General features: G+C 39.0%; 1 long non-coding RNA gene across 1 annotated transcript; it reads right to left on the reverse strand.

The window, feature by feature from the left end:
- Positions 1 to 5341: 5341 nt before the first annotated feature.
- LOC132657896 (uncharacterized) lies at positions 5342 to 45003 on the reverse strand. The gene is made up of 3 exons (XR_009596686.1): positions 40008 to 45003; positions 14386 to 14473; positions 5342 to 5444 (listed from the first exon to the last, which is right to left on the reverse strand). It is a non-coding gene; the product is annotated as an uncharacterized LOC132657896 (long non-coding RNA).
- Between the last annotated feature and the right edge of the window lie 27086 nt (positions 45004 to 72089).

Here is a 72089-nt window from a genome sequence, read left to right on the forward strand (position 1 = left end):
GAGTTCCAGAAAACCATATATTTCTGCTTTATTGACTATGCCACAGCCTTTGACTGTGTGGATCACAATAAACTGTGGAAAATTCTGAAAGAGATGGGAATACAGACCACCTGACCTGCCTCTTGAGAAACCTATATGCAGGTCAGGAAGCAACAGTTAGAATTGGACATGGAACAACAGACTGGTTCCAAATAGGAAAAGGAGTATGTCAAGGCTGTATATTGTCACCCTGCTTATTTAACTTATATGCAGAGTACATCATGAGATACGCTGGACTGGAAGAAACACAAGCTGGAATCAAGATTGCCGGGAGAAATATCAATAAACTCAGATATGCAGATGACACCACCTTTACGGCAGAGAGTGAAGAGGAACTAAAAGCCTCTTGATGAAAGTGAAAGTGGAGAGGGAAAAAGTTGGCTTAAAGCTCAACATTCAGAAAACTAAGATTATGGCATCTGGTCCCATCACTTCATGGGAAGTAGATGGGAAAACAGTGGAAACAGTGTCAGACTTCATTTTTTTGGGCTCCAAAATCACTGCAGATGGTGACTGCAGCCATGAAATTAAAAGACGCTTACTCCTTGGAAGAAAAGCAATGACCAACCTAGACAGCATATTCAAAAGCAGAGACATTACGTTGCCAACAAAGGTCCATCTAGTCAAGGCTATGGTTTTTCCAGTGGTCATGTATGGATGTGAGAGTTGGACTGTGAAGAAAGCTGAGCACCGAAGAATTGATGCTTTTGAACTGTGGTGTTGGAGAAGACTCTTGAGAGTCCCTTGGACTGCAAGGAGATCCAACCAGTCCATTCAGAAGGAGATCAGCCCTGGGATTTCTTTGGAAGGAATGATGCTAAAGCTGAAGCTCCAGTACTTTGGCCACCTCATGCGAAGAGTTGACTCATTGGAAAAGACTCTGATGCTGGGAGAGACTGGGGGCAGGAGGAGAAGGGGATGACAGAGGATGAGATGGTTGGATGGCATCACCGACTCGATGAATGTAAGTTTGAGTGAACTCCTGGAGCTGGTGATGGACAGGAAGGCCTGGCATGCTGCGGTTCATGGGGTCTCAAACAGTTGGACACGACTGAGTGACTGAACTGAACTGAACTGAACTGAAATACTATAAAACTATAAAAAGTGTAAAATAGTTTTAAAAGTATATAAATTTGTGTTAAAAGTATAAAAGGCCATTAGTTTAAATCCATTAAGAGCTTAGCTAATGTTTCTCTTGCTTTATGTGTTTTATTTTTGGTAACACTAGTGGTTAAAGAGGGGCTTCCTGGATGGCGCTGGTGATAAAGAAACTGCTTGCCAATGCAGGAGACATTAGAGACAAGGGTTCGATTCCTGGGTTGGGAAAATGCCCTGGAGGAGGGCATGGCCACCCATTCCAGTATGCTTGCCTGGAGAGTCCCACAGACAGAGGAGCCGAGCCTGGCAGGCTACAATCCATGGGGTCACAAAGAGTCAGACACTGGAAGTGACACCAAGCATGCAGGAGCTGTGGCCAAAGGAAGTGTCTGTTGCCTTTGAGTGCTCTAAAAGCCTGAGACTCGTGAATAACAAAGGACCTGAGGAACTGCTTCCCCTATGTCCGTGGGTGGTAGATGAGGAAGCTAATTTCCAGAGATATCAAGTTATTTGCCTAATATCACTCAGAGTCAATGACCAGCCTTTCTATTAAATGCAGATTTCTTAGGCAATTGCTTAAACTGATCATAGGAATGCAAAACCATCTTACTCGGTGGATCCTTTTTAATTCAGAATGTCAGTGTTTATATTTAGACAACTTCCTTTTCTTATCTTAATGGATAAGGAGGATATGGAACATATGTACAACGGGATATTTGTTGTTGTTCAGTCACCAAATAGTGTTCAACTCCTTGCAACCCCATGGACTGCAGCAGTCCACTGTCCATGGGGATTTTCCAGGCAAGAATACTAGAGTGTGTTGCCTTTTCCTTCTTCAGATGATCTTCCCAGATCAGGGATCAAACCCATGCCTCCTCACTGGCAGGCAGATTCTTTACCACTGAGCCATCAAGGAAGCCCATAATGGAATAATACTGAGCCATTAAAAAGAATGAAATAATGCCATTTGAAGCAACATGAATGGACATAAGATTGTCATACTGAATGAAGTAAGTCAGACAGAGAAGGAGAAATATTGTGTGACATTCCTTACAGGCAGAATTGAAAAACAAATGATACAAATGAACTTATTTACAAAACAGAATCAGACTCGCACATTTAGAGGGCAAACTTATGGTTGCCAGGGGGAGAGAATGGTGGGGGAGCGATAGTTAGGGAGCTTGAGATGACATGTACACACTGCTATATTTAAAATGGATAACCAACAAAGACCTACTGTATAGCAAAGAGAACGCTGCTCAATGTCAGGTGGCAGCCTGGATGTGAGAGGAGTTTGGGAGAGATTGGATACATGTATATATATATATATATATATTAGCTGAAACTATCCATCTGAAGCTGTCCACCTGAAACTATCAAAACATTATCAATCTGCTGTACTGCAATATAAAAGAAAAAGTTAAAAGGGAAAAGAAAAGAATGTCTGTGTCTACATTTTAAACAGTTTCCCTTGCTTATCCATGATCCTATTCCTTACTCTTTGCTCCACTTTCCTTTCGTCTCCCCAGCTACCAGTTTCTGTGCCAGGCCGTGTGAATTGCATGACTCTTGCCTCATTTAAATATGTACTAAGATTTCTTGTCCTCTCCTCATTTCCACCCTAATAAAATAAACAATCTCCTTGCCATACCAGACATTTGGTACACCCAGTATAAAATGTCCTGTTAGTAATATCCATTCTGGGTTATCTTTGCTTACAGGTTGTTATTTCAAAGATAATGAAACAGGAGAGAGTTGGTGCAGATTGGATTTTTTTGTGAATCAGACTATCAAATGAATGGAGCGCTGAAATCTATTCAGGCAGAGGAAATGCATTCCATTATAGCAAGATGTCACTGCACGTTGATGAGCACCCATCTGAATACAATCATTAGAAATGAAAGTTTCAGAGGCCCGAAATACCTGCAGGCAGCCTTTTCTTAGGTCAGCACTGGAGAGCTTTAGAAATGATGTACTGCTCCCTCAAAATTCACCGGTAATGCAATGGCTTTCTCCAAAATTAAATCTTGTCTGGCCTGAGAAAGAAGATATGGTTCTCAAAACACCACCTGCATTCTACTTTTTCCTTTGCTCAGAATATTCTCTGGAGAGTTTCTATTTATTATAACTAGATAGTGGTAAATTCAGTCATTTATCTTAACAGGTTTGTAAACCAAAATTTTAGTTTTATGTTATTTATTCTGACAACTCTTCCTGAGTATTTCCTATATACCAACTTTGTAGAAAATGTTGGGGGCTTCCCTGATAGGGAAGCTTTCCCTCAGCTGGTAAAGAATCCGCCTGAATGCAGGAGACCCTGATTCAACCCCTGGGTCAGGAAGATCTGCTGGAGAAGGGAAAGGCTACCCACTCCAGTATTCTGGCCTGGAGATTTCCATGGACCGTATAGTCCATTAGTTCAGTTCTGTTCAGTCACTCAGTCATGTCCGACTCTTTGCGACCCCATGGCCTGCAGCATGTATAGTCCACAGGGTCACAAAAAGTCGGATACGAATGAGCGACTTTCACTTTCCTAGAATGAAAGTTCTAAATCTTGTGAGAGCAGGAACCTTGTACTTATTCACTGATAATATACTCTATGCCTTGTATTACCTGATACAGGACAAGTGCTCAATAAACATGATTTTTCTTTTTTTTACAAATTGGTTGATTGAGTGAATGAAAAGTATCTTTCAAACAGTTCAGTCTGGTGAAGATAATGACACTATTTGTAGTAAGTGTGATAACAGTGATATAAATAGAGTTGAAGAAGCTGATAGGAGAACATGTCAAGTTGATATACTGATTCAGGAATCCCACTACAGAAAATGATTTAGATGTCTTTTTGGACAATGGAAGAAAGAAACTCACCTACAGTGAAGCAATGATAAAGAAGGCCATGTCTGATCTCAGCCTAGAAGGGCAAGAAGGAAGGAAGACTGTTCAGATGGGAAAGGACCCCAGACAGATTGTACAGCATGTTACATTTAGCATTCACCATTACTCATAGAAATTCCAAAAAGCCAGAGAAAGAAGCTGTGATTCCTTTGAGTGACTTTGCTAAAAACTTATAGGGAATTTTACAGAATTATAAGGAGCCTTTGTAATCTGAAACCAGTCTTGTTTGAAATAAAATATATTTACAGTTTCTGCCAAGAGGATAGAATAAAAACAAAAACTGGCAAGAAAAAGCCAACTAAACAAAATCAACACCACTTCACTTCATTACCTTATCTCTGTTGGCTTTGTCAATGAACAAGAGGTTAAATATAAAAGGAACTGGTAAAGCAACTGCAGATTTGTGTCCTGGCAAAACAGACAGAAAGCAAATCAGCCAGTTAACACTAATGGGCTGCTGCTGTATTTTGTATATTTACAATAAGGTCTAAAACTTCAGAATCTGCTGGTAAATTATAAACATCTCAAATCCAGTTAGAAAATCAAGAATATCTAGAGTAGTAAGAAAAATATGAAGCTTAAACCTAAAATTAAACCCACGAGTATAAACAACTCAAGCAAGAGCCAGGTGTTGAATGCAAAATCAACTAAAATTTTAGCGACTTCAGTGTTATTTTAGCTAGCAGAATCATTTCAGGAGGATGGAAGGCACAGCTTGCCATACCCAAGAGATTGAGCTTACATCCCAAACTTAGAATAGAGCCTTTCCTGGTTATGCTGTTGGTATTTTAAGAAACATGACAGCCCCATCTGCCATCCATATGAGAAGTCACTCTTTCCAAGATGTCACGAATTTATGCCTGTAACCCCAAACTAACAGGAAAAGGAAATATCATTCTCCCCCATCTCCTTCCAAGAAAGGTTTAATGTGCAATAGTCTAACACTCTTTCTAAGAAGATAGCCAAAGGTTTTTTCCTACAATATATATCAAAGTATATCAATATCCAAAGAGTATAGAGGTAAAAAAAAAAGGGGGGTACTCACAATGATACTCACAATGATCATTTTTACTTTAAAAATTCCTTGCCAACCCTCACTACTCACTTGACATGCATTATCTCTTTTTATATCTAATCCTTACAATGACTCTTAGAGTTTAGTTACCAAAGAAAAAAATCCTTACACAGTTAAGATACCAGTTCAGTCGATCCACAATGATAGCAGAGCTGCAGAAGTAGGATTCAAGTTCACATTTTTCTGATGCCAAATTTTATGGTCTTAACTATTCTTATATAGTATTTCTAAAATCTTACCATTCCCTTGATTACAATCTTTTGACAGATTCCCATCATCCGTAGCAAGGTTCCTCATGCTGCTATAAGTTGGCTGTCGATACAATTCTGCGCATCTATAAATATGGATCAGAAAAAAATGACATCCTTATTTTTAACAAGCCCTTCACTTTGGCACATCCTTTACTTATGAATGTAGGCAAAACATTATAGCATTAGCAATACCTCCAACTTTGTCACTAATAGAAAGTACAGATATTTTCATATCACTTCACAGTTGCAAAATATCTCAAAATATTATTTATTGCCATCACCATTTTGTAATGATGTTAGCTGCTAGGCCTGCCACTGAATGTTGTCATTTACTGAACTAGTAAAGAAGCAATATGGCTTCCCTGTTGGTTCAGTGGTAAAGACTCCATCTGCCAAGGCAGGATATGCTGGTTCAATCCTTGGGTTGGGATGATCCCCTGGAGGAGGAAATGGTAACCCACTCCAGTGTTCTTGCCTGGAAAATGCCACAGACAGAGGAGTATGATGGGCTATAGTTCATGGGATCTCAGAGAGTTGGACACATCTTAGGGACTACAAAAACAGCAACAAAGAAGCAATATATATTATAATACCACAGTTTTGGTTCAATCTAAATGACTTCTTTGAAATCCTAATTTTATGTCACTTTTAAAATATCGTTCTGAGAAGTAATCTATAGGCTTCAGTAGACTACCAAATAGCTGCATGGCACACAAAATCTAAGAAATCCTGCTCCACAGGCTATAATTCAAACATTCTTATGTATGGCCTCCAAAACTTTCACAGAGTTTATTGGGCAAAGAACATTTTCTGGCCCAAGATGAGCCCATAAGAAACTTCTGTAATGATTTCTGAAGTGAAATTGAGGGCTGAGTCAGCTTCCTTCTGGGAACATACTTTTGAAGTTAAGCTGTGAAGTATTTAGTGTTTTCCTCACTGTGGCCAAAGAGGCCTCTGTGTGTTAGGGGAAAATAAAGCTAAGTAAATACATCCACAGATAAAAATAAATCAGTTGCATTTAGTCACCTCTATTGTCTTACTGTTTCCCCTTAGGCCCAATTTAAAAATCTAAAGTGATTAACTTCACGTTTTCTGTCTCCTTCCAAGATTGGCTCCATTCATCATTACCCAGGTTAACCTTAAACAGTGACTGTATTCACTTCACTCCTTGAAAAACTTCCGTGAATCCCACTGCTGACAAACCAAAGTTCAGACTCCTTCTATGGATTCACTTTCAAGGGTTTCTATATTAATGGATCCACCTTCCTTTCCAATTTAGTCTGAACTTCTTCTCCATCATCATGTATTATAGCCAAACTGGATCAATCACTATTTCCTGTCTGTGGCTCTGTACTTTCCTCCCTCTGTGGTTTTAGTTAAACTCTTCCCTACCTGCCTTGCTTCTTTCATCTTCCCAGGTGTAAATCATGCTTATGTGTCAAGGTCTAGCACAAATGTAAACATCCTCATCTCTAATTTTAATTAGAAGTCTTCATTTCTAATTCTTCCTAGTGAAAATATTTTATTTTCTGAGTTTTATTTATAATGTATATGTCCATTTATAATCCACTGACCATTTATCCTATTTTATCTAATTATATAACTATTTCATATATAATTTTCTCCCATAATAGTAATACCAACTGAGTATTTATCCTATGTCAAGAATGCTGACAAACACATTCATCTTATGCCAAGCAATGCTGACAAACACACTGGATAAAGACTTTAATTAAATTGTCTTATTTAACTCTCACAATAACTCTGTGAGTTAGAAACTCTTTTTGTACCATTTTACAGATGAAGAAACTGAGGAATAACAATTAGAATATCTTGCAAAAGGGTGGTGATAGAAGCCTTAAAACCCAGGCAGCCTAAATCTAGAACTCACCATCAGCCATGCTCCAATATTCTGCCTTCTTAGACTGGAAGCTCACTGAAGACACTGCTGAGTTAAGGCCCAACTTAATAGGCTACACAGTGACCAACATCATGCTCTGGGTATAGTCTGTGCTCAATAAAGATTTGGGTAAATCATTTTTGGGCTTTCCAGGTGGCTCAGTGGTGAAGAATCCACTAGCCAATGCGGGAGACACAGGAGAGGCAGGTTCAGCCACTAGGTTGGGAAGATCTAGAGAAGGAAATGGCAACCCTCTCTAGTATTCTTGCCTGGAGAATCCTGTGGAAGGAGTCTGGTGGGCTATATTCTGTGGGGTCACAAAGATTCAGCCATGACTGAGAACATACACACATCAACAAATCAAAATAGTTACTTAAGGATAACAGGATCTGAAACAAAACAAACAAAACAGAAAAAAACAGTTTCTCTTTTAAAAAAACACACACATTTTACTTCTTTTTAGTAGCATTATCAGCTATGAACTTAACTTTTTTATATTTACTATGCTAAGAAAAGTATGTAACATGATGGCTACACTTAATGATTGTTCAATAAATGTTAGTGGTAGTTACTGGGGAATTTTTCCCACTGCTGTTATTTCTTTTGTTGCCACAGTGAGTTAGGAAGGAAGGGTTGGGCATTGAACATCAGAGAACATTGAGTTTTTAGCAGGCTGAATAATATGGTGAAGATTATGGTCTAGTCGGTTTCAAAGCCAGAACTGAAACCAATGGCTTTTCATTTTCAGCCTAGGGCTCAAACCAACAGAGACCATAGCTCTCACCTAATCTCAAGAATCACATCTGCTTCTTTAACAAAGACTAGAAATGAAATCCATTCATTACTGGCCTGTGACATATTTAGCAGCATTCAGAAACTCAATTTCTATGATCATCTTTATTCACTTATTTAAAACAGAAATTGTAATGGAAAAAAAAATGAAGATGATTTATTATGTGCTTAACTAGCACCAGAAAATGCAAGATGTTATGCAACTTCAATTTTTTAAATAGCATTTTCTTCCACTTCAGAATCACAAGCTTAAGAAAAATAACCAACCTTTGTTTTGAAGTCCCTGGCTTTTGTCATTTCATGGCAAATTTTAAAATGCTTTAAGATAACATCTTTGATTCATTCTGGCTGGAAAGATGAAGCCAGTCTAATATGAAATGCTGGTGTTCCAACTTCAAAAGATATACACTGCTAAGTCATTCCCTACTTATCATCTATCGTCTGAGTAATAAAGTAAAAAAAAAAATTGAGTATAGGCTATATGGACAGAAGGGGAAAAATTAAATTTAACAGCTTTCTGCAACAGACATGCCTTTCTCTAGAGACAACTCCAATTATCTTAACCGTAGTAAGAAGTTAATTGCAAGTAGCCTTCCCTCTGCCAGGTTTCTTCAAGTTCAGTCCCCAAACAAGCAGACTGCCTTCAAAGTAAATAGAGATTCATTGCAGAAATGGGGGAATGTGAACACTCAAGCTGGAAGCAATGACCCAAGTGCTTCATATTCTGTTCAATCTCTGACTTTCCTTGTGACTCTAAACAGATGACACATTACCCCTCATTTGCACTCAACAGCTGTCTACTCTCTCCACTTCAGCCCCACTGCCCTCCCCTCACCTTTCCTAATATGGTCCTCCTCCACTGCACCTCTGTTAATAACACCATGATCTATCCAGCCACTATGTTTCTTTGTGATCCCTATAAAGATTTCTATTCAACTCTGCTGGTCCTTCTCCTAATACCTGCCCAGAGGCCAAAGAATTTTGTCTTTTTCATGCTATTGTTTGGAATAGGAAATGGCAAGCCACTCCAGTATTTTTGCCTGGAAAACTCCATGGATGGAGAAGCCTGGCAGGCTACAGGCCATGGGGTCCCAAAGAGTGGGACACGACTGAGCGTACACACATCCTATTTTTTCTACTTCCCCTCCAGATGTTGTGAGTTCAGTTTATCACTTTCATGTTTTGTCAAAAGCAAAAATAACGATCCCAATCACTGTGTCATGCAAACTAGAGGAGATCTATGCCTTCAAACTAAAAGGGAACATATTGCAACAGGAATATCATATTTATCAGCAACAATATGATCTCAGCTTGTGAAGGGCTTGGCAAACTGTCGGACCTCAAATGAGCCTGCCCTCTTCTGCTAAGCCTTCATTTTCAACCAGCATCTTTCCAGCCTTTTAAGCACAGTTGTGAAAAGGAACTCAGAACAGGAGTTCTGACAGCAGCATGTCATAGAATTTTATTGGTCGTATCAAAAACAACTGCCACCACTTTTAGTATTTGGGTTAGTTTTATAGTTTCCCAAGTACTAGAAGAATGCTGGTTAAAATGGCCCTGGCTACTTTGACCTCCCAAATAAGGAATCTTCAAGTAGAAAGAAAGAGAGACAGAGAGAGAATGTGGTGTAAATCTAGTTTCTGGCTAGACTCAAAGAACAAAGAAACTAGAATCACTGTGAAAAGCCACAGTGTATCTGAATCTTTGCAAACCCATGGACTGTATCCTGGCAGGCTCCTCTGTCCATGGGATTCTCTAGGCAAGAATACTGAAGTGGGTAGCATTTTCCTTCTCCAGGGGCTCTTCTCAACCCAGGGATCAAACCCAGGTCTCCTGCATTGTAGGCAGATATTTTTTGACCCACTGAGCCACCAGGGAAACCCCAGAATAACTGTGGGTGATGCCATATCAATGTGAGCAGGTCTTATAGATTAAGGCAGCACTCTCCAAAGTAAAGACAAAATAATCCATTACAGTATGGAAGAAATACTGGAACTGCTTTTTCTACCTTTTTAAAATGTCAGTGTTTCAAAATTTTATCTTACATACATGCTTTGTATTTTACATAGAATATTAATAATAATTATAAAATCATTGTTAAAACTTAGTGTACAATATTCATGGAAGCTCAAATATATGTTATCTATGTTGGTGTGTTATCAAGGTATTTAGAAACTATTATATTATTCAGCTCAGATAAGTTTAGTCGCTCAGTTTGTGTCTGACTCTTTGCCACCCTACGGACTGCCGCACGCCAGGCCTCCCTGTCCATCTCCAACTCCTGGAGTTTACTCAAACTCGTGTCCATTGAGTTGGTGATGCCATCTAACCATCTCATCCTCTGCTGTCCCCTTCTCCTCCTGCCTTTAATATTTCCCAGAATCAGGGTCTTTTCAAATGAATAAGCTCTTTACATCAGGTGGCCAAAGTATTGGAGTTTCAGCTTCATCATCAGTCCTTTCAATGAATATTCAGGACTGATTTCTTTTAGAATTGCCTGGTTGGATCTACTTGTAGTCCAAAGGACTCTCAAGAGTCTTCTCCAACACCACAATTCAAAAGCATTAATTCTTTGGCACTCAGCTTTCTTTATAGTCCAACTCTCACATCCATACATGACTCCTGGAAAAACCATAGCTTTGACTACAAAGAACTTTGTTGGCAAAGTAATGTCTCTGCTTTTCAATATGCTGTCTAGGTTGGTCAATGCTTTTCTTTCAAGGAGCAAACGTCTTTTAATTTCACTTGACTTCACATTCCAAGATGTCTGGCTCTAGATTAGTGATCACATCATCATGATTATCTGGGTCGTGAAGATCTTTTTTGTACAGTTCTTCCATGTATTCTTGCCACCTCTTCTTAATATCATCTGCTTCTGTTAGGTCCATACCATTTCTGTCCTTTATCGAGCCCATCTTTGCATGAAATGTTCCCTTGGTATCTCTAATTTTCTTAAAGAGATCTCTAGTCTTTCCCATTCTGTTGGTTTCTGTCAGAAACCTTATAGTTTCCCTAAAATTCTCCCTCCTCACACAAATATCAAGGACTGCTGACTTTTACCCCAAGTATTGCCTCAATCTGTCCTTTTACTCCGACTGTCCTGCGACTGTGTCATCATCCACGTTGTAAACAGTGGTTCTCCTGGAATCACACAGCATAGCATCTTCACTTGTATTTAGTGAGTGTACCTATGTTTATTTCCCTAAGTTGAGTACTTATCACTTCTCATCTTAATGATTGTCATTTTCCTTGCCTTATATTGCCTCCATTCAATCCATCTTTATCTAAAGGGTATATAGGATCAGGACCTGCATACATATTCCTAAAAGTCATTTGCAGTTTACCTTTGACTTCAAGATAAAGTTCGAGCTCCTTCACATGAGATAGTATAGTTGCACGCACACAAAAAAAGTGAAAATTGCTCAGTTGTATACAACTCTTTGTGACCTCATGGACTATAGCCCGCCAGGCTCCTCTGCCCATGGAATTCTCCAGGCAAGAACACTTGACTGGGTAGCCATTCCCTTCTCCACGGGATCTATGTGACCCGGGGATCAAACCTTGATCTCTTTCATTGCAGGCAGATTCCTAACCATCTGAGCCGTGAGGGAAGCCCATATACCTGTATTCCATCATCTAAATCCAAGTTCATCTCCTAGCATTCTCCTTACACTTGCAGTCCTAAAATTCTGAATTTGTGGAGTGTCTATATATAGATATCTCAGGTTTCATCCGATGCTCATGTTTTTGTCAATTAACTTCCAACTGCCTAGGATGCCCTTCATGCTCCACTCTCAACCTCCAGTTGCTTAGGTAACTCTTTTTGCTTCAAGCTCTGTTCTGTATTCATAGATGGAAACTTACTTTAAACTTCAAACTGGCTCATATATCACACTATTAGACCTCCATTGCTTCATTTAATTTATTAAATTTATTCTCACTGTATTATATTCATACAATCTATTTATGTCAGTCTCTTCCCTACACTGGGAGTTCTTTCAAGTCAAGGATATTCTCTTACATTTTTGCATTTCCAGGGCCTAATACATCCCTTGGTACTGAGCTAATCTGCAGCTTATACAAGTTGGTAAGCCTACAAGTAAAATAGAAAAAAAAAAAAGCCTTTTTATCTTACCAAGTATTTCTTAAAGAACATGGATTCTAGTAACTCAAAGTTGCCTTGTTCTGCTGTACTTTTATGGGTTTAGGTTTGCAAGTTTTACTCAGAAGCTGAGAATAGCTTAGTTTCTACGCATAAGAGAGGGGAAAAGTTAGAGCTAGAGAGGATAATCTGGGAAGGAGGAGATGAGGATAAGAGAGTGAGAGATATAAGCAAGCTGGCAAGATGGTAGCTAACTGAGTGTTGCTTGAGGAGGTGCCTCCCATTCCTCACCCCACCCCTGCATCTTCAGTTCACATTACTAATTCACAAAATCTGTAGCATGAATATACATCTTGTGGAAACTGGAGAAAAGGAGAAGGGATAAGCATATGTGTATGTAAAGATGAGAGGTAGAGAAGAGATGAGAGCAAATGTCCATAAAAAGGAGTAGCAATCCTAAGAAAATCAGATTTCTCAGGCATGGAATTAGCCAGGATTGAAATTGATCATGTTTAGATCTCTGGGTTTCCCTGGTGGCTCAGTCGGTAAAGAATCTGCCTGCAATGAAGGAGACGTAAGAGACCTGAGTTCAATCTCTGGGTCAGGAAGAACCCCTGGAGAAGGATACGGCACCTCGGTCTAGTATCCTTGCCTGGAAAATTCCAAGGACAGAGGAGTCTGGTGGGCAACAGTTCATAGGGTCGCAAGATCAGACACAACTGAGTGACTAAACCACCAACCACCACCAGATCTGTGGGAAGCGAAGGAGCCTTAGATAACTAACATTTGGACACTCACAGAAGATGTAATACACAGTCACAGAACCCTATGCATTTGAAAAGACATGCCAGGAATCCATTGCAAGGATCTCTAAGCAATATAATACCTGTTCAAAGCAAAACAAATAGAGCATTTTTAGATTCTGCAGAGGACAGAGATCATGCTGGACCAGGTTAATCAGGAAAAGCCCTTTTGGAAAAAGCAGGAATGAAACTGGGGTCTGTGTGATCTGGAGAAATGAGTTCAACTGGATATGATTTAGGAAGGGAATAACCACAGGTGCAGAACAGTAATTAAAAAAGAAAAGAAAAAGAGAATAAATCAGTCTGACTAGGGCCAGGGATATATTTGAGATAAATAATATATTTTCATCCAGAAATGTAACATCTCACCTCTTTTAACTGGTATCAAATAGCTAAGCACTCTGACCAAATGCTTTCATTCAGCTATCAATCATCTCATTCCCAATTCTTATGCTCTAAAAATCAAGCCATTCTATTAAGAATTTTCAGGAATAAGAGTACCCTGAGCATCTATGACAAATAATTTCATATTTCCCCTATGACCCTTTACAAACCACAGCATTTGTATTATTATGACAAAACAATTCTTTCTCTTATTATCATGTTGTCAGGACCAGCCCTAGCACTTTGCACAGCATTAAAGTCTTTCCAAGTCTTCAGCATCACTGAGGCTGTTTCTCTCACTGGCATTTAGAAGATGAGGTAACTAGATGATGTTTTGTAAAGTTCCATTAAAATCGTGAAGTATTGTACCTGCCACTTTCTATTTATTCATATGGTAGATGCTCACCGCTTTTATCAGATAGATTAAGTCAAATTTTCTTGTTTGTTTTCATAGATGCTCTAGAAAAGGATTGCCTGGGCTCAAATCCTGACTCAGCTCTGCGCTGAGATATCTGACTTCATGTGTCTCTGCAACTCTACTCATTTGTAAAATGCTGGTGTTAATAATAGTGCCTCGTTGTTTGTATGGATTAAATAGGCTAATGCAAATGCATGTGTATTAACTACAGTATATTCAGCTCTGAGAAACAAAGACCCAGAGAAATAAGTCCACAGGTGATGTGGTGGCTGCATTGTATCAGGGAGCTCTTTCTCATTGATTACTCTAGAGCAGCAGTCCCCAGGCTTTTTGGCAGCAGGGAATGGTTTCCTAAAAGACAGTTTCTCTAGGGACTGGGAAATGGGGTGGTTTCAGGATGATTCAAGTGCATTACACTTACTGTGCACTTTATTTCTTTTATTATTACATCAGCTCCACTTCAAATCATCAAGCATTGGATCCTGGAGGTTGGGGACCCCTGCTCTGCAGTATTTAGTTCTGATTCTCCTGGCTGTTTCATTTTTCTAGAAAGCTGTGAGGCCTGGGGATTTCACACTTCAGGCAGCAGGAGGAAGGGACAAAGGACAGACAAAATGTCCACTACCTGTAAGGACAGTTCTTGGACACCCCACACAGCAGTCTCACTATCATCTCATCAAGTGGCTCATCACATGATCTGCACGTGAAAGACCCTAGAAAAGAGGTAGAAGGCAGTTATCATAATCATTTCAGAGTTTTCATTAGTTTCTTTGAAGAAACTTACAATCAAAAGATTTTCTTATCCACAACGTCATTGTCAAAACCAGTTACATTCAAAAGTCACTTAGAATCACAATTGGTCACATGGTAGTCAAAGATTTCATACATCACTGAAATTTCTGGAATCATATACCCATTTTCTGGGTCCAATTAATGCCTGCCTCGTTTTCATTATGTCAATACCATTTAGCATTAATATGAGCCTAAAATACATGTCTCAGAATGACCCACTTCAAACATTGCTTTGGGAAAATATAAAGAATATTTATTTGGGAGAAACAGATCTATTTATTGTCCAGTTTATCCACTTTCCCTATATGGTGTTTATTCAGAGGTCTAAACTAGAATATCATAAGTTCTTAGTGTGAAAAGCAGTCAAAGAAAATAGGCATGCTTGTAAATGATTAGCCTGCAAGATGTCATCTGTTAACACTCTTTCTGAACAAACACAAAAAATCTATGCCTCCAGTTTGTTTCTCTGCCCAATAAACTCATTACTTGGGATGTGATTAATGTACCATTACTTCAGTATCACTGACGCATGTACTTAGTCATGTGGACACTTAGAATAAAATTTTGCCAGAAGTGAATTGTTGGAAAACTTGAGGCCTCAGAACAGCAAAATCACTTATAATTGAATCAATAACACCTTCAGCAATAAAGACATCTATTCCAGTAGAGAATAGCGCTGCTCTGAAAATTACATGGTTAACTCTGTTACTTCTTTCTCAGGAATAAAATGACTTTTAAGCAGTATATTGGACAAGAATTTAGGTTCATGTTCAAAATGGCTGGAAATATCCCAACACAGATTTTTAGAACCATATGCTCCAAAAATAGTTACTTCATCAGAAAACTAACTACAATGAGGGTTTCTGATGTTTCAAGGGCTTACTATAGATCTTTTAGTGTCTGATAGAAATAATTTTTGAAAATTGGAGGTAAGGTACTAAGAACCTTAAATTGAACTAAAATGGGTGGTAGATTATAGATATTTTTTCAAGACAGTTTAGGAAAGCCAAAAGAAAGCAAAGCAAACTGTATTCAAGCCAGTACTTGCAATCCTGAACTGGTTTCTGAGAAGAAAATGATATGCATGTTAAAGGGAGGTAAAGAGGATTAACAAAATCAGGCTTTATGATATTTTCTTATGTTGTGCTTTTATTTACTCCGTTATGAAATACCTAATCCTGTAAATTGGAAAAAAAAATATTTTGAGAAAAACAGACTTTAATGTGTATGGTTATTTCTCCCTGGCTATTTTGGCTGAGACTATGAGGAAAAAAGAATTGTGTAATTTTTGTTCATTTTAGGAAGGTAATCTATAAGTATAGCAGGGCCTAGGAGACAAGAGTCAATTTCTTTCTTTACAGAAAAATGTAAATAATGGCACATACGATCAAATTTGTTTTTTCTAATGAGTCCAGACTCTGTGTTTAAGATATCTGTCAAAACACAGCATATGGGAAGGATGGGTTTTCTTGCCTGTGGCCATATCTAGTGGTGGTCTGGAACTGCTTGTATTGAGCAAGAGCCTAAAATTAAATGGTCAGGAATTTTGTTAACTAGTTTTGAAACACAACCACTATAAAAAAGTTATGGTACATAAACTCACAATTAAAAATATTTATTAGAAACAAAGTTCATAAATACTCAAAACTCATCATTTCCTGATTATTTTTTACCATATTTTACTAGTAATTATGCTCTTGAGGCTATTTACACCTCTTCTAACTCTATAAAGACATACTATATAATAGCAGATTCTGTGCATCTTTTCCCAGTTCCATGACATTATATTGGTAGCTTGAAATTGGCTATTCTGGGAGAATTAAAACCACAGAAACCATCAAATGCTATGAAGTAAAGGTTGATTTATTGTTTCTTTGGTTGTCTAGATACAAAGTGATGAAAAATATTAATAAATGAAGATTAAATTTAAAGTGGATCATGTCTCTAGCTGTTATATTATGAATTTCCCCCAAAACAAGGAAATATTCTTCTGGTATTCAAAAACTATTATTCATTTAGCAAAGAAATTACTTGCATGATTAAAGAATGAATAGACTTGCAATCAGCATTTTCATTGTTTCATTTTCATCTTATTCCTTAAAGTAAATGAAAATATCAATCAATATTCATACTGGGTCTACAGTCATTTATCAACGTCATTAGTGATTTCTTTGTCAAATCTGATAATAATCAAGCATTTATTTGCAGTCTGATTCTGTCAGATTATTGTTGAATTTCAATGATAGGTAGGCTGCAAATAGAAAAAACTAACAAAATCAATTAAATCATTTATTGAGAATTAACTGATTATGTGAAATACACAGTATAGAATATTGTTTATTTCATTTTGATTTGTAAATGTTGTGCTATGAAGCATTAATATCTTAAAGTTTATTATCAACTTAAGCATCAGTATATAAGCACATTTTTTATCCAAGAACATGGTGTTAAACACCCCCAGGTTAAATAACATTATAAGATCTAAGCTATATAGTATTCCTCTAAAAATATGCTTCCCAATAACATTATGACTTTGTGCTCTAAGAATTAAATCTATCCCTTCTTGAATCTATCTATATTTTAACTTGCATTTCCTTATGCTTTAAGTGTTGTCAGTTATTACGGTGTTAATTATTCTCTTGGATTGGTTGAAAACTTTAAGTATGGTATTTAGGAACTGGATGAATTTATGTTCATCTCACTCCTATTTTGCCCATTTGTGATTCCATCTATTTCAATCACATTTCCTCTAGGCTTCCATTATTTCAAAACAAAGATACCTAACTGATTGGTTTCCATTATTCATAAATCTCCTATAAATCAAAGACTATGATAAGCATTCATTCATCTGATAAAAATATTCTCTCAGATTATCCACTAATACTTTACAACTTAGAATTTAGAAAGCCCAGAAAAACTATATGCCAACATCAGAGTCATCAATAACAAGGGGTGAGTTCCATTCTCAGTCCTGTGCCAGAGACTCTGAATGGCAGGTGAATAAAAGGACCAAGAATGAAGCATAAATGAGACAACACTGGGAACAGGAAAACAATGAGAGGACTGGATTGTGGTCAAGAGAACATCCCTTTGCCTACAGACTAGTAGTAATAATTTCCCAGACTGAGGCACAATCTATAAGAAACTGGCTGTAAGTAGAGGTACCTTTCATTTTAAAAATATGAATGACACCTCATACCATACACTTTACTAGGTGCTAGTGAAAAGGATACATGTGAGCAAGACACATTCAGCACTTGCCTTCAGGGGCCTGTACTCCCTGCTTTGGAAGGGATAACTGTATCATTTGGCTTCTCAGAGAATCACATTTATTCCCTATTTCCATTGCAGCATTATGTCTTTCCTTGGCCTTCAGAGCTGTAACATCCAAGACCATTCTGAGACATATCTAGATTTCAAACATTGGTAAATATTTATATTACTACATCCCACCAATTTAGTGTTGTATTCATTGACTCTCTAGTTATTCTTCTTTCATTTCATATTCCTCTTCATTAGAATAGTCTACAAGGCCTTACATCAGTCACCTCTTTATCTTTAGTCTCTGACTATATACTTTGTTATGCTCCCACTATTTCACTCCACTCCAGCCACACTGGACCCCTTGATGTTCCTCAGACATGCCCGTCACATTCCACAGTTAAGGGCTTTGCACTGAATATTCCCTATGCCTGAAAAGTTCTTCCTTGTAGATATTCATGTGAGTAACTCCTCCATATCCTTCAAATATTGGTTTAATGTCACTTTTTCATAAAACCTGCCATGACTACTTTGATGATTATTATATATGTCAACTTGACTAGGCTATAGTGCCCAGTCTAGATGTTTCTGTGAAGGCATATCGTAAATGTAATTAACATTTATGATCAGTTGTTAAGAGGTTACTTTTAGCAATATGAATGGGACTCATACATAGCCGATGGCCATAAGAGCAAAAACTGAGGTTTCCCCAAGAAGAAAGAGTTCTGGCTCAAGATTTATAAGATAGATCCTGCCTAAGCTTCTAGCCTGCTGAACTGCCCTACAGATTTTATTACTTGTCAGCTCCCAGAAACAAATGAGCCAGTTTCTTAATATATTTTTTGTTTGTTTGTTTCCCTGGCTCTCTCTCTGGCTCTCTCTCTCCCTCTGTTACTTTATCTCTCTGTCTCTGTCTCTCTATATTTACACACACACACACACACACACACACACACAAACATATAAACATATATGCCATATCTGTGTCTTTCTTTGTTTCTCTCTCTTCAGATAAAGATTTAAGACATCAAGGAATTTTTAAGGAATGTGTGTGTGTGTGTGTGTGTGTGTGTGCAGAATTACACCCCAAATGATACATGACTCTACTTAGAATTGCACTCCTGAGAACTTTCAATTCCTCTTGTTTTTTCTATATTCATTTTCCTCCATAGAATTCTTCACATTAAAACAACTCCTCAGTGTACTTCTTTTCTTAGTGTATTATTTATTGACTATCTCCACCCACACTAGAAAAAAATACTATAAAGGCAGAGAACATCGTCAGTTTAGTTCACTGGTGTGTCTCAATGAATTAAAACCACTGAAAACAATGCCTAACTCATGGTGGATGCTGAACAAATATTTCTTGAGGCTTTGTTCTTCAAAGATAATGTGTAGAATAAAAATTATGATCATTATTTCTATGACTAAAAACAACTGCCACCATTATCTGCATGTTTAATAATATTATTAATTCTTATAATTTATAGAGGAGTTACTATACACAAGGCATACTATAGTCTCATGCTTTATGTGCCCATCATTTAAAATTATTAGAACCCTATGAGGTAGTGCTATGATTTTTCTTGGTTTTCCAAGGAGGATCCTGATTTACAGAGAGATCACACAACTCAAGCTCACACAACTCATCAGCAGGAGGATCAGTAAGTGGACTAAACTCATGTCATGTTCCTCGGGAGTTTATGCTTTTAATTACTCTGATTCTAGGTACAATTTGAGATATTTCTCCAAGTTACTCCACATGACTGGCGAGACTAACAAAGTTAAATGTGGCCAAGTTATTTGTAAAAACGGCAGTTGTGCCCTAATGTGAGCCATCTCAAATGTATACTCATCTAGTAATTTGTCTTGTTTTCATTCTGATCTAAAGAAACACAGCGTTTTATTTTAGCAAGACTTTCATCTTTCTGCTCAGAACCTTTCACTGTTATAAATAGTTCATCTGTATTTTAAAACGGTGAACCATAAATCTTCCTAGTAGCTGTGCATATCTCCTTGGAAGACCCTTCATACTGCCTGTGTTTTATTATTACAATTTGTCAGATTGGTTGGCAATTGAGAGACTGGTTCTTATCTATCAGTTACAATAGGTTTTGAAATAATAAAGCAATTTAAGCACATATTCATTGATCATCTTTCCCCAACTCTTAACTATAGTGAAACTCATGTGACTTTGAAATCAAATTGTTTTACAGACTTTCGGGAAATAAGCAGAGGATGGATGTGAAGAGAAGTGGCTTTCCAAAAGGTCTAATTCAAGGATATGCCCATTAAAATAAAGCCTTAGGAAATGTCTGTGTCTGAAATAAAGTGATCAGCATGTACAAGAGAGTTCACAGTGGCTGCTGGGTTGCCTTTTGAGCACACTTGAAAATTCTGGATGTAGAAAGCAATCTAGATGTCCATCAGCAGATGGATGGGTAAAAAAGTGTGGTACACATACACAATGGAATATCACTCAGCCAGGTGTGCGAGTGTGCTAAGTCGCTTCAGTCATGTCTGACTCTGCGACCTTCTGAATCATAGCCCACCAAGCTCCTCTGTCCAAGGGATTCTCCAGGTAAGAATACTGGAGTGAGTTTCCATGCCCTCATCCAGGGGATCCCCTGACCCAGGGATGGAACCTGTGCCTCTCACGTCTCCTGCACTGACAGGCGGGTTCTTTACCACTAGCGCCACCTGGGAAGCCCATTTCTCAGCCATGTAAAAGGAACAAATGCGAGTCAGTTTTAGTGAGGTGGATGAACCTAGAGCCTGTTATACAGAGTGCAGTTTTAAGTCAGAAGAGAAAAACAAATATAGTATGTTAATGCACATATATGGAATCCAGAAAAAGGGTATTGATGAACCCATTTGCAGGGAAGGCATGGAGATGTAGAGAACGGACTTGTGGGCACAGGGTGGGAAGGAGAGAGTGGGATGACCAGCGAAAGTAGCGCTGACATATACACACTGCATGTGTGCAGGCCAAGCTGCATCAGTCGTGTCCGACTCCTTGAGACCCTACAGACTATGGCCCACCAGGCTCCTCTGTCCATGGGATTCTCCAGGTAAGAACACTAGAGTGGGCTGCCATGACCTCCTTCAGGGGTTTCCTGACCCAGGGATTGAACCCGCAACTCCTGCGATGCCTCTCTTGCAGGCAGATTCTTTACTGCTGAGCCACCAGGCAAGCCCCATATATATACTACCATGTGTCAGATAGCTGGTGAGAAGCTATTGTATAATACAGGAAGCCCAGTCTGGCATTCTGACCTAGAGGTGTAGGGGGCGGAGACAGGAGGAAGGCTCAAAAGGGAGATGATACATGTATAATTTTGGCTGATTTGTGTTGTACAGCAGAAATCAACATAATATTTCAAAGCAATTTTACTCCAATTAAAAAAATAAATTTTTAGAAACAATGACAAAAATTGTGAATGTGATTGAATTTTATCCCCAGGATATGTATAACTTAAAGGATGTTCAAGTTACGTCTGATAATGGCATTGTCTTTTTCTTCTATTGTATCAAGATCAGACATTTTTCTAGTAATCGGTTCAGTTCAGTCACTTAGTCATGTCTGACTCTGCGACCCCATGGACTGCAGCACATCAGGCTTCCCTGTCCATCACCAACATCTGGAGCTTGCTCAAATTCATGTCTGTCGAGTTGGTGATGCCATCTAACCATCTCATCCTCTGCTGTGCCCTTCTCCTCCTGCTTTCAATCTTTCCCAGCATCAAGGTCTTTTCAAATAAGTCAGTTCTTTGCGTCAGATGGCCAAAGTATCGGAGTTTCAGCTTCAACATCAGTCCTTCCAATGAATATTCTGGACTGATTTCCTTTAGGATGAATGGGTTGGATCTCCTTGCAGTCCAGGGGTCTCTCAAGAGTTTTCTCCAACACCACAGTTCAAAAGCATCAATTCTTCAGCACTCAGCTTTCTTTATCGTCCAACTTTCACATCCATACATGACCACTGGAAAAACCATAGCTTTGACTACATGGACCTTTGTTGCAAAGTTGCATTTCTGCTTTTTAGTATGCTGTCTAGGTTGGTCATAACTTTTCTTCCAAGGAGCAAGCATCTTTTAATTTCATGGCTGCAGTCACCATCTGCAGTGATTTTGGAGCCCCAAAATAAAGTCTGTCACTGTTTCTGCTGTTTCCCCATCTATTTGCCATGAAGTGATGGGACTGGATGCCATGATCTTAGTTTTCTGAATGTTGAGTTTTAAACCAGCTTTTTTACTCTCTTCTTTTACTTTCATCAAAAGGCTCTTTAGTTCTTCTTTGCTTTCTGCCATAAGAGTGGTGTCATCTGCATATCTGAGGTTATTGATATATACCTGGTAATCTTGATTCCAGTAATAAAAACTTGATTTCTAATAATAGTGTACTTCTTTATCCATTATATAGGGAATCAGTCTCAAGGAAGGTACATGTTCTAAACGATATTCAAGTCTCAAATTCCAGGAAACCACTGTATTATTTTGCCTGTGAATGACAAAAGAGTAATCTGGCTTAGGCAAAAAATTTAAATGGTGGTTTCTCAGAACTGAAAGTTCAGGAATAGGTGAACATCAGTAACATCAGAATCTAAGTGCTCTTCATTTTCAACATTCCCTTCTTCTCTGTCAACTTTAACCCCAGAAGATTATTTATTCTGCAGTAGGAAGTTGGTCAGCTTTGCCTCTTTCAGTTCAGTTCAGTCGCTCAGTCGTGTCCGACTCTGTGACCCCATGGACTGCATGCAGCACCCCAGGCCTCCCTGTAAATCACCAACTCCTGGAGTCTACTCAAACTCAGGTCCATTGAGTCAATGATGCCATCCAACCATCTCATCCTCTGTCATCCCCTTCTCCTCCCACCTTCAATCTTCTGCCTCTTCATAGTTTATCAACTCCACTTGGGATGAGTGAAAAAAATGTTTTAATATTTTCTTTTCAACATTTTTGGACCTGACTTTTGGTTCTGTGTCCCATTGACCTGGTTGGTTTTGCTTGCCCATCACTCAATCTTATCAGTGAAGCCAGTGAGATAGGACATTGTCACTGACCGAGCCTATGCCACATGCCCACCTTCAAAACAGGATCGGGGAAGATTAGCTCCACCCAAAAACATAGACCGAGAGTTGACAAGGGTTGTATCCTTACTCACTATCCACTAAAATCACCGATTATTCACCCTACTTTCTTTAAAAATCAGGATCTCAAACACAACAGAAAATCATTATCTATTAAAATGGAGAAAAAAAAAACCCTGCTACTTCTACTTCAGAATATTATTTTTCTCAAAGGCAGTCAGGCAAAGAATGAAAATCAGTGACCTGGGACTCAGGCAGCTCAGGTACCAATTCTAGCTCAGCTAACATCTAAATAGATGCATTTCTAGTAAGTCTTAGTGCTTAAGAATTCAAGTTTTAGAAACAGAATTCCTGGGATCAAATCTGTAAAACTTTCTAGATAGTTGGTTTTGTGTGATGTTATAGAGCAAATTGTGTTCCCAAAATGATTTGTTGAAGTTCTAAACTTGGGCACCAGTGAATGTAACCTCATTTGGAAATAGGATCTTTGTAGATATAATCAAGTTATGATGAGATCATTAGAGTGGATTTTAATCTAACATGACTGATGTCCTTAAAAGAAGGGAAAGCAGAGACATAGAAACAGATAATTTAATGTGATGACAGAGACAGACATTTTAGTGATACATCTGCAAACCAAGGAATTTCAAAGATTGATGCCACCAGATGCCAGGAAGAGGAAAAGAACAAATCTCTCCTACAGGTTTCAGAGGGAGCATGACCATATCAACATCTTAATTTTTTATTTCCAGCTTTTGAATAAGGTTGAGAAAGTAAGTTTCTGTTGTTTTAAACCACCTGGTTTATGATACTTTGTTTCAACAGCCCTAGAAAACTAACATGGGAAATATTCCTACATTGTTCAAACCTCAGTTTCCTCTAATGCAAAATGTACCAGCCTTGCAAGATTACAGGCACAAATGTATATTAACAGTGTAACACTGGGCCTAGCACACAACAGGTACTGAATAATGGAAGATGTAGCTTACTCTAACCGAATGCTGTCAGCACCAAGAACTCACCACTCATAGCTTCACATGTTTTAGGGGGTCCTCATAAATACTCTGTCGTTATGGACAGACAGCATATACGAGGTTGCTGCTGCTACTGCTAAGTGGCTTCAGTCATGTCCGACTCTGTGCAACCCCATAGACTTGGCAGCCCACCAGGCTCCCCCGTCCCTGGGATTCTCCAGGCAAGAACACTGGAGTGGGTTGCCATTTCCTTCTCCAATGCATGAAAGTGAAAGTGAAGTCGCTCAGTCGTGTTTGACTCTTAGCAACCCCATGGACTGCAGCCTAAGTTTTAAAAAAAAACTTATCTAAGTTCACACAGCTACTTCATAATGAAGACAGGGTTCAATCGGAAGCATTCTGAATATTAGTAGAAATTTCTTCATTTGTAGAAAGGTCTCTCAGAGTACCCTGGAGCTCTTTATGCCACAGGGTTGAAGGTGTAATATTACTGACTACCTTTCATGTGCTTCACTTTTTCTAGATTAATTTTTATCACTAATACATCGATCTCTATAATAACCACCCAGGCAGTTGTATGTCCATTTTTAGGGAAAGGAAACTGAGGTTCAGAAAAGACAGTTATTTACTCGGTCATACAACTTGTAAAAACAGAAGCAAGATTCAAAAACCTATATTCCTTATACTTCTCATTCATTTCCTCCTGAACCCCTCAACACACAAAGAATTGTGTGTATGCTTTTGGCTGTGCATAAGGGTAGCATCATTCATCACAAGCCATTTGGACAATATGTTTCAGTGTTTCCAATGCTCATTTGGATATATTAAAGTAACCTGCACTTCTTTTTAAAAGACTTACTTCTTGCCTGCTCAGCACTGTGAAGAGACTGACAACTTGTCACAACGTTTATCAGGACAAAGTGATATAAATGGTGTGTCTTCTTTAAAAGACAGCTTCTAGGTGCTGTACTTTTAGCTCCAGTTTTAAAGCCCTGCATCTTTTGTGACTCTTGGTTCCACCCCGAAACTTTGATCAGGAAAATAAATAAGGTGTGATCATGGAGTCATGAAAATATCTTGAGGAAAATGGGAAAAGGTGAGCAAACACAGAGAGCCAAAGAGTTCTGTTTCACAGACCGGATGTTCAGATTGCAAAGGGGATAAGCTTTCGCTTCTAAAAGTGCTGAGGGAAATGCCATCCTCTAATGCCCTGCCGATGCTTTCTTTTTGGCCTCAGCGAATGAATGAAAATCTAACAATCATATGATAACCATGCAGTACAGGTAGCATACGCTATGAAATGTCATTTATCCAAAAGACATCTTACCAGAGATTGTCGTCTCCTGACAAGCTTAGTCAAAAGGGAGTCAGGATGACAGAAATAAAGAGGGAAAGAAAAATGCCCTGAATTCATACTCAGTAAATATTAATTGAGCACCTACTTTTGCAAGCTATCATTCAAGGCATTTCAGATGCAGCAATGAATAAAGCAAAGTGTCTTGCCTCATGGAGCTTTCACTCCAGGATAGCTGTGTGCCAGGCATTTAATCTCCACAAGACAGCATCATGGAAGATGTCGTAGAAATGTTTTTTCTTTTATTCATTTTTTGAGTGACTAGCACTTTTTCTTTTAGTTTTCTGAATGTTGAGTTTTAAGCCAACTTTTTCACTCTTCTCTTTCACTTTCCTCAAGAGGCTCTTTAGCTCTTCTCCACTTTCTGCCATGAGGGTGGTGTCATCTGCATATCTGAGGTTACTGATATTTCTCTCGGCAATCTCCATTCCAGCTTGTGCCTCATCCAGCCTGGTATTTTGCATGATTTATTTTCTATATCATTTAAGCAAGCAGGGTGACAATATACAGCCTTGATGTACTCCTTTCCCTATTTGGAACCAGTCTGTTGTTCCACGTCCAGTTCTAATTGTTGTTTCTTGACCTGAATACAGATTTCTCAGAAGGCAGGTCAGGTGGCCTGACATTCCCATCTCTTGAAGAATTTCCCACAGTTATTGTGATCCACACAGTCAAAGGCTTTGGCGTTGTCGATAAAGCAGAAGTAGATGTTTTTCTGGAACTCTCTTGCTTTTTCGATGATCCAACAGATGTTGGCAATTTGATCTTTGGTTCTTCTGCCTTTTCTAAATCCAGCTTGAACATCTGGAAGTACATGGCTCATGTACTATTGAAGTCTGGTTTGGAGAATTTTGAGCATTACTTTGCTAGCGTGTGAAATGAGTGCAATTGTGCGGTAGTTTGAGCATTCTTTGGCAATGCCTTTCTTTGGACTGGAATGAAAACTGAACTTTTCCAGTCCTGTGGCCACTGCCGAGTTTTCCAAATTTGCTGACATATTGAGTGCAGCACTTTCATAGCATCATCTTTTAGGATTTGAAATAGTTCAACTGGAATTCTCACTGAAAACAGTGAGAGAGTTTATTTTTTGGGGGCTCCAAAATCACTGCAGATGGTGAAAGCAGCCATGAAATTAAAAAAAAAAAACTCTTTGCTCCTTGGAAGAAAAGCTATGAGCAATCTGGATAGCATACTAAAAAGCAGAGACATTACTTTGCCAACAAAAGTCCATCTAGTCAAAGCCATGGTTTTTACAGTAGTCATGAGAGTTGGACTATAAAGACTGCTGAGCAACAAATAATAGATGCTTTTGAACTGCGGTGTTGGAGAAGACTTTTGACAGTGACTTGGACTGTAAAGAAATCCAACCAGTCAATCCTAAAGGAAATCAGTCCTGAGTACTCATTGGAAGGACTGATGCTGAAGCTGAACCTCCAATACTTTGGTCACCTGGTGCGAAGAACTGACCCATTTGAAAAGACCCTGGTGCTGGGAAAGATTGAAAGCAGGAGAAGAAGGGGACGACAGAAGATGAGATGGTTGGATAACATCCCTGACTCGATGGACATGAGTTTGAGTAAGCTCTGGGAATTCATGATGGACAGGGAAGCCTGGCATGCTGTAGTCCATGGTATCGCAGAGTCAGACATGACTGAGGGACTGAACTGAACTGAACTGAGCACTTATTTCCCCTTCTTGGGGCTGACATCCTTTGGGGAATTACTTATCATCTTCTGTATGTAATCTTTCTAAGTCTATAAGTCAAAATGTCCTGTGCTCTCCTAGTCAAACCATCATGTTAGGCCAATAGACTCTCTTTCCAGGAATCTTGAAACTTGACCAGAGTAATTCAAGGAAAAGCAGTGGAGGGCATTCATTACAGTAGTAGTTTCTGAGGAGATTACAGAGTGTTTCTGCCTCTTGAATCCCTTGGTAGCCCCTGCAAACCCACCTATAATCTCATTTTACTGTCTTCCCATATATTCTGCAAATTTCTGCAACATCCTTCCAATAAATTCCACACTCATGGAGTTTATATTAAGTTTACCAATCACTATTTGTTGCTAACAATGAATAAACCCTGTCTATCACAACTGGTATCATCAACGTAACATTATAGCTGAGGGAACTAAAGCTCAGAGAGGTTAAAAGCATGTTCAAATTCATAAAGCTACTATCCAGCATGTTATGGTGCGTTGATCTCAAAGGTCAAGGCCTTTACACCATATTATCTTGCATGCCTCTTGATGAGGGAGTTAAATGAGAGCATCCTTCTTATAGCCAGAGATGCACCCATTGCTTCTTTCAAAGAGAATTTGTTAAAAGATGGAAATGACATCCATGGAAGCATTCAAGAGGACTTATCTTTACAGAAAATTTTAAGGACCTATAAAATGCAAAGGCAAACTGCCTGCAGGTTCCAAGTTCTAACTATTGTCTGAAATAAACAATACGAGAAGAAATGCTGCAGAGGATTTTTTAAGGGATTTATTTAACTGTTTTCCTTTCATCCTTTGTTTGCAGGTTTTTTAATACCTAACATGATGATGTTCCCTGAATCCTCTGGCAGTTAAAAATAGGCATGACATAGTTCACAATACTAAGTAACTAAATTCCACAGGAAAATAAAATCTGTACATAATTAGCAATGGTTTGTGTAGGGCCTTGCATCCTTCATATTTGCCTTTTGCCCATGATGTTTCTTTTATTATTTTGCATTGGTCACAATGAATTTAGCTCCTAGTGAAGATGGTATCAGAAACACCATCTAAAAATGTATTGTTTTATTTACTCTGAAGCTATTGCTAACTATAACTTAAGTTTATACACATTTAAAAAACAACAACAACAACTTAGAACCAGATCTGTTTGTGCTTCTCCTAAACTGGTGATTTTCCACTATGATTTATGTAGCTGATTATATTTCTGTCTTACCTTTGACTGTTAAGCACTTAGATGCAAGAATGTTTAAGGAACTCACAGCTGGCTTCAAATTGTATCCCCATCTTTTTAAGCTATTTATCTCACTTACCAATTCTTCTTTTCCACTATTGACTCAGATTGTGTCATTTTACATGTGTGTGTTTCTGTGTTCTGTTTTCAACTTTATTGAAATAAAAATAATTTTGAATAGATAACCAAACAACCAAAAGCAATGTGATATGTAATTCAATTTAATTCACTTGCAGTTCGTTAAGCGCCTGTAAGTGCTATGTGCTCAGCTGCTCAGGCATATCTGACTCTTTGCAACCCTGCGGACTGTCGCCCACCAGGCTCCTCTGCCCATGGAATTCTCCAGGCAAGGGTATTGGAGTGTCAAGTGCCTCCTTTATGCCAGATCTTAAGCTGTGTCAGTCCATGCCTATACTATATATAATATAAAATATGCAGACTATTCTGATGTAATCCTTTGAGGAATCAAAATGATTTGGGAACTAAAGGATAATATCTAAGTAATTGTGGAAGTTCTTAATATCCCTCTACCAAAGAAGCCAGCTTCATGGTGGTAAATACTTCAAATAGGTTTTCCTTTTTTCTCCAGTTTTAATGAGAAATAATCAACAAACATCATTATATAACTTTCTTTATGGTTTGATTTCCATGCATTGTAAAATGATTATCACAATAGGCTCAGCTAACACCCATCATCTCATACAGACATAATAAAAAAAAAAAAGAAAAAGTTATTCTTCTGATGAGAACTGTTAGGATTTACTCTCTTTAACAACCTTCCCATATATAATGTTGTTTATATACTTCTGACTCTTTTGTGACCCCATGGACTGTAGCCTGCCAGGCTCCTCTGTCCATGGAACTCTCCAGGCAAGAATATTGGAGTGGGTGGCCATTCCCTTCTCCAGAGGATCTTCTTGCCCCAGGGATAAAACACAGGCCTTCAGAATTGAAGGCACATTCTTTACCATCTGAGCCACCAGGGAAGCCTTAATCCCTCTAAGCCTCTGTTATTTTCTCCTCTCTAAAATATGAATATCAACACTAACTTTTCAGTATTGCTCAGAAAATTAAATACGATAATGAACATGAATTTCTTTTCCTAGCGCTCAGCAAGTAGTAAGTGCATGCTAAAACGAAGTTAGGCAGTTCCCAGTGGGGCTTCCCTAGCGGCTCAGGTGGTAAACAATCTGCCTTCAATGCAAGAGACCCGAATTCAATCCCTGGGTAGGGAAGATCTCCTGAAGAAGGGAATGGCTACCCATTCCAGTATCCTTACCTGGAGACTTCCAGGGACAGAGGATCCTAGCGGGTTACAATCCATGGGTTCACAAAGAGTAGCCATGAATGAGCATGCATATATGCACATATAAAGGGCAGTTACGGAGAAGGAGATGGCACCCCACTCCAGTACTCTTGCCTGGAAAATCCCATGGGCGGAGGAGCCTGGTAGGCTGCAGTCCATGGGGTCACAGAGAGTCAGACACGACTGAGCGACTTAACTTTCACTTTTCACTTTCATGCATTGGAGAAGAAAATGGCAACCCACTCCAGTATTTTTGCCTGGAGAATCCCAGGGACAGGGGAGCCTGGTGGGCTGCCATCTGTGGGGTCACACAGAGTCAGACATGAGTGAAGCGACTTAGCAGCAGCAGCAGCAAATGACAGTTAATAATGGCATCATTTTATGTATATGTGTGTATCATATGGGTACTGAAGATCTTATGTGTCAAATATTCTACTAAGTATTTAGGTAAACATAAAAGATACATAAGGGATAATATTAGCCCCAGGCAAATAACAGAATTTTGTGGGCAATAAAAACCAAAATGCCAAACCGTAGTAAAAACATAAGTTCAAAATTAGTTCTGAAAACAAAGACAACATTTGAAATATATATATATATATATATTTATTTATTTATTTATTTATTTTAAAAATAGGTTTGAAGTGAAAGTGAAGTCACTCAGTTGTATCCGACTCTTTGCAACCCCATGGTCTGTAGCCTATCAGGCTCCTCCACCCATGGGGTTCTCCAGGCAAGAATACTGGAGTGGGTGGCCATTTCCGCCTTAAAAATCAAGTGCTTATCAGTATAAATGGGAATTGAACCCAAACAAGAAGCTTTGAAATTTATTTTAGTGAATTTATGCTATATATTTTGTTAACTTTTCTTTTAGCATACATTTCTAATTCTTAATAAGCCTGTCATTAGACATTATTCTTTTTGGCTCATTATTCTTTTTGGCTCATTGTCCATTTGGAAACTTCTCTGTATATAGAGATTTGGGGAAATTATCATTTTTCTCTTTGACATGTGACTATTTTTGACATATTAGTTCACTTTCACATGTGACTAAGATTCTTTCATGGGTCTCTTTTATTGCCTCTAATCAGTTCAGATGAATTGTTGCAAAGTATATATTTGACATCACTGTAGATATACTATATGATACTACATGATAATCCTGCATATTTCCTATTTATTGGACATTAATAATGCACCAGACATGGCCAGAGCATCAGGTCTGAGCCAGACCAGACTTTGAGTGTTTGAGTATGTCCTGCAGGGGTATGGGTTAGCAGTGGCCTGCCACAAGGGCAGGGGCTCTGGGTGCAGCAGACCTGGGTATGGCATAAGCCCTCTTAGAGGAGGTCATCATTAACCCCACCATAGAACAGCCAGAACTTACACAGGACTGGGGAAACAGACCCTTGGAGTGTACAAACAGAACCTTGTGCACACCAGGACCAGGAGAAAGGAGCAGTGACCCCACAAGAGACTGACCAGACTTGCCCGTGAGTGTCCCGGAGTCTCTGGCGGAGGTGTGGGTCGGCGGTGGCCTGCTGCAGGGTCAGGGGCATGGCATGCAGCGGTATGTGCACTGGACCTTTTGAAGGGGGTCACCATTATCTTCATTACCTCCACCACAGTCTGGCCTCAAGGCAAATAACAGGGAGGGAACATAGCCCTGACCATCAACAGAAAATTGGATTAAAGATTCACTAAGCATGGCCCCACCAATCAGAACAAGACACAGTTTCCCCCTCAGTCACTCTCTCCCATCAGGAAGCTTCCATAAGCCTCTTATCATTATCCATCAGAGGGCAGACAGAATGAAAACCACAATCACAGAAAACTATCAAACTAATCACATGGACTGCAGCCTTGTCTAATTCAATGAAACTATGAGCCATACCATGTAGGGCCACCCAAGATGGATGGATCATGTTGGAGAGTTCTAACGAACTGTGGTCCACTGGATAAGGAAATGGCAAACCACTTCAGCATTCTTACCTTGAGAACCCCATGAACAGTATGAAAAGGTGATAAGAGATGACACTGAAAGATGAACTCCCCAGGTAGTGCCCAATATGCTACTGGAGAACAGTGGAAAAATAACTCCAGAAATAATGAAGAGATGGAGCCAAACAAAAACAGCATCCAGTTGGGTATGCGACTTGTAATGGGGTAAAGTCTGATGCTATGAAGACTAATATTGCATAGGAACCTGGAATGTTAGGTCCATGAATCAAGGTAAGTTGAAAGTGGTCAAATAGGAGATAGCAAGAGTCAACATTGACATTTTAGGAATGATTGAACTAAAATGGACTGCAATGGGTGAATTTAACTTAGATGACCATTATATCTACTACTGTGGGTGAGTCCCTTAGAAAAAATGGAGTAGCACTCATGGTCAACAAGAATCTGAAATGCAGTACTTGGATGCAGTCTCAAAAACAACAGAATGATCTCTGTTCATTTGCAAGGCAAACCATTCAATATCATAATAATCCAAGTCTATGCCCCAACCAGTAATGCTAAAGAAGCTGACATTGAATGATTCTATGAAGACCTACAAGACCTTCTAGAACTAACACCTAAAAAAGATGTCCTTTTTATTATAGAGGACTGAAATGCAGAAGTAGGAAGTCAAGAGATACCTGGAGTAACAGGCAAATTTGGCCATGGAGTACAAAATGAAGCAGGGCAAAGATAACAGAGTTTTGCCAAGAGAACGCACTGGTCATAGCAAATACCCTCTCCCAACAATAAAAGAGGAGACTCTACATATGGCCATCACCAGATGGTCAATACCAAAATAAGATTGATTATATTCTTTGCAGCCAAAGATGAAGAAGCTCAATACAGTCAGCAAAAACGACCGGGAGCTGACTGTGGCTCCTTATTGCTAAATTCAGACTGAAATTGAAGAAAGAAGGAAAAGCCCCTAGACCATTCAGGTATGACTTAAATCAAATTCCTTATGATTATACAGTAGAAGTGAGAAATACATTCAAGTGATTAGATCTGATAGACAGAGTGCCTGAAGAACTATGGATGGAGGTTCATGACATTGTACAGGAGGTAGTGATCGAGACCATCCCCAAGAAAAAGAAGTGCAAAAAGGCAAAACGGTTGTCTGAGGAGGCCTTACAAATAGCTATTAAAAGAGAAGTGAAAGGCAAAGGAGAAAAGGAAAGATATAACCTACTGAATGCAAAGTCCCAGAGAATATCAAGGAGAGATAAGACAGTCTTGCTCAGTGATCAATGGAAAGAAATAGAGGAAAACAATAGGACAGGAAAGACTAGAGCTCTCTTCAAGAAAATTAGAGATACCAAGGGAACAATTTCATGCAAAGATGGGCACAATAAAGGACAGAAATGTATGTACCTAACAGAAGCAGAAGATATGAAGAAGAGGTAGTAGGAATACACAGAAGAGCTATACAAAAAATGACCCAGATATACATGACCCAGAAAACCACGATGGTGAGATCACTCACCTAGAGTTAGACATCCTGGAATGCAAAATCAAATGGGCTTTAGGAAGCATTACTACGAACAAAGCCAGTAGAGGTGATGTAATTCCAGTTGAGCTGTTTCAAATCCTAAAGATGATGCTGTTAAAGTGCTACACTGAATATGCCAGCAAATTTGGAAAACTCAGCAGTGGCCACAGGACTGGAAAAGGTCAGTTTTCATTCCAATCACAAAGAAAGGCAATGGCAAAGAATGTTAAAACTACCACACAATTGCACTCATCTCACATGCTAGCAAACTAATGCTCAAAACTCTCCGAGCCCAGCTTCAACACTACGTAAACCATTAACTTCCAGAAGTTCAAGCTGGATTTAGAAAAGGCAGAGCAACCAGTGATCAAATTGCCAACATCCACTGGATCACTGAAAAAGCAAGAGTTCCAGAAAAACATCTACTTCTGCATTATTGACTACACCAAAGCCTATGACTGTGTGGGTCACAACAAACTATGGAAAATTCTTAAAGAGATGGAATACAAAACCACCTGACCTGCCTCCTGAGAAATCTGTATGTAGGTCAAGAATCAAGAGTTAGAACTGGACATGGAACAACAGACTGGTTCCAAATTGGGAAAGGAGTATATCAAGGCTGTATATTGTCACCCTTCGTATTTAACTTATATGCAGAATACATCATGGGAAATGCTCAGCTGGTTGAAGCACAAGCTAGAATCAAGATTGCCGGGAGAAATATCGGGAACCTCAGATGTGCAGATGACATCATCCTAATGGCAGAAAGCGAAGAGGAACTAAAGAGCCTCTTGATGCAAGTGAAAGAGGAGAGTGAAAAAGATGGCTTAAAGTTCAACATTCAGAAAACTAAGATCATGGCATCTGGTCCCATCACTTCATGGGAAATAGATGGGGAAACAATGGAAACAGTGAGAGACTGTATTTTGGGGGGGCTCCAAACTCACTGCAGATGGGGACTGCAGCCATGAAATTAAAAGACACTTGCTCCTTGGAAGAAAAACTATGACTAACCTAAATAGCATACTAAAAAGCAGAGATATATCTTTGCTAACGGTCCGTCTAGTCAAAGCTATGGTTTTTCCAGTAGTATTGTACAGATGAGTGATTTGGACTATAAAAAAAGCTGAGTGCTGATATTTTGAACTGTAGTGTTGGAGAAGACTCTTGAGAGATCCTTGGACTGCAAGGAGATCAAACCAGTCAATCCTAAAGGAGATCAGTCCTGAATATTCTTTGGAAGAACTGATGCTGAAGCTGAAGCTCTAATACTGTGGCCACCTGATGCAAAGAACTGACTCATTGGAAAAGACCCTGATGCTGGGAAAGATGGAGGCGAGAGGAAAAGGGGACAACAGAGGATGAGATGGTTGGAAGGCATCACCGACTTGATGGACATGAATTTGAGTAAGCTCTGGGAGTTGTTGCTGGACAGGGAAGCCTGGCATGCTGCAGTCTACAAGGTCGCAAAGAATGGACACAACTGAGTGACTGAACTGAGTGCACCAGGTATTATGCTAAACACTTTGCATACATTAGTGTATTTAATCCTTGCAACGATATTGGAAAATAGGTAGGCTCATCCCATTTTCACAGGTGAGAAAACAAGAAAACTGAACCTCAGAAAGGGAAGTGACAGAATTTTAAACATGGTCTTCCTGAACTCAAAGTTCATGTTTTTAACTAATGTTCATGGCCTTCTAGCAATAATTTTAAAAGACACTTAAAGCTAAAAATTAAAAGATGCTTGTTCCTTGGATGAAAAGCTATGACAAACCTCAATATCATATTAAAAATCAGAGACATTACTTTGCCAACAAAGGTCCATATATTCAAAGCTATGGTTTTTCCAGTAATTATGTATGGATGTGAGAGTTGGACCATAAAGAAGACTGAGAACCAAAGAACTGATGCTTTTGAACTCTGGTGTTGGAGAAGACTCTTGAGAGTCCCTTGGACTACAAGGAGATCCAACCAGTCCATGCTAAAGTCCTGAATATTCATTAGAAGGACTGATGCTGAAGCTGAAGCTCCAATACTGTGGCCACCTGATATGAAGAGCTGACTCATTAGAAAAGACCCGATGCTGGGAAAGATTGAAGGCAGGAAGAGAAGGGGACGGCAGGGGATGAGATGGTTGGATGGCATCGCTGACTTGATGGGCATGAGTTTGAGCAAGTTCCAGGAGATGGTGGAAGACAGAGAAAGCTGGCATGCTTCAGTCTGTGGGGTCGCAAAGAGTCAGACACAACTGAGCAACTGAACAGCAAGCAATAGTTTTACTCCAAACAATTAATGGAATTTCTGTAGCAAATTCCCCAAACTGACTCAATTCTCATTCTTCTTTTTCATTTGAGTTTAGGTTAAACTATTTATTTACTTATAAGAATAGGAATAATTTTCTTGCACTTTTTGTGACAATCAGAGTTATGCTCAATAAGGGACTGTCAATCAAACGTTTTAAAAATTTTTTTAAGTTCATTCTTCTCACTCTTGATTGATCTCAGTATATGTCTTAAGGCTGATTCAAGAGATAAAAATCAAAACAGAATAAATTCTGAGAATAAAAAGTAATAAATAAAGGAAATAGGAAGGCATGCCTTTTAATAAATAGAATATAATAAACCTATAAGGGTATAATCTTGCATGGCACATACTTAAATCAAGAGAACCATATCTCTTTTCGGAGAAAGGTGGACTCTCAAATTGTCTGTAGCTGATTTTCTTTTTGCTACATCCACAATCTGCCTCTCCTGCATCTAAAATGTGGCTGGCAAAATATTTGTAAAGCAGTAGGGTTGGGGAAGCAGGCTAGAAAGAGCTATTTTGTGCATTTAACTGTACTTTCTCATGGTTTTAGAAAATGTATTACACCTTTCTTAGTGGAAAAATAGGTGGATGGAGAGTACTAGATCCAAGATTAGCTGTATGGAGTCTTGGTAATATAGCAGCAGCAGAGTAATTTCCACTGGGCAGAGTTCAGATCTGTCACTTGCAAGCAACTTACAGGAAGCTTTGGTTGAGACTTAGTTTTTTATTTCTCCTTGAGAGATAAAAGTTATGCTTTATTCTCTTCTATTTTAAATTACTACTTTATAATAAATGGTTAAATTGCCTCATTTATTTAAACTTTTGTCCTCATGCTTAATAAGAAAATTTTCCTTGAGCAGAACTAGTCTTTCATAGAAAAATCTGAAGAATCTTTATTAACTTCCAAATGCTATGCAAATGTGTGCAATTATTATTATGGCAGCCATCATCATTAGAATTTTTGATGACCTTGAATATTGGCATCTTCTTTTAAAAAGATATTAACACCTCTTCACAGAAATAATATTCTCTACAGATTCACAAGGGTGACAACCTTAAATGCCATGAATGGAGAAGAAATGCAAAGAGATGCATTTCACAGCTTGTGGATGCCATGATTTTAACTTCATATCAAGACAAAAATTAATTACTATTCTTTTTCTAAGGTAGGTTGATGATTTTATTTCCCATTTTTATTTTTGATTAGGAAAATGTAGTGTATCCACTGGAGGAGACATACAAAATTCAGAAAAAAATGGAGGAAGAAAATAAGACTGTCAGTCAAGTATCAACACTGCTAATGCTTTAGAATATACCTGGCTAGATTTTTTTTTCACATGAGTACACATATAAAATCCTCCCTTCTCCAAATATAAATCACAGTAGACATGCTGTTTCATGACAGCCTACTTTATTTAACATAGTCATGAAGATACTTCATGTTATTAAATATTATGCAACAACTTGAGTTTTTAATATCTGTAGACAACTTTTAATATATGCATTATACTGTTTAAAAACTAGCTAAATAATTTTTTTAATTTTTACAACCAAAAACAATTCAATAATGAATATCCTTATATGTAAAATATTTTCTATATTTCTGTTATCAAAGGACATGCATCCCACAGCAATCACAACTTTCTTGGGTTTCCTGGGATAAAATAAAGATGGAAAGAATGAGCCTGGTTTACTGAAACTCACTAGAAACATTTTCAAGATGTCTATCCTATCCCTGCATCAAGTATATTACCTTAGGATCAACTCAGGAGTAAAGTTTCCAAATTGCCTATGTCCAATTACAGTATTTCTCTAGTCCCCCTCTTAATTCAGTTTCCTACCCTTGGAATACAAACCATCACAAGAGAAGGAAAATTCTAGCCATAAGGCTCCAATGAGAGAACTCAGTATATTTTTCAGAGGTCCTATCTGGGCTTCATTCCTTGCCTTGAAAGTTCCAGGCCAATGCCTAGATGTCACTGACCATTTATCTCTTTCTCATTCCTCCCCTTCTGACCAAGGGTGCTGCTGCTGCTACCGCTGCTACTGCTGCTAAGTTGCTTCAGTTGTGTCCGACTCTGTGTGACCCCATAGATGGCAGCCCACCAGGCTCCCCTGTCCCTGGGATTCTCCAGGCAAGAACACTGGAGTGGGTTCCCATTTCCTTCTCCAATGCATGAAAGTGAAAAGTGAAATTGAAGTCACTCAGTTGTGTCTGACTCTTCGTGACCCCATGGACTGCAGCCTACCAGGCTCCTCCATCTATGGGATTTTCCAGGCCAGAGTACTGGAGTGGGGTGCCATTGTTAAACTGCAGGACATTCATCCATAATACCCACATTTCTGCCATAGTCAAGATTTTGCTGAGCGGAATGCTGCTTAGAGAATGTAGTCTACAGGTAAACTTGGGTTAGTCTCCCTCTCCTTCTACTGCAGGATGAGTGGTTGAGACCTCTGATGTGGCAATGGCTATGCAGGATACATCAGCCAAGTGCAATACAAGTCAGTCACCAGAAATAAGCCTTGAGCCCAGGGGCCTAGATTATAAAGCTCAAGCAAAGAGCTGGGTCTCTTTTTAGAGAGCAACATGACTCTCTTTTTCTCAGTTTAATCACAAGTCTCTTTATTTGCCTTGTAGTTTACAAGTATAGTAAGAAGTGCTTGTTATAGCATAAATATTCTCTTGGTTAGGCAAAAGCGTATCAAAGAATATGTGGTTGTCCATTAACAACTCTTAATAAGGAATTTAGACTTATTTGTGAGCTCTCAGAGCAGTCATATTCAAGAGACAGTTTGAAAGAAAGCAAAAGTGAAAATGGTAATATTAACAATAGCTCTGTACTTACGTAAGTGAATCCTCAAGGAAATTCTCTGCTGTATTATTTATCTCCATTGCACAGTTATAGAAAGTCAAGCATGAAAAAGAAAACTTGTCCAAGTTCATATCAGTAAAAAAGTAAAAGAGGACTTGACTTAGAGGTCTGTTTGACTCTATAGCCTGTACCCTTAGCAATTAATTACTCTCTATTGTCACCAGACTTCTGGAATCAACTCCAGTGATAGATTCCTTGAGTCATATATGTGGGAAAATGCCTTGATAAACCAGTCTTCTACTGCCATTCTCTGTACCTGCCTGTCTGTAGTCCCACTGCTTTGAGGGTTCATAAGGAAAAATAAAATCACAGTACCATGTAATTGGGCTGAGGGGAAGGCTGGATGATAAATTGAAAGATACCCTGTGGTTTCCCTCGTTCCATAGCTGTCATCTCGCTTCTCCATAGACAGATATAATACATATCCATTTTGGAGTGATTGTATGTGCTAGGCAATGATTCAGAATATAGATATTTGTCCTGTTTCTCCAATAAGTATGGCTGTGGACGTTCTGAGTGGTTTTTCATTTCATCCACCATTTAAAATGCTATTTTTCAAAAGTTTGTTTTGTTAAAATGTCCACTGAAAAGTAATAGAGTAACCTGTCAAACTCCCAGCACTACACAATATCATTTAACTTAGCAAATTGGGCTGATGGATGCCCCCAACTAATTAAAAAGATGACTCGAAGACCATATCCCAGTGACTCAGAAAATCTGCCTCAACTATTTTTTCCAAGTTAATTATTGGTTTGGGGAATGCACATCCTATTTTGAGGACTAAATTCCCCTTTCCTGGAATAAAAACCACAGAAATCTATATCAGTGTTAGAATTTTGTGTCCATGGTTCTGATTAAACTTTTCCACTTATACATATTGCATCCTTACTCATGTATATCACATTTGAAACACAGTTGCATAAAAACTCTTGTCTACCTATTTTTCACCTTGAAGCCTAGAACACCACATAATTACTTTTAAAAGAATTTAAAGTAGAAAGCTGCTCTATGAATATGTGTTCTTCATTTCACATGATAGGAGGGAAACTGAAAAGTTGAATGTCAAAAAATAATGTCTAGGAATTGAATCCTACTATCAATATCTCATTGCATTCAAAGTTGTTCCATTATAGAGCTACTTTGAAGCCAAACATTGTTTTAAAACTTTCTAGTTTATCTGTACCTAAAGATCATATGTCCCTGTCTCAAGTTTTCCCGAAGTAGGCAGGCCAATGCTGTTGAGCACATGAAAATTCTGGAGGGGGGCAGAGTGTATTCTCAATACTGCTTACATAAATACCAAGTATGGTGCTGTGTAACCTAGAGAAAATGCTATGCAGTATATTCACACAAACACATCAAAATGCAAGGGTTATTTCTATTCTCTGGAACTTTTGAAGAAATTGATGACATTAAGTATTAGTTGACAGAAACTTGTGGCCTATTTAGCTGAACATAAAATTCTAACCAAATCCAGCATGGAGATAATGGTTGACCAAAATATTGTGGGCTCTATGAAGCAGTATGTTTATTTTAACTTTAATGTCATGTTCATATCTTGGGAAATGAGATCCAGAAATTAGATCTTGACCCATTCCATACTAATTGTGGCAAAAAGCTTATTTTCTTTCACATATGATTTCATGTTCGCGATGCATTTAGAAGAGGAGAGAGAGAATAAGAAGAGAAGGTAGAAGGTGAAAGAAAAATAAAAGGAGGGGAAAGAGGTCCAGGGGAAGACAAGGTCAGCTCACACTGATTTAACAGAGAGTAGAATAAAAGACCAAAGAGGAATCAAAACTTGTTCTACATCCAGCAGTTCATGTGATTTCTAAATTTGGCAAACCTGGAATCGTGTCTTCTCTCTGTAGTGAAATCTCTTCACACTCTGAGGCTCCTCACAGAAAACCTTCTGGAAGGTAGGACTATTCATATTTCACTCTCAGATGTTCCTGCAAAACATTCTGCAAATTTAATTAGAGCTTCCTACTCAAGAGGATAGGTATGAAGGACTTTTTAAATGACATTTGAGAAGATGCTCGAGAGATCATCTTAGTATTTTGTCTGATGTCACAATTCAGGGGCAGTGCCCATTTTCAAAAGCCTGCTTCAAATCCCATCCTCTCCAGAAAGCATCTCTGGTCACCTCAGTCTGAAAACACCCATATTTCTATGCTCCCATAAGCAACCTGTTTTTATTTATTCCAATAAAGTCTTTATTGATTCCTATAAAATGCAAGTCCTATTTATTTCTGGTTCACTCAAGGATTCAGGTCCTGAAGCCTTATTATTGGAGTTGAAAATCTAGACCCACTTCTCACTAGCCATATGGTCTTAACCTACCAGTTATCTGAGATATCATCAGTTATCCCAACTACAAAATGAAGACAACTTTTATCCTCATGTTATTGTATTAATAATGGTGCTAAAGCACTTAATACTCTTAGAAGAATGTTTAGCAAATGGTAAGAGCGAATGAGTGTTAGTTACTATTGTTACTACTACTATTATTACTAAATATTACCTGCGTGATGGAACACATCATATACTGCCTTTCAAAATATTTTGGCTAATTTTAATTAGGACTATAAGTCTCACAAGTGACAAGGATATGACCCTATCCTTTGTAGCCACCCCTTGTCACAGTTCTTTGTGATTTATAAGCATTCATCAAATGTGTGAAACGACTGAAAAGGGACTTTACAGTTGAGAACACTAACTCTGTGAATTACATTTCTCTTCCATGAATAAGTTATAAGCTCCTGAAGGTCAGGAATTTCATTCACTTTTTCTCACCTAGCACAAGGCCTAGCAATACGTATATACAGTAGACAACACATATTATTGGGTGAGTTAAATTAACAAATAGTAGAACATATGCACCGTAGGTGGAAGTCATCTGTTTTCTTTACTATCATTCCCTTATTGATTCACACAGACCTGGGGCAAGAAGGCATTCAAGAAATCGAGATAAAGAATATATCTACTAATTCTTAAGCACTTAAAAAATTCCCTCCGGTAAGATCTTCAGATAGGCAAAAGCCCTGAAAAAAAATTAATATTCAAGATGCCCATCACCCACCACCAAGGGAGCTGAATACATGAAATATGAAACCATGTTTGGTCAAAAATAACAGACATGACCATGAAACAGAGCTATGAATGCCCTCAAGTAACATGCAGTCCTGTTTCTCCTGGGTTACCTCTCCCATCTGTAAAAGCTACTATGAAGTTGCCCCATCAAGTCCCTTCCCCTAGTCCTTTGCATTTGCAAAGCTCAAACAATAATCCATTTCTCTAAAATTACGGCACATAAATCTAAGGTCTTGGGAGAAGCAGAGCAGTAAAGGAAAGATTGGCATCCTCATCTCACTTTTTCTCTTCTTCAAAATGAACACGGGGTCCAGCAGTAACAAATATCAGCCTCTGACTTGCCTTCTGAGATGTCCAAATTCACAGGCTCAGAGTTCTCTCAAGCAGAACATAACTTATTTTCTCTGTTCTGTTATCATTCTCTTTCATTTTGGTTTGCAACTCCTTGAGTAATGTGTGCTAGAATTGACCACAAAAGAGAAAGAGGAAGGGAACTGTGTGCAACCAGAAGCTTTAGGGGTGAATTGGACCAGTGATCGAAGGGGATAGTTTCTGAGCAACAGAGTCAATCTCATAGCCATTGTATAAGGACTCAAGTTACCTGCCTAGTGGCTTTCAGTTGTTTTGGTAAAGGAAACTAGAGTTTATGATCAAAATATTTTGGGGAGTAATCATGAGAACAAAGATACTTTAGCTTTATCTTACTTCTCTCCTTACTTGTAACACTAGTACACCAAACAACCAGTCAACTTTCTGAGTATATTAAGTGTGCTCAGTTCAGTTCAGTCACTCAGTCATATCGGACTCTTTGTGACCCCATGGACAGCAGCATGCCAGGCTTCCCTGTCCATCACCAATACCCAGAGCTTACTCAAACTCATATTCATTGAATTGGTGATAACATCCAACCATTTTATCCTCTGTTGCCCTCTTCTCCTCCCACCTTCAATCTTTCCCAGAATCAGGGTCTTTTAAAATAAGTCAGTTCTTCACATCAGTGGCCAAAATATTAGAGTTTCAGCTTCAGCATCAGCCCTTCCAATGAATATTCAGGATTGATCTCTTTTAGGATTGACTGGTTGGATCTCCTTGCAGTCCAAGGGACTCTCAAGAGTCTTCTCCAACAGTACAATTCAAAAGCATCAATTCTTTGGGGCTCAGCTTTCTTTATAGTCCAACTTTCATGACTACTGGAAAAACCACAGCTTTCACTGGCCAGACTTTTGTTGGCAAATAAATGGTTCTGCTTTTTAATATGCTGTCTAGGTTGGTCATAACTTTTCTTCCAAGGAGCAAGCATCTTTTAATTTCATGGCTGCAATCACCATTTGCAGTGAGTTTGGAGCCCCCCAAAATAAAGTCTGCTACTGTTTTCATTGTCTCCCCATCTATTTGCCATGAAGTGATGGGACCAGATGCCATGATCTGTTTTCTTCATGTTGAGTTTTAAGCCAATCTTTTCACTCTCCTCTTTCACTTTCATCAAGAGGCTCTTTAGCTCCTTGTCACTTTCTGCCATAAGGGTGGTGTCATCTGCATATCTGAGGTTATTGATATTTCTCCCGGAAATCTTGATTCCAGCTTGTGCTTCATCCAGCCCAATGTTTCTCATGATGTACTCTGCACATAAGTTAAATAAGTGGGGTAACAATATATAGCATTGACATATTCCTTTCCCTATTTGGAACAAGTCTGTTTTTCCATGTCCAGTTCTAGCTATTGTTTCCTGACCTGCATACAGATTTCCCAGGAGGCAGGTCAGGTGGCCTGTATTCCCATCTCTTTCAGAATTTTCCATAGTTTGTTGTGATCCCACAGTCAAAGGCTTTGGTGTAGTCAATAAAGCAGAAGCAGATGTTTTTCTGCAACTCTTACTTTTTTGATGATCCATCAGATGTTGGCAATTTGATATCTGGTTCCTCTGCCTTTTCTAAATCCAGCTTGGACATCTGGAAGTTCATGGTTCATATACTGTTAAAGCCTGGCTTGGAGAATTTTGAGCATTACTTTGCTAGCATGTGAGATGAATTCAATTATGCAGTAGTTTGAGCATTCTTTGGCATTGCCTTTCTTGCAACTGGAATGAAAACTGTTCTTTTCCAGTCCTGTGGCCACTGCTGAGTTTTCCAAATTTGCTGGCATATTGAGTGCAGCACTTTCACAGCATCATCTTTCAGGATTTGAAATAGCTCAACTGAAATTTCATCACCTCCACTAGCTTTGTTTGTAGAGATGCTTCCTAAGGCCCACTTGACTTCACATTCCAGAATTCTGGCTCTAGGTGAGTAATCACACCATCATGGTGATCTGGGTCATAAAGATCTTTTTTATATGGTCTTCTGTATATTCTTGCCACCTCTTCTTAATATCTTCTGCTTCTGTTCCATACTATTCTGGTCCATATGACTTCTGTCCTTTATTGTGCCCATCTTTCCATGAAATATTCCCTTGGTATCTCTAATTTTCTTGAAGACATTTCTAGTCTTTCCCATTCTGTTGTTTTGCTCTAATTTTCTGAGCATGTCAAGTGTGCTAGATACATATTGATATCATTGTTACAGGGAGAGAATGTGTTTAAGACATGGATATGATCAATGCCAGCACTATAATATATGATAAAAACACATACTAAAACACACACATACAAGATTGTCTTCTGGGTTAAAAGAAGAAAAAAACAGAAATAAATAGACATTATGCCCATGCTGTCATAGGTTATATGAATCTTCCTAGCTATTAATTAGTAATTATAATTAATTACTTCCTAGCATTATTAGTAATGCTCTCTCTCCCTGTAATAGGAGGACATGTTCTTGTCCCATTGACATCAGGCTTGGCCATGTTACTTGCTTTTACCAATAAAATTGAAACAGGAAGCCATGAATGTCTCTACTGCATTTTCTACCATTGTTTTTTCCAGTACTACGAGCCCAGATAAAGACTGCTCCTTTGGCCTGGATCTTGGTGTGAAGAGGCATAAGCAGAGCCACAGTTCATGTGTAAATTAGTGAGAAATAAAATCTCTTTTGGGAAGACAGTGAGATTTGGGAGTACTTTGTTACTGCAGCAAAACCTAAACAGAACCTGACTATACACCTATCTTGAGAGATCAAAATATTTCGTATTCTATCATTTTGTTCTAGCTCCTTCCCTACTTCATATATTTTGTAATGTTCTTGTCTATTTATTATGTAAAGTTAAAACTCTTAAGATAGAATTCAAGGTTACATAGAGTATAGACCCTGATTCAGGCTTCTTTGGTGGCTTAGCAGTAAAGAATCTGCCTGCAATGCAAGAGCCCCAGGAGATGCAGGTTCAATCCCTGGGTTAGGAAGATTCCCTGGAATAGGAAATGGTAACCCACTCAAGTATCCTAGCATGGAGAATCCCATAGAGAGAGGAGCCTGGTGAGCCACAGTCCATGGGGTCACAAAGAGTCAGACATGAGTGAAGTGACTTAGCAGCAGCAGCAACAGCAGCAGAGCCTGACTCATCTTTAGCCTCATCTCCTTCCTTCTATTTCACCCAGTACATTCATACTGACATATCTACAATTCATTCATTTTCCCAAGATTTTTAATCTCCATACTTGGTTCATAAAATTCTCTCTTGAAATTCTACCCAATTTACTTTTACTTTTCTACAAGGTCATTTCTACTTATTTTCAGCCCCATCTTCTTCTCCCTTAAATCCATCTAATCCACCAAAATAAATAGTATTTCTTGTTACCAATGTAACATTAGACTTAACTGCAGTTTTTTTGACATTTCTTACACTAGCAGTTCCTTGAGAGCAAACTGCTATGTTTTAGAGATCTGTTGATCCCCAGCACCTAGTAGAGAGTCTGACATATAATAAGTACCTTATAAACATTGTGGAATTCATTAATAAATAAATGATTGAATGAGTTAATGGCTTTCTGTTTTCCTTTCACACTGGCATGTAACTTCTTAAAAATTTTTGATAAATGATTAAGAGAAAAAGAAAAAGTAATTTATTTGAGTGTATCAGCTTTTCTCTGAAATTAAAAAGCTATTATTATTATTAATATATTATGTTACTATATATAATAATATATCAAAATAATAAAATATATTATTTAATATATAATACAATATAATTAATATTATTAATAATAATAACTGTGTTATCTATTTTTTATTATTCTCCTTATTAGTGTCTCCTCTCATAATAAAAGGAGTGTTTCAGTTCAGTTCAGTCGCTCAGTCGTGTCTAACTCTTTGCAACCCCATGAATTGCAGCACGCCAGGCCTCCCTGTCCATCAGCATCTCCTGGAGTTCACTCAGACTCACGTCCATCGAGTCTGGGTTGCCATCAAGCCATCTCATCCTTGGTCGTCCCCTTCTCCTCCTGCCCTCAATCCCTCCCAGCATCAGAGTCTCTTCCAATGAGTCAACTCTTCGCATGAGGTGGCCAAAGTACTAGAGCTGCAGCTTTAGCATCATTCCTTCTAAAGAAATCCCAGGGTTGATCTCCTTCAGAATGGACTGGTTGGATCTCCTTGCAGTCCAAGGGACTCTCAAGAGTCTTCCCCAACACCACAGTTCAAAAGTATCAGTTCTTCAGCGCTCAGCCTTCTTCACAGTCCAACTCTCACATCCATACATGACCACTGGAAAAACTATAGCCTGGACTAGACGGACCTTAGTCGGCAAAGAAATGTCTCTGCTTTTGAATATACTATCTAGGTTGGTCATAACTTTTCTTCCAATGAGTAAGCGTCTTTGAATTTCATGGCTGTAGTCACCATCTGCAGTGATTTTGGAGCCCCCAAATATAAAGTCTGACACTGTTTCTATTGTTTCCCATCTATTTCCCATGAAGTGATGGGACCGGATGCCATGATCTTCGTTTTCTCAATGTTGAGCTTTAACCCAACTTTTCGCTCTCCTCCTTCACATTCATCAAGAGGCTTTTTAGCTCCTCTTCACTTTCTTCCATAAGGGTGGTGTCATCTGCATATCTGAGGTGATTGATATTTCTCCCGGCAATCTTGATTCCAGCTTGTGCTACTTCCAGTCCAGCGTTTCTCATGATGTACTCTGCATAGAAATTAAATAAGCAGGGTGACAATATACAGCCTTGATATACTCCTTTTCCTATTTGGAACCAGTCTGTTGTTCCATGTCCAGTTCTAACTGTTGCTTCCTGACCTGCATACAGATTTCTCAAGTGGCAGGTTAGGTGGTCTGGTATTCCCATCTCTCTCAGAATTTTCCACAGTTTATTGTGATCCACACAGTTAAAGGCTTTGGCATAGTCAATAAAACAGAAATAGATGTTTTTCTGGAACTCTCTTGCTTTTTCCATGATCCAGAGGATGTTGGCAATTTAATCTCTGGTTCCTCTGCCTTTTCTAAAACCAGCTTGAACATCAGGGAGTTCACGGTTCACATATTGCTGAAGCCTGGCTTGGAGAATTTTGAGCATTACTTTACTAGCATATGAGATGAGTGCAATTGTGCAGTAGTTTGAGCATTCTTTTGCATTGCCTTTCTTTGGAATTGGAATAAAAACTGACCTTTTCCAGTCCTGTGGCCACTGCTGAGTTTTCCAAAGTTGCTGGCATATTGAGTGCAGCACTTTCACAGCATCATCTTTCAGGATTTGAAACAGCTCAACTGGAATTCCATCACCCCCACTTACCCATGGAATAAACACTAAGGTATATGCTAGATGGCATCATCTCAATTGGAAATTAGTCCTTTACTCTAATTTAGCTTTAATTTCTATAATAATAGTGATGTTTACTTGAGTACCTGAAGAATCTTGTGCCAATCTTAGAGTTTTTTGCCATATTTATTTTTGCATATTTTCCAGTATGACATCATCCTAACCCCATTAGTATATTCTTTACTTCATCTAGAAGGTTAACTGTAGAAACCCAGAGGAACCTTAGAAGGTTCCATTTGGCATTCATTTCCATCTACAGAACATAAATAGTATCCCATTCTTCTCAACCAATTAGAGCTCCATTTCTGATCAAACCACATTGCCTTTGTCCTTTCCTACTGGAAATACTCAATGGGGCTTAAAGGCATAAAACCTGAATTCAAGATCCAACTCAATTATAAACTGGTTGTGAGCCCCAGGTTGCATCACTTTTCATTCTTTAAGTCTTTCATCTCTGAAATGAGAGTGAAAGAGGGGTGTAAAAATGGAACATATTTTATATTATAGCTGTGAGAAACAGATTGGAGTAAATGAATCCACTGATGAATTTAGAGAGGCTTCCCAGGTGGTACCAGTGGTAAAGAATCCACCTGACAACTCAAGACTAAAGAGATGTGGGTTCGATCCCTGGATCAGGAAGATCTCCTGGAGAAGGAAATGGCAACCTACTTCAGTATTCCTGCCTGGAAAAATCCATGGACAGAGGAATCTGGCAGGTTGAAAAGAGTTAGACACAACTGAGTATTTGAGCCTTATTCAGAGGCAAAAGAGTCCTGATATTCAGATTTTGAATGAATTAAGAAACTGCCAGAAAAAAAAAAAAAGAATCTTAGTGCCTAAAACTGAAATTTACAAAATAGGCTGTAAAGTCAGATAAACTTGGGTTGGTATTTCAATTCTACCTTTTCTTGATCTTATGATCTTAGACAAGTTGCCTGACCCATATGGGTTTCAGTTTTCCACATATAAAAAGAAGATAGATTGTTTCATCCACCAGAATTCGTATTCAAATCAAATGTCTCCACATCTCACATCATGACTTCTGATTGCTCAAACCAAAATTTTGGAACCATATTTGATTGCTGTGTTTTCTTTCTTTTCATATTCCACATCTCATAGCAATAAATTCAGTATAAATCTTAAATGCTTCCAGGGCATTCCCTGGGTGGCTCAGCTGGTAAAGAATCTGCCTGCATTGCAGAAGACCTGGTTTGATTCCTGGGTCAGGAATATCCCCTGTAGAAGGGAAAGGCTCCCACTCCAATATTCTAACCTGGAGAATTCCACGTACTATATAGTCCATGGAGTTGCAAAGAGTCAGCCACGACTGAGTGATTTTCATTTTCACATTCTTGAATGCAACCATTTCCCATAACTTTCAATAGAACACTTAATACTCACAAAAAACCTTATGACAATACTAGTGATGCTGCTTAGGATATTAATGATAAAACAATTAGTACGTATCTGCCAGGGCTTCCCTGGTGGTAGAGCGGTAAAGAATCCACCTGCCAATGCTGGAGACACATGTTTGATTCCTGGGTTGGGATGATCCCCTGGAGAAGAAAGCGGCAGCCCACTCCAGTATTCTTGCCTGGAAAATTCCATGGACAGAGGAGTCTGGCTGGCTTCAGTCTATGGGGTCACAAAGAGTCAGACACCACTTAGAAACTGAGTATGCACATATGCGCTTACCTGTTCAGCACTGTTCTAAAGAATTGGACTATCTCATTTTCCTTATAAAAACATTATGAAGTAGATACTATTTTCATTCACATTTTACAAATGAAGATACTCAGGGCCAAGAATTAATTTTACTCAAGGCCTTAGAACAAGTAAGGAAAGTTCTGGTATTTGAACGCAGGCATTTTGGTTCCAGTACTCTTCACCTGGATACACTATGGTATCTTCCAAATAAAAACAAGTCCTTGGAATCCCAGAGTGAAGAGAAGAACAGTGGAATTCAAGCCAAGCCTGTACACTTTCAAAGAAACGTAGCCCTTGAATTCAGGAAATATGGGCTTTAATTCCAGTTTCATTACTTTCTATGTCACCCATGTACTTTCTGAATCTGTCTGAGATTTAATTTCCTCATTCAGACTTGGAAGCTTGGTTTTCATCTAGGATATCTGTTGGTGCCACACCAATATCCATTTTTCTTTATCCCTTCCTCATCAGTTCAGTTCAGTTCAGTCTCTCAGTCGTGTCCGACTCTTTGTGACCCCATGAATTGCAGCACGCCAGGCCTCCCTGTCCATCACCAACTCCCGGAGTTCACTCAGACTCATGTCCATCGAGTCCGTGATGCCATCCAGCCATCTCATCCTCGGTCGTCCCCTTCTCCTCCTGCCCCCAATCCCTCCCAGCATCAGAGTCTTTTCCAATGAGTCAACTCTTCACATGAGGTGGCCAAAGTACTGGAGTTTCAGCTTTAGCATCATTCCTTCTAAAGAAATCCCAGGGTTGATCTCCTTTAGAATGGACTGGTTGGATCTCCTTGCAGTCCAAGGGACTCTCAAGAGTCTTCTCCAACACCGCAGTTCAAAAGCATCAATTCTTCGGCGCTCAGCCTTCCTCGTAGTACCTTGAACTTCTCAGCTATATGTATAGGCAAAGCATTAACTGAACTCCAATCTAGGCATGGGCCTTTATCTATAGGAAAGGACCGCCCATGAGGAGATGTGACCTTCAGTGAAGAATCACAATGCCTATCAACTTATTAGGTAGCAAACTGATAGAAAAAGTCCCCGACTTCACTTTTTGCAGCCCATCTGCTTCCTGCTGAACTCAAGTGGAAACCACTGGGCAACAGAGGCTAGCATACAGTCCATGAAGATCAGCCTCCCAGCAGAGATGCACAAAGCCGGACAGAAAAGAATGGAACACGGATATGAAAGGACGAATGAAAAAGATTCAGCATAATTTAATTGTCAATACAAAGTCTGAATGCCTCGGAATGCCAAACCTCCATCAGAGAGGGGAAAGGACAAGAAAAGCCAAGGAACTTCTCGAAAATGAAAATCCACACCTCAGGATATTATAAGAAAACACATTTCCTTTCAGCTTAATTAATAAAAGTTGATTTGTGTTATAATGGGAAAGAGTCCTTTCAGCATTATTAAACTTTTACTCCTCAGCCACGGCACTGGCATCTGTAACAGTCTTCACAGATCTGAATTTTGCCAGCATCTCACCTCAGTCAGTCCTCCTGCTTGTTTATTGAAAGTTTGTTTTTTTTTTTTTCATCCAGACTAAATCACTTCTGGCCTGGCAGTCACTGTTCACATAAAATAGGGGACCAGGCAAAGACTGAACTGATAATAACTCCTCCTTGAAGAAAGTACCTGGAGTTTCCATAATTGGTTTTCTTGATAAAAATAAGTCTCTTCAATTTTCCTCACTTGTACTGTCTATAGCCACCTGCATTTTCAATTGAGCCATCATGTAATACTTGCTTTCAAACTTAGGCTTTCAAGTGTTTTCTGTCTGATACCTTGATCACTCTTACTCTAGTTTATCTTATCAATAATTAAAGTGTTTCAAACTTTTCATCCAGCCAACCCTGCAAATTACATTTTCTTGGCGAGGGAGGGGAGAATTTAAAGATTTGCTTTCATTTGAGTTTCATGAAACAGAAAGAACATTTCTTTCTCTGTACAACTCTTTTGCCACTAGACCAGAAATAAGAATGGTCCCAGATTTATCCTGGGAGACCTCTATTCTGTCTCACATGTACACCCTGCAGATTCAAGATAATCTCTTCTGGATGGGAAGGAGTTTATCAGGGAAATCTCTGCACAATGATTCCTTCCAAGCCCCTTTGTGACAAATCGTCTTTAAATTTTAGAAGGTGAAATGTCAAGATCTGATGGGACTTGCCTCAAAAGTGCATAAAATTGTAGTCACTACATGGAGCAACACTTTAATGCCCCCTAAGGAAATGGAAAAGATGGAAATAAAGTTGTTATTTGAGAGTTAAAATATATAATCAGTACAGAAATGCATCAAAGAAGATTTATGCAGTTATCATAAGCAAAACTGGATGTCAAGAGTACAAGCACAGGGTCAACAGCAACTATAGTAACATGAGCAACAGATTAGAAAAAATTTAAATCAATGCACAGCATGTTAGATACTGTGTACCACACTTATCATGATTATTGCATTTAATTCTAACAAAACTCTATGAGAAACCATGGCATCATGCTTCTCTTGTTCTGATGAGAAAATGGAGGGCCACTGAACAACTTACTTGCTTCTTCGCACAGGTATTAAATTAGTCAGGACATGAACCTTTTAAACCCACTACAGTCTATATATCCAATTGAAGAGGAAGCACAGACAATGCAAACTCTGGAAGGCATGTGATGGTAGATTTGTACAAGATAACACAACTGTGAAATAAGTACCCATCCCCACTGGAAGGCGCTTTCCTAGTATGGAAATAGACACAGCAGCCTATATTGAACTGAAGTTATTAAACATAGCAATCCCAGGTTTGGCTTCCCTGTCTCTGATTCCAGGCTTGCCAGTGGTCCTTAATAACTCAGTTTCTTCCATAACTTTCCTACAGGAAAATGATGTGTTGAATCTAATGGCATTACAATTATTTGCTGCAACCAGCCACTACCCTTAAACTCGTCACAACTATCTTTCTTATTCTCTTGACTATTATTATCAATTCAAAGTAATAATACCTTAGTCTTGTAAAGTATTAGTGTGAGTTTGTTTTATATGCCTTCAGAAACGAGACATTGACAAGTTTGAACTAATGGACCTGTGAAATGGGCATCTAATGTTTTTATCTTCCTGGATGAGGAGACAACTTCTACCACCTCACAACTGGGGAGATATTCCATTCCTCTTTAAGCATGGATTTTGAATGGAAGTTTACAAACTTTTGCAGATTCTATCTCCCATGCCACAGTCAGCAGCTGACCCACAGTGGGCCTATCATAGTATTTAATCTACCAACCAAGTTGTGAGTCCAGAGAGGCACACACACTGCAAATGGAGCATGTCTCTAGGACTGTTCAACCTGGCACTAGAGAGAGACAGTGCACTTCATGGTCTTTCCTAAGATACTATACGACTTCAGAGCTACAGCAGCCACAGTCTCCGTGCTGTGGAAACAAACCAGTCTAAAGTATTAGTTGCTCTTTGCAATCCTACGGACTGTAGCCCGCTAGGCTCCTTTGTCATGGGATTCCCCAGGCAAGAATAGTGGAGTCGGTAGCCATTCTCCTTTCCACCAGATCCTTCCAACCAAGGGATCAAACCCAGGTCCCCTGCATTGCAAGCAGATTCTTTACCATCTGAGCCACCAGGGAAACCCAAGTCAGTCTACAGTAATAAACAAAATTGCACGTAGAGAAAACCAGAGGAAAGAAAGAGAAGATCAACTTATCAAGCATGACAATTGTTTCCTGTTCCCGCTACATTGCTACCCTGCCCTCAGGTAAGCAAAGCTTCTAATTATCTTCCTTTTATGCCAAAGCTAATTAACCAAAAGATTGCTGAATAATATGTATGTTAATCTAAAGATCAAACATGGATCAATAGAGCCAGGACCACCACATACCGTTGTATACGCTAAGTCAAGGTTAGGAGCAGAGGCCAAAATCCAGTCACATGATTTGGTAGAAGGGAGACTCCACCCAGATGTAGTGTCTTTTTAGAAATTTTCACAAATCACCCTAAGCACAGGGCTAAGATTGGCCCTGAGTGAAGTTGTTATTGTGTAGTCACTCAGCTATGTCCAGCTCTTTGCATCCCGCCAGGTAGCTGGCCTGGCTCCTCTGTCCATGGGATTTCCCAGGCAAGAGTTCTGGAGTAGACTGAACCATTTCCTTCTCCAGGAAATCTTCCAGACCCAGGGATCAAACCTGCAGCTCCTGCATTGACAGGCAGATTCCTTACCACTGAGCCACCAGGGAAGCCCTGAGTGAAGTTAACAAAATAAATATTAATTTGTAAATCCTCTTGGGAGGCAAGTATACTGAGAGTACCCAGACCTTACCTGATTTCTTTTATCTTAAATATCTCCATGTGAAAACAGTGACAGACTTTATTTTAGGGGGCTCCAAAATCACTGTAGATGGTGACTGCAGCCATGAAATTAAAAGACACTTGCTCCTTGGAAGAAAAGCTATAACCAACCTAGACAGCTTATTAAAAAGCAGAGACATTACATTGCCAACAAAGGTCCATCTAGTCAAAGCTATGGTTTTTCCAGTAGTCATATATGGATGTGAGAGTTGGACTATAAACAAAGCTGGGCACCGAAGAATTGATGCTTTTGAACTGTGGTGTTGGAGAAGACTCTTGAGAGTCCCTTGGACTGCAAGGAGATCCAACCAGACCATCCTAAAGGAAATCAGTCCTGAATATTCATTGGAAGGACTGATGCTGAAGCTGAAACTCCAATACTTTGGCCATCTGATGTGAAGAACTGACTCATTTGAAAAAAACCCTGATCCTGGGAAAGATTGAAGGCAAGGGGAGAAGGGGACTACAGAGGATGAGATGGTTTCATAGCATCACCAATGGTGATGGACAGGGAGGCTTGGCGTGCTGCAGTCCATGGGGTCTCAAAGAGTCAGACACGACTGAGAGACTGAACTGAACTAACTGAAATAGCCCCATGAGTGTGTGATTGAGAGATCTCAACATTTGAGGATGAAGTCCTAAACAGCTACACACACATCCCAGATCCTATATTGTTGCTATGTGAGAAAATTCAGCCAGTTATCTTTCTCAAAAATCAGGAAAGGAAAGCATATTCTAATATGATAAAATTTCTCACAGATGTAGAATGTTTGACAAACGTTACAGATTCAGCTGACAAGTCCTTGGTTAGATACGATTTTCTTGTAAGTTTTGGGAGACAATATGTACATGTGAATGCCCATGCCTAATTACCCATGCAAGTTACATGATCCATGCAAAGGCTCAGTCACGTGGATGTGATACTCAGTGTTTCCAAGTCCACAAGCTACACTTATCCTATTTCCCAGGTATCCTAACAGAGCTCTGTTGTTGTCATTATGGTGAGTGAGCCACCCATGTCATAGCAGTCTATCACCACCAGCCACCACCCTTAAACTTGTCACAACTATCTTTCATATTCTCTTGGCTATTATTAGGGAACATAAAAGAGATGAAAAGTGGGCTGCTGGCTTTTCCAATTACCCAGTGAGTCACTTTATCCTTAAACTATACAGGGAATTGTAGAAAGGATGATGATTTAAACATTGACTGCATTAACAAGCAACCAAATAGGGAAATAGGTCATAATTCTTATTATGCATGTCAGTCAAATCTCTTACCAAATACCGTCACTGGAGCTCCTCTAAAAAATAGCTGATGATATCCACTTACATTTCCATCCATTTGGATTAATCACTAATGTTAGCTAGAACATAACACTAATGTTAGCTTTATAACATAATGACTAAAAGAACAGGCTTTCTAGTTGGTACATGACCTTGGTAAAGGGATTGAAGTTTGCTAGGCCTCAGTTTCCTCATCGGTAAAGTGATGATTATAGTGGTACCTATACTACAGAACTATGAGTACATATGATGATAATACAGAGTGTCAGGACTCATTCCTAACATATGGCAAGGGCTCAATCAGTTTTAGCTCTTATTAGTTTGCACATATTTCATAAATATTTAAGCTTTATCATATGTTGAGTATTATATTAAGAAATGAAGAAGGAAAATATAAAAATGAGTAAGACAGTCCTACTTTCAAAAATACATATTATTTAGTAGGGTGAGGAGATACATAAACAATTAGCTTTAACAAAAAGCAGAATGCAAAGTGTTAAGTGGAATGAAAAATCACATTCTAAATAACTTGCTACAGATATTCCAGGTGACTGATTCTAACTGGGGCTTTATGAAAGCCTTCTCTGTAGGACTTTACAATTTAGGTACATGATAAATATTAGGTGATTGGTTTAAATGAGATAAAACATGGAATAAGGGAAAGAAAATGTCCGTAGACATCCTTGATTAACTCCCTTTTACAGATCTTGACCCATAGTAGGTACTTGATTAATCCTCACTGAAACAATAAATGTTATATGTCCTTGCCATGGGTCAGTTGATGACATCTGAGCCTGCTCAATCACTCTGAATTTGGATGTTCATCAACCTGAATGCTCACAGTGAACCTACCAGCAAGAAGAATCAGAAGAAACCTACACTTGTGATTATAGTAGCAGCTCTGAGACTTCTTTCTCTTGTGCAAAAGTTATGTTTCCACATCAAAATAATACAAAATAACAAAACAAAACCTCTTGGATAGTAAGATATCAAAAGAGTCAGATAAGAAAACAGCTCTGGAAATTCACACTAATGTATCCTCATCCTCTAGTTTCCTTGCATCATCTCCAAGAGCATGATGCTGAGAAAATGTTTCCATCATATCAGGAGTGTTGACACTGGAAGGAAACTCAGAGACAGTCTTATCTTCCCTGACTCCATTCTCTAATTGCACAAATGAGGAAAAGAGGAGGCAAGTTACCCATCCAGGGCTCCACAGCCTGAGAGGTGCAGAACCAGCTTTCAAACCCAGCTCTCCAGCCTCACAGGCCAGACCCTTTCACCACAGAGGACTGCATCTCTCTGAAAGGTCAGTTCCTTCACTCCTTATTACATCTTGGGGTTTTCTTCTGCCTCCTAGAAGTACTGATTTAACTGACTCCGAGATGCCTGAAGAGCTTCTGTCATCAGCCTTTCACTCAGCATCAGAACTTCCCATTTGGAAGCCAGGTTGAAGAGTTCGGTCCAGGGGCTGGCTGCAGTGCTGCAGGCATTATTCATGCACGGACCTAGCAGATGGAAGCACTGCTGTGTGTGGCCTCCTGTGTGAGGCTGCACAGAAAATGGGATAAGAACGCTGGACACATAAAGGGCCTCATTTATAAAATGTTTCTCAGAGCAGCAGGAGAAAGGAATTGGAAATAAGATTGTAAATGGTGCCCCTCTACTTGTGTGTGTGTTTTTTAAAACCATTTCCAGCTGCAAATGGCCCTTAGCTAAGTACATAAATATCAAGTGAAAGCTATTCAAAACTTACAATTATATTCACTGATTAGATGATGGCGTTCCCTTTCCTGTCTCAAAATTCTCCTGAACCTAGTCCCTATTAACCTAGTTCAATCACATTTCAATTTAATAAACATCTTAATTAGCACTTACATATCTATTTTCATGCTGTGAATTATAAGGTTAATCAGGTTATTTTATTCTCCAACTCTCCTCAAACTCAGACCTAATCTAGAAACCTATAACCAGAAGGGGCCTTGAGAAACATTCAGGTGCAGCCTAAAGTCTTTACAAAATGAATCTGTAAGGTACTCAACATTGGAAACTGCATGTTATTTTCACACAGATTTCCGGGATTAGAGACCCTTAATTATGTGTCTTGGGTTGTTATCACTCTGATAGTCAGAATGGACCTCTGTACTTCCATTTAAAACCACACTTCTTTTTAAGTTTGTTGCCCTGTATATTCATTGGAAGGACTGAAGCTGAAGCTCCAATGCTTTGGCCACCTGACATGAAGAGCTGATTCACTGGATAAAACCCTGATTCTGGGAAAGACTGAAGCCAGGAGGAGAAGGGGACAACAGAGAATGAGATGGTTGGATGGCATCACTGACTCAATGGACATGAGTTTGAGCAAACTCTGCAAGATAGTGAAGGACAGGGAAGTCTGACATGCTGCAGTCCACAGGGTCACAAAGAGTCAGACACGACTTGGCAACTGAACAACAACCACCTGATTCTAATTTTCATACATTAGAAAAATAACCAACTGTCATGTAACTATTTGGGTTTCTAGGATTTCTTCCAGCTTGCAGATTTTATGCCCCTTTCAAACTCAGCATCTCCCACATAAACTTGAAAATAATAATTAAGCCTGCCCTCAGCTTCTCTAAGCTAAAGCACCACTACTCTTTACAGTGTGTTCGTTTACTTACTATATACCCTTTGCCAGGAACTACAGATGACTCTAGGAATGCAGAGTTGAAAGAAAGTCTCCAAACTCCAGTAGCTCACGGTCTAAATAATGGAAAGATACAACTAACCAACAGGCTAGAGATACGCACATGTGCCATGGAAAGAACCGAGGCAAAGCACTAAACTCAGTGTGGACTTTCACTGCCAAATAGACAAGGTGATCAAAACGTCCAAAGGTGACAACTGAAAGGTGTGAGAGCAGAATGAATTCATGCATGAGGAAAGAGGCAAGGAAAATGGTTCCCACCCAAGATTGTAAGGCAGGTAGGTGCAGCATGATAAAAAGAAGCAGGTAGGGACACAGACAGACTGTGTCCCTACTCATTCAAACTGAATGAGTAAGAAGTAGGAGGCCTTTATGATGATGGACACAAATCACAAAAACCAGACCCATGCAGAGCACTTGGGCCTGGGTGCTTGTCAAGAGAGGACATAGAGATAAAATCATGTTTCGGGTTTAAATTCAATGCAGGTGGAGAGGAAGGTGGATCTGTTTGTTAGGGTCCAGACAGTGAGACAGAACTCATCCATGCTAGTTCAGTAGAGGTACTTCAATAGCATGAAGCAGTTTAAAAGGTCTAGAACAAGCTGAAATCCAACAAGGAGACACAGTTCAGTTCAGCCGCTCAGTCGTGTCCGACTCTGCGACCCCATGAATCGCAGCACACCAGGACTCCCTGTCCATCACCAACTCCCGGAGTTTACTCAGACTCACATCCATCGAGTCAGTGATGCCATCCAGCCATCTCATCCTCTGTCATCCCCTTCTCCTCTTGCCCCTAATCCCTCCCAGCATCAGAGTCTTTTCCAATGAGTCAACTCTTTGCAAGAGGTGGCCAAAGTACTGGAGTTTCAGCTTTAGCATCATTCCTTCCAAAGAAATCCCAGGGCTGATCCCCTTCAGAATGGACTGGTTGGATCTCCTTGCAGTCCAAGGGACTCTTAAGAGTCTTCTCCAACACCACAGTTCAAAAGCATCAATTCTTTGGCACTCAGCCTTCTTCACAGTCCAACTCTCACATCCATATATGACCACTGGAAAAACCATAGCCTTGACTAGACAGACCTTAGTCGGCAAAGAAATGTCTCTGCTTTTCAATATACTATCTAGGTTGGTCATAACTTTTCTTCCAAGGAGTAAGCGTCTTTTAATTTCATGGCTGCAATCACCATCTGCAGTGATTTTGGAGCCCCCCAAAATAAAGTCTGACACTGTTTCCACTGTTTCCCCATCTATTTCCCATGAAGTGATGGGACCGGATGCCACGATCTTCGTTTTCTGAATGTTGAGCTTTATTTAAGCCAACTTTTTCACTCTCCTCTTTCACTTTCATCAAGAGGCTTTTAGTTCCTCTTCACTTTCTGCCATAAGGGTGGTGTCATCTGCATATCTGAGGTGATTGATATTTCTCCCGGCAATCTTGATTCCAGCTTGTGTTTCTTCCAGTCCAGCATTTCTCATGATGTACTCTGCATAGAAAATAAATAAGCAGGGTGACAATATATAGCCTTGACATACTCCTTTTCCTATTTGGAACCAGTCTGTTGTTCCATGTCCAGTTCTAACTGTTACTTCCTGACCTGCATACAGATTTCTCAAGAGACAGGTTAGGTGGTGGGGTGGTATTCCCATCTCTTTCAGAATTTTCCACAGTTTATTGTGATCCACACAGTCAAATGCTTTGGCAGAGTCAATAAAACAGAAATAGATGTTTTTCTGGAACTCTCTTGCTTTTTCCATGATCCAGTGGATGTTGGCAATTTGATCTCTGGTTCCTCTGCCTTTTCTAAAACCAGCTTGAACATAAGGAAGTTCACGGTTCACGTATTGCTGAAGCCTGGCTTGGAGAATTTTGAGCATTACTTTACTAGCATGTGAGATGAGTGCAATTGTGCAGTAGTTTGAGCATTCTTTGGCATTGCGTTTCTTTGGGATTGGAATGAAAACTGACCTTTTCCAGTCCTGTGGCCACTGCTGAGTTTTCCAAAGTTGCTGGCATATTGAGTGCAGGACTTTCACAGCATCATCTTTCAGGATTTGAAACAGCTCAACTGGAATTCCATCACCTCCACTAGTTTTGTTCGTAGCAATGCTTTCCAAGGCCCAGTTGACTTCACATTCCAGGATGTCTGGCTCTAGATGAGTGATCACACCATCATGATTATCTTGGTCGTGAAGATCTTTTTTTTACAGTTCTTCTGTGTATTCTTGCTACCTCTTCTTAATATCTTCTGCTTCTGTTGGGTCCATACCATTTCTGTCCTTTATCGAGCCCATCTTTGCATGAAATGTTTCCTTGGTATCTCTAATTTTCTCCAAGAGATCTCTAGTCTTTCCCATTCTGTTCTTTTCCTCTATTTCTTTGCATTGATCACTGAAGAAGGCTTTCCTATCTCTTCTTGCTATTATCTGAAACTCTGCATTCAGATGCTTATATCTTTCCTTTTCTCCTTTGCTTTTGCCTCTCTTCTTTTCACAGCTATTTGTAAGGCCTCCCCAGACAACCATTTTGCTTTTTTGCATTTCTTTTCCAAGGGGACACAAGGCAACCCCAATTTTATCAATACCAGAGCCACAATGATACCTGGGCTGGAAATATAACGAAACGTATATAGGAGTGGACGTTATCAAAGCACAGTAGGCAGGGCCAAAAAGAGGGGCTTAAACAGCAGGATCTGAATTTGCAAAGGAAACAGCATCTGGCAGAGATGTCATGGGGAACAGAGGAGTGAAGCAAAGAACATTCTAGTTTCTTCCTCTGACAATCCAATCTCTTCTCTTCAGAAGAGAGCTTCTGTTATCTGAATTTAGCAGGAAGCCAGCTGGCAAGTAAGTCTTAGAAATAACAATGGTTGGCCCTTCAAAATTCAGGGCAAATCAGAGAACAGGAGAGGAAGGACTGTGAGGGCAAACAGGCAAAGGACAGACAGAGTGAATGAGAAATCAGAGCAGATGAAATCAGAATTCAAAAATGTGGATTTGAATATTGGACCAAGAAGAGGAGTAACTTCCCTGGCAGTCCAGTGGCTAAGACTCTGTACTTCTAATGTAGGGACACAGTTTTCATCCATGTTTGAGAAAGACTCCACAAGCCACGCAGCCAATAAAGAAGACCAAATGGACCAAGAGGAAAACTCATTCAGAAACAAACAAACAAACAAATGGTGCAAGTGGTTAAAGATTCCTTCTTTTTTCAAAAATTTTTCACTTTGTATTTTACAACAGACACTCAACTGTATCATCTTTATGAGTTAATTACACAGAAACATCTTATGTTGCTATAAGAATGGCCTGTGAAAGTCAAAACCACAATGAGATATGACCTCACACTGGTCAGAATGGGCATCATCAAAAAGTCTACAAACAATCAAGATCAATCTTGAAAAACAAAAAAAAAGTCTACAAACAATAAATGCTGGAGCGGGCGTAGAGAAAAGGGAATGCTCTTGCATTCTGTTCGTGGAAATGTAAATTGATCCAGCCAATATGGAAGACAGTATGGAGATTCCTTAAAACACTAGGAATGAAACCACCATATGACCCACCAATCCTACTCATAGGTATATACCCTGAGAAAATCAGGGTTGAAAAAGACACATGTATCTCATTGTTCATTGCAGCACTATTTACAATAGCTAGAACATGGAAGCAATCTAGATGCCTATCAACAGATGAATGGATAAAGAAATTGTGGTATGTATGCACAGTGGAATATTACTCGGCAATAAAAAGGAACACATTTGAGTCAGTTCTGATGAGGTAGATGAACCTAGACCTATTATGCAGAGTGAAGTGAGTCAGAAAGAGAAAGATAAATATCATATTCTAACACATATATACAGAATCTAGAAAAATGGTTCTGAAGAATTCATTTACAAGGCAACAGTGGAGAAACAGACATAAAGAATAGACTTACAGCCATGGGGAGGGGGAGGAGAGGGTGAGATGTATGGAAAGAGTAACATGGAAATTTATATTATCATATGTAAAATAGATAGCCAATGGGAATTTGCTGTATGGCTCAGGAAACTCAAACAGGGCCTCTGTATCAACCTAGAGGGGTGGGATGGGGAGGGAGATGGGAGAGAGGTTCAAAAGGGAGGGGATATATGTATGCCTATGGCTGATTCATGTTGAGGTTTGATAGAAAACAACAAAATTCTGTAAAGCAATTATCCTTCAATTAAAAAAAAAGTTAAAAAAAAAAAAGAATGGCCTATAAAAGTACGGTGATTGCCTTAAAGAAGCATAAATGTAAGTGGCCCAGAAACTTTTACAGAGAGCTTTATGAAGAGATGACTTGTGTCTTTAAGTCATGAGAGAAATAATAGTGACATTAATTAAGTGCCTAGTACAAAATATATCCTCTACTGGACACTTTGTATGTACTATTCCTAAATTGTACTACAATACACCAGCATAATCACACTTAACTGTGAAAACTGGGGCACAGAAAGTTTAAGTGAACTAAGGTAAGACAACCAATAAGTTGGTAAGTGAATATTAGAATTCCAGTCCAGCTTAACTCCAAAATTTGTGTTCACAACATTAAACTAACCCCATCCCAGTACATTATAATGAGTGATCTCAAATCCATGTATTCAGAGAGAGAGAGAGAGAGAGAATAGATTTAGTAGCTAAGCACAAGAAGCTGGAGCCAGGTGGGTTCAAGTCTTTAGAGCTCTGCCACCTAACAACTGTGTCACCTTAGAAGATGTGTTAATATCCTGCTGTTGCTACACGTTATCACCACAAATATAGGGGCTTAAAACAACCTTTTAAAGAAAATGTTGTTGTTCTTGAGGCCCAGTGTGAGAAATGAGTCTCACAAGGCTGAAATCAAGGTAACGGCATGGATGGGTCCTTCTGGAGGCTCCAGGGGAGTTTGTTCCTTGCCTCTTCCAGCCTCTGATGGCTGCTGCTATTCCTGGACTCATAGTCACATCCCTCCAAACTGCTTTCGTTGTCGCATCATCTCCTCTACAGTTATATCTGCTCTGTTTCTCTTTTATAAAGACACCTGTGATTACATAAGGGCCCCTCAAGATAATCCAGGATAATCCCCTCAACACAAGATTCTAAATCTGATCATATCTACAAAGTCCCTTTTACAACATAAGATGATAGTCACAAGGCCCATGGACTAGACCCGGATATCTTTGGGGGACATTATTCAGATTATCACAGGAGAGTTTCTTTTTTCTTTTTTAAAATTGGGAAAATAAAACCTACCACTCGGCACTGATATAAAAATTAAATTAATTAATATGTATAAATCCTTATGTTGATTTGCTGTCATAACAAATACCATGGACTGGGTGGCTTCAACAATAGAAATGTATTTTCTTACAGTCTGGAAGCTATAAGTCTGGGACCAAGGTGTCTGCGAGGTTGTTGCTTCTGAGGCCCATCTCCTTGACTTGCAGATGGCTTCCTTCTCCCTGGGTCATCACATCATCTTTCCTCTCTGCTTGCACAGCCCTGGTGCCCTGTGTATAACTAAAGTTCCCCTTCTTATTAAAAAAAAGTGGTCAGTTTGGATTAAGGATCAGCCTGACAGCTTCATTTTAATGTAAGCACCCCTTTAAAAGCATTTCCAAATACAGTCAAACTCTGAGCTTAGGGCTTCAATATATACATTTTTGGGTGAGATGACTCAGTGTATAACAACATGTAAGAACAATGAAAATAATATTTCAATAAATGTTGACTGTATTTTTGAACTGTGCTTCTACCTTTCCAAACAAATGAATAGGATATCTTCCATTATAAAGGTTTGTGAGAAAAAGGACTACTGACTTAGCTCATGCAGTACATCAATTAACTGGGACAATTACTGGTCCACAGTAGGAATGCGTATTAATGTTCTAGGACTGCTGTAACAAATTACCACAAACTGGTACCTTAAGAAACAAAAATTTATTCTCTCACAGGTCTGGAGGTTAGAAGATGGAAATTAAGGTGTTGGCAGGGCCATGCTTCTTCAGAAGGCTCTAGAGAAGAATCCTCCCTTGCGTCTTCCAGGTTCTTGTGGCTGCTGGCAACTTTTGACATTCCTTGGCGTGTAACTGCAACCTCCAACTTCTGTCTCCATCATCATATCTTCTTATAACAGCAGCTGTTATTGAATTTCAGGCCTACTCTGATCCAGCATGACCTCATTTTAATACATTACATCTGCAGCAATCCTGTTTCTAAATAAGGTCATTTTCTGAGGTTCTTGGTAGACACGAATTTTTGAGGGACACTAGTCAATCCAATAGAGTACTTAATAAATATTTATTTGCATGAATGAATGTACTAGCTCTGTTTTACCCAACCAAATGGGGTTATTGCCGCAAGCAGTCTAAAAGAAAGTAAGTCAAGAAAGCAGATTGGCTGAGATTCAAGAGTGTGATGCTTGGTAGGAGAAATTTCTTCACATTTGACCTTGGTGGCAGTCAAGAATAAGCTCGAAATCCAGACTGAAATGAAGGATCATGTCTTCTTGTCTCTCCACACATAAAAACAAGCAAAAGTTTGAGGGGTTTAGCTGGAATTAGAAAACTAATGGTCAGTTTGTGTGTAGGCTTTAAGTTGGACTTTCTGGTCATGAAAATTCATTAATTAAGGAAATTTATTTTGAGTAAAAAAAGTACATATCAATTCTCGTGGCCCACGGCAATTAAATAAGGACACTGGGAAAGCTTCAAAACAACCATTTACTTCACTTTGGGGAGAGCAACATTATTTTATTGACTTGAACTTTCTGTGTGTAATTACAGCAAAAAGTTGGAGAGGTATTTTACAATATAGATTTCTCAATATAGACTCTAAAAATATATCCTACATAGGTGTGTGCATGACTAGTAATTAGTCATTGCTTTCTCCATCTTATAAGCCAAAGTAGGATAGATACCATATATTAATAAAGCATTAGTCAATGTCGAATGGCTAAAAATAGGCTTAATCAAAGGTTGCAAATAGAATGGAGCTGAGTCCATATCTATCACGATTACTTCTCTCTTCATGTGTGTGTGGCCTCCATGGAAGATACAGTTAATATTCTGTAACAGAGTAAAATGATTATAATCTAGATAATTCTCCACCTAAAAAATAATCATTTACTATGCTTATTCTCTACATAAAATTGCAGCTAAAGAGGATTTTTAAAAAACTCTAGTCAAAACAAATATTAATGGGTACTAATATTTTACTGATCATCAGGGTCCTGGTATGTATTTCCCTTTCTATTCATGCTTTGTCTCCTATTTTTTCCACAAGCATTTATTTCTATATGCAAATCAGAAACCAACATCACACATCATCACCATTGCCATAGCATCTGGTGTATTCCAGTAGCCAAATATGTCTGCTTCAAAAGAGGGAGTTACATATCCCTAATGTGTGTGATTCCTCAATATAATCCACAATTATCAGAGGTAGAGAGCAATTTCTTCTGACATGAATAAATCATTAGCTTATACTGCACCTAACCTTCACAAATTAGCATCATCCCATAGTTTGGGGTACAGAAAGGGATCAGGCTTGACCTAAAAATAATATTCAGCTGGAGGATAAAGAGGAACAAGAATACTATCTCTTCTGTGCTGCTTCTATTGCTGAGGCTAAACAGCTAAAGGCAGACTGATCTTTCGGAAGCAGCAGGCAGATTGCTCTGAATTTGGGGAACTAGTTCCAAACACACAGTCCTTTGGATATTACCTTTAAGATAGTATCCTGTGAGGCTATGCCAAGAGGCATTGCAAAGTTAACCATTTCAGCTTAGTGATCTCTGATCTATTGATCAGAGAAGTTCGGCTGATAGGGAGGGATGGCTGGGGAGTGGAGGCAGAGGATGGAAAGCCTCCAGACCTGAACTAAGAGAGAGATGAGGATTAGATTCTCTCCGTGAAATAATATGGATTTACAGTATACTAGTCCATCCCCTTGATTAAAGAAACTAAAATTTTCTATGATGAAAATTTTTACAAAAAAATAATATCATGCCATGTCTTTTTGCATCCCTAACAAGTATCACTCCCTCAGAGAGAAACAAATTACTAACATCAGGGCAAAAATGCCCATTAAAAAATTCTCAAAAGATAAATTCATGCCTGCATTAAATGTGCAAGGGAATTTCTCTCTGTGCTTCCAGAAGTGTTAAACGTATTTGGTTTCAGGTCACTTCCTTTTGAAAGTTGTTTAGCTACTTAATAAATTGTGTCAGTTCTTATTAACTTCTCTCTGTCTCTGCCAGAATTTTAGGCTCTGACTCTTGGATTCTAGGGGATTCCTTGGTGGCTCAGATGGTAAAGAGTCTGCCTGCAATGTGGGAGATCCAGGTTTGATCCCTGGGTTGGGAAAATACCCTGGAGAAAAAATAGCAACCCACTCCAGTATTCTTGCCTAGAAAATCTCATGGATGGGGGAGCCTGATGGGCTACAGACCATAGGATCGCAAAGAGTCAGACACAACTTTGTAATTTCACTTCACTTGGATTCTACTAGACAAATCTATCCAGTTTTCATATTGAAAGAAAGTGAACGTGTTAGTCAGTCGTGATCCGACTCTTGCGACCGCATAGACTGTAGCCCCCCAGGCTCCTCTGTCCATGGAATTATCCAGTCAAGAATATTGGAGTGGGCTGCCATTCCCTTCTCCAGGGGATCTTCCTGACCAGAGATCAAACCCAGGTCTCCTGCATTGCAGGCAGATTCTTTACCATCTGAGCCACCAGGGAAGCCTTTTGTTATTATAAAAGAGCTTTCCTTTTTCTAAAAATAAACGCCCAAATAGCTTTTGCTGCCACAATGAAGAACCATAGACTACCAAATCCTTCATCATTTTTCTTCTTATACTGAAAATGATTTGCACAAAAATGAGCAGCATTGGAAAGTTTTATACCAATAAGATGTTTGTGCAATCAGATAATAAAAAAATAATATCAGGGGAAAATGGGATTTATGTAAAGCGTATCTTCAAGCTATTCCCTAAGTTAAAATTTCTTAGACTGAAGCCATTCAGGGTTCACCATCTTGAACTCCCACATTATGATCTACTTTTTGGAACTGTGTTAAAAAGGCCAACTAATTTCATCAGCTCATTTGCCCTTTAGTATGATGTGTGACAACCAGATAATTTCTTTTTAATTCCCTAGCGAAATCTTTGTTAATTTCTGGTATTCTTTTCTTGTCATGAAAAGACTAATGATGGAGACTCCGAGAAATGGTTGGATATCTAGTTGTCCTTAATCACATCTTTTTCAAGTTTTCAGTCCTAAACACAGGTACTGGAATCCAAGCAAACTAGTTTATCTGTATGACCTGGGCAATGTACACATCCATTCAGAAAAATTAAAAAAAAAAAATCAGACCTTGTAAATAGCTGTTTTCCCAATGTTAAGGGTCATTTTGTCCTTTGGCTCATTTAAAGTTGCGCATTTTAAAGAAATTCAAATCTTACCAATTGTCTGTGTATTGGTTTAATGGCATCCACCCCTCAAAATTCATGTCAACCCAGAACTTCAGCATACAACCTTATTTGCAAATAGACTCTTTGCAGACAGAATTAAATTGTGGTCATACAACATAACAGTGAGCCCCTATCTAATGACTAGTGTCTCTATAAGAACACAGAGAAACACACAGAGGAAGCCATGTGATGATGGAAGAAGAGATTGGAATGATGACTCTAAAGCCAAGAAACACTTGAGGATTGGCTGTGGTCAGTAGAAATGAGGGAGAAGCAAAGAACACTCCTAAACTAGAGTCTTAAGTGAGATCATGGCTCTGCCAAAACCTTCAGTTTGGACATCTAGCCTCTAGGACTGTGAGACAATGTATTTCTGATCTTTTAAGCCACCTAGTATGTGCTACTTAATAGCAACAGCCTTCAGAAAATGATCCAGCCTGTGATTTCATCTCTATTCTGTAACCCTCTTCACTCAAGTCACTCTGGGAATCCAAAGCTGGAGCCAGTTTTATGGTTTCTCCAGTTAGGAAGAATCTGTTTCCGGCAATTCCAGAGCCTCCCTCCTTACCATATTTCTTTCCCTTTATTGAAAAATGCATCAAAGGCAGTGACTTCTAGTCTCCTGAGAGATCAAGCCCAGAGGGAATTCTGAAATAGAATCATAATATTATTTTATTATGTGGTTATCCCACAAATTATTATTCTCTTAATTAACCACAAGCCAATAAAACAGAAATATCTGCTGAAATGTGATGATGCCCATCAATGGGTAATGACAGGTTCTTTAGCAGTTCAAAGAAACAAGAAGTAAGCAGTTTCTCTCCTTATTGGCAGTTCCCAAAGATACTGGCAGGGGTGTTCAGCATCAGGACTTACAGCAGCCTCTCTTCAAGATGGTGTAGTTCCAGTGACTGACAGAACCTAATGACAGTTATTTTTGATCTCAGCACTGGTGGTCATTGACAGACACAATGGTTCCTACTGTTGATTTCATTCTGTGACTTTGTAGGTCCCCTGCCATGTCCGTCTGGTGTATTTCACTTCCTCAAGCAGTGTTTAAGTCTTTAAATAACTGAACATCACAGTGTAACCACCTCTGCATCACATACAGAGGCTGTGGGATCTTTGACCACAAGGGTGATAGGAAATCACATTGATGCTCATGGAATCATCTGGAAAGCTTCTTTAAAAAAGAGATTTCTACATTGTACCCCAAGGAATTTGTAAAGGGCCTGAGGACTGGGCTATTTTTATGCAGGAGGACCATCCATAATACAGAGTTCGAGAGGCTTAGGTCTAATGGCAGCCTAGAGGGTTCCATGAAACTAACTTGATGTAGGAAAGTGAATATCAATTAGGGCTCACAGGTCCACTTCTCCAGGTAGCTTCTTATCCAGATTTATGCATGTATTAAAAACCTGTATCACATAAAGCAAAACTAACTATTGTCCAATCATCCGCAACCAATGTACCAGTTAAATTCTATTAGTAATTTTGAGTAATACCAGCCTTAAAATGTCCTGAAAAAATGCACAAAACATTTACTCAAAGGAAGCTCTAAGTCTTTCTCACACTTTTCCCATACGAGAGCCTAAAAGTGTTCATTTCCTAGAAAGTAATTGATAAAATAAAAATGACTCCATGAAATACAGTCTATCTAAGAAACTCAAAAACAAATTTCTCTAGCTCTGCCATATTTTTAATTAAATCCAGAATGTTCATGGTGTTTCTAGTAAGGTGATTTACTTTCCTTCCACGTGAAGTGCAATAAACATTTGCTCTGGAGAAAAGAGCTTTCTCTATTTTCTGAGAAAACTCAGTACTTCATGAGAAAAAAAACAGTACCTCACGTTTAGTCCAATTCAGCTCCCCAAAAAGAGGTCAAGTAAGGCTCTCCAAACAAATGTCAAAATTCCTGAGAAGTGAAAACTTCAGTTATAAGTATGATAAAATACAAGCAGTCTGTATATAACATATTATAAAAACACAAATTTATTATGCTTTTTAATGCATCTTTCATTACAGAAATATTCACAATGTACTCTTCTTACAGATTTTCTTTGCATGAAAACTGGATTCTAAAATATGGGCTTTAAAGAAAGTAAAACTGAAGTTTCATAAAACAAGAGAAGAAAATTTACCTATTGTTACCAGAATGAAGAAATAATTTTTATTGTATAGCTACTACATATCAGTCATTTCACAAGACGACTTGTGTTATTTTTATGTAGTGCAACTCATCCTTGCTGTAGATATTACTGATTCTACTTTTAGATGGGTAAATTGAGTCTCAAAGATGTTAGCAAATTAATTAAAGAGTTTGGAAAGTAACTATGGCTTCAATTCCCATGCTGCTTTCTTTATCCCATGTTGACTTTCTCTGTATTAATGCCAACATGGACTTCTCTGGTGGCTCAGATAGTACAGAATCTGCCTGCAATGCAGGAGACCTGGATTTGATCCCTGGGTCAGGAAGAGGGAATGATTGCCCACTCCAGTATTCTTACCTAGAGAATTCCAAGAACAGAGGAGCCATGACTAACTTAGACAGTGTATTAAAAAGCAGAGAGAGACATCACTTTGCTGACAAAGGTCTGTACAGTCAAAGCTATGGATTTTCCAGTAGTCATGTATGGATGTGAGAGTTGGACCATAAAGAAAGCTGAGAACCGAAGAACTGATGCTTTCCAATTGTGGTGTTGAAGACTCTTGAGAGTCCCATGGATAGACAGCAAGGAGATGAAACCAGTCAATCCTAAAGGAAATCAACCCTGAATACTCACTGGAAGGACGAATGCTGAAGCTGAAGCTCTGATACTTTGGCCACCTGATGTGAAGAGTTGACTCATTGGAAAAGACCCTGATGTTGGGAAAGATTGAGGGCAGGAGGAGAAGCAAGCAACAGAAGATGAGATGGTTGGATGGCATCACTGACTCAATGAACATGAGTTTGAGCAAACTCCATGAGTTGGTGAAGAACGGGAGAGTCTGGCATGCTGTGGTCCATGGAGTCGCAAAGAGTCAGACATGACTTAGCAACTGAACAACAACAACAATGCCAACATATATTATTAGAATTTTGAACTTAAATCTGCTGTAAGAACTTCAAGAAGTCTGTCTTAGTCAGTTTGAGCTGCTATATCAAAATACCAGACTAGGTTGCTTAAACAATACACATCTACTTTCCACAGTTCTGGAGGCTGGGAAGCCAAAGATTAAGGTGCTGGCAGCTTCTGTTCTTGGTGAGGATGCTCTTCCTGGCTTGCAGACAGCAGCCTTCTCCTAACCCACTGCAGTATTACAATAGTATTTTATAAGTTTCAAAACTTTTTCTTGACATGGTCTCCCCCAGATAAAGATTCTGCTTAAGTTAAAGCACTTTCTACCTACTTAATTGATATATTTTGATCATTCACAATACAAATATTATTCCTTTAGCTCAAATCTCTTTTAATAATTTTCAATGCTCTGGTCACTGCTTATCTTTCTAAAAAACTTCAAAACAATACCAATCTTCCCTTTTGTTTACTACTGTGCTTTCTTCTTCCTTCCAACTAAAGCTGCTTTGATTTGTTATTTCTTATTTGAAGACTGTTTCTTTGAATCCACATACCAACCCCATTCCTTCACCTAAGGGATGGTTTGTACTTTTCTTTTTTTCATTTTTTACCCCAAATATGACTTTTCAAGGCCTTTGATTTGTTCCCTTTGCTTCTTCCCTGACTGAAGTAAGCTTCATCCTTTGGAAGCAACGGTCTTTGATCTTGACTCGATCTGTCCCCCCAAATCATCTAATGAGATGTTGGATTTTAGATGAAAATAAAAAGAATAAAAAGCCAATGACTTAGAGGGAAAGTGAGAGAATGAAAAGAAAAGGTTGCTTTATCCCTAGTACAGTCATTAATTAATATTTATTCAATACCCTCTGGGTCATGAGATGGAACTAGATAAAATAAAACTTTGATGATCAGCCAATGGAATAATTAGAAATCTATTAAAGTCACCTTTAGAATCACAGACAGTTAGAAATGAGGGATGATTAGAAATAATCTGCTGCCCTCTTGCCATAAAATGACCAGAGAAGCTAAACGCCTGGCCTAGGATCACAGGTAGTAAATGCCAGAATAACCACATGAGCTTAAATGTCTTCCAACAGCACTGTGGTCTGGGAGAATTCAAAGAAATTTTTACAAAAAGATCAGGCAGTCAGAGCAAGTTTTGAGATTACAAAGGTTACAATAGGAAGACTAGGGAAGAAACATTGTCATCCCCCATTTTATATTTACTGTTTTAAGTACAGATTCAAACCCCTGCTTCACTTTTTAGGTGAATTGCTTGTGACCCTGGGTAGATTACTTGCCTGTGTCTCAATATCCTTAATACAAAATAGATTTGAAAACAATAATGCCAAAAAACTTATTGGAGTAATGATTAAGATAATGTATATATATTGGTTAGGGACTGCATTTGGTTGCATGTATACAAAACTCAATTATAAAAGTTTAACCAAATAGAAGACATCTCTTCCATAAATTAAAAGTCTAGAGATATTCCAGGGCTAGTACAAAGAGTCCAGAATGCCTCCAGGATCCTTCTATCTTCTTGTTCCACCATCCCTTATTAGGGGCTTACACTCTCGTAGCTGCCTGATGGAAGCCAGAGGGCTTCTCCCTAGCAGGCTCACATGTACATGGCAGGCAGGAAAACAGAAAGAGGAAGTGACAAAGGAGGGGCAGAGGTTTCCAAGAATCCATAGTAAACGTCTGAGTCTAAAACTGTTGCGAAGTTCAGATCACATAACTGGTCCCAGTCTCAAGAGAAGATAAGAAATGTAGCTTTTAAACTGGGTAGATAATTGAGGATTCTGTTAACACAGAAAAATAGAATAGGGAAAACAATTGACCGTGTCTGCCCCAATAATTAAAGTGCATGACTGAGCATATACTAAGTGCTTTAAAAATGTAAGATATATATTATTAGTATTCTTATTAAAAAAGGAACTGAGGTTCTAGGGGGAAAAAAAGGAGTGCCTGCCATCTCCCAGCACTGTGATGAAAAAATCTGTTTATGTCATATTACTCATTAATCACCACAGTCCTATGAGGTCCATTTTGTTTGGGATACCAATAATATTTGAACATAAGGAACATTAAGCCTTAAAGTGAAATATCTTTCCCAAGGTCTGACAGCTAGGGAATAACTGAGCTGAGATTCAAATGCAAGCTCATCTGACTCTAACAATCCACTCTCTACCCATTCTGTCCCTCTGTGACACCATGGATATTGCTGTCTTTCTTAAGTGGTCTTTTTGGGGTTTGACTCAGCCGTATTGGTCGTCTTCAGTCTGGGCCATTTTAAACCGTGAAATGTGAGTCTAAGTTATTGGAAAGGTACTTGCGGGCAATGTGAGACAGAAAGCACAGGCAACAGATTCAAAGTAATATTCCTAACAGACATCTGACTCATTTGGAGCCTGCTCCACAGAACGCGCAGCCCCCGCACACTCAGTACCTTCGAACTGAACAATGCACTCCCACACCTCATTCCTGAGAGGCTGTGTGGGGCTCTGATTGCCAATAGGAGATCAATAGCCCTGAATATACTGTGCAATGAATCACGTGGGGGACTTGCTGCCACATCTGTTGTGC

This window comes from Ovis aries, chromosome 15 (genome assembly GCF_016772045.2).
Source record: "Ovis aries strain OAR_USU_Benz2616 breed Rambouillet chromosome 15, ARS-UI_Ramb_v3.0, whole genome shotgun sequence".
NCBI classification, from domain to species: Eukaryota; Metazoa; Chordata; class Mammalia; order Artiodactyla; family Bovidae; genus Ovis; species Ovis aries.